The 68,125-nt window shown below is 35.1% G+C and overlaps 2 protein-coding genes and 1 long non-coding RNA gene across 10 annotated transcripts; 1 reads left to right on the top strand and 2 right to left on the bottom strand.

Annotated features, from left to right (window-relative positions):
- Positions 1 to 19,976: 19,976 nt before the first annotated feature.
- On the bottom strand, positions 19,977 to 37,635 carry LOC128224216 (interferon-induced protein 44-like). Of its 3 annotated transcripts, none has more exons than XM_052933991.1 (7): positions 37,497 to 37,635; positions 24,876 to 25,454; positions 23,976 to 24,061; positions 23,246 to 23,443; positions 22,804 to 22,947; positions 21,264 to 21,435; positions 19,977 to 21,007 (listed from the first exon to the last, which is right to left on the bottom strand). In XM_052933991.1, the coding sequence occupies exons 2-7, from the start codon at positions 25,408 to 25,410 to the stop codon at positions 20,655 to 20,657; spliced, it is 1,488 nt and encodes a 495-aa protein (XP_052789951.1). In that variant the 5' UTR covers positions 25,411 to 25,454; positions 37,497 to 37,635; the 3' UTR covers positions 19,977 to 20,654. The 3 variants fall into 3 exon arrangements, with proteins under 3 accessions (XP_052789951.1, XP_052789952.1, XP_052789950.1); XM_052933992.1 differs by lacking the exon at positions 37,497 to 37,635 and adding an exon at positions 37,251 to 37,432; XM_052933990.1 differs by lacking the exon at positions 37,497 to 37,635 and adding an exon at positions 36,426 to 36,607.
- Positions 37,636 to 38,633: 998 nt separating this feature from the next.
- On the bottom strand, positions 38,634 to 47,173 carry LOC128224214 (interferon-induced protein 44-like). Its single transcript, XM_052933988.1, has 8 exons — positions 47,063 to 47,173; positions 46,614 to 46,695; positions 44,122 to 44,700; positions 43,878 to 43,963; positions 43,149 to 43,346; positions 42,728 to 42,871; positions 41,647 to 41,818; positions 38,634 to 41,394 (listed from the first exon to the last, which is right to left on the bottom strand). Exons 3-8 carry the CDS (start codon positions 44,654 to 44,656, stop codon positions 41,042 to 41,044), a joined length of 1,488 nt encoding a protein of 495 aa, XP_052789948.1. The 5' UTR covers positions 44,657 to 44,700; positions 46,614 to 46,695; positions 47,063 to 47,173; the 3' UTR covers positions 38,634 to 41,041.
- A 4,801-nt stretch (positions 47,174 to 51,974) lies between these two features.
- Positions 51,975 to 59,202, top strand: LOC128224104 (uncharacterized). Of its 6 annotated transcripts, none has more exons than XR_008259429.1 (8): positions 51,975 to 52,214; positions 52,323 to 52,389; positions 53,050 to 53,088; positions 53,452 to 53,539; positions 55,321 to 55,403; positions 55,794 to 55,915; positions 56,302 to 56,414; positions 59,035 to 59,202. It is a non-coding gene; the product is annotated as an uncharacterized LOC128224104 (long non-coding RNA). The 6 variants fall into 6 exon arrangements; XR_008259430.1 differs by having other exon boundaries at positions 52,037 to 52,051; XR_008259427.1 differs by lacking the exon at positions 53,050 to 53,088 and having other exon boundaries at positions 51,976 to 52,214.
- The last annotated feature ends 8,923 nt before the right edge of the window (positions 59,203 to 68,125 follow it).

The raw sequence follows: 68,125 nt of genomic DNA, 5'->3' as shown, positions 1-68,125 counted from the left end.
AAAATCTTTTTGTGTGTTCGTGCATCCATCTCAGCACAATTGATTGTGAATGTTTGTTCAAATTGATCAATGTTGTCCTAGGATGCCATTGACTTTGACCTTTTGACCAACTTTTTTAACTTCTAAAACTACAGAAATTTTTACTATGAGTACAGTTTTGAAAGCATTTTTTTTTGTCAGATGACTTTTACTTGGCACATATTAAAATAGTTCATGCAACTAATCTGCTTACAATACTTTCTGGGCTCAGATGTTGAACGTGCTACGTTTTCAGGTAACCCAAACACAAAACATAAAGTATATGTCTGTTGCCTTTTGCCCATACATACATGCTCTGGATTGATATGACCACAAAAGCCATGCCAGTAGAGCATAGGCCCTTTTGGGCCTCTTGTTTTATTAACAGACACACGTTTATTTAATAATGTACTAACGCCTTGAATTTGAACTAAGATCAAACATCAGTATCAATTCTTTTAGAATAAGTCTCATAAATAATTTATTATATTGATCACATTTCCAATATTATCAGAGTTCAAAGCGTGGTATTGTAAATATATATTTGTAAAGGTAAATAATTAAATAAGATACTATATTGAAATTGAATCAGGTGACTTTCTAATCCTCAGTATCATATTTTCCATGATGACAGGTGTAATAGTTTGCACGATGTTTTCCATGTTGACATGTGTACTGGTTTGCACGATGTTTTCCATGGTGACATGTGTATTGGTTTACACGATATGATCACTGGTGACACGCGTACTGGTTTGCACAATAGTTTCCATGGTATACGTGTACTGGTTTGCAGGATAGTTTCCATGGTGACACATGTACTGGTTTGCACGATACTTGTCATGGTGATACGTGTACTGGTTTGCAGAATAGTTTCCATGGTGACACGTGTACTGGTTTGCGCGATAGTTTCCATGGTGACACGTGTACTGGTTTGCGCGATAGTTTCCATGGTGACACGTGTACTGGTTTGCACGATAATTGTCATGGTGATACGTGTACTGGTTTGCACGATATTATCACTGGTGACACGCGTACTGGTTTGCAGGATAGATTCCATGGTGGCCCGTGTACTGGTTTGCACGATCATTGCCATGGCGATACGTGTACTTGTTTGCACGATAGTTTCCATGGTGCATGTGTACTGGTTTGCACAATAGTTTCTTCCAAGGTGACACGAGTACTGGTTTGCACGATAGTTTCAATGGTGATACGTGTACTGGTTTGCACGATAGTTTCAATGGTGATACGTGTACTGGTTTGCACGATAGTTTCAATGGTGATACGTGTACTGGTTTGCACGATAGTTTCAATGGTGATACGTGTACTGGTTTGCACGATAGTTTGCATTGTGACACGTGTACTGATTTGCATGATAGTTTCCATGGTGACACGTGTACTGGTATGCATGATAGTGTTCATGGTGATACGTGTACTGGTTTGCACGATAGTTTCCTTGGTAATACGTTTACTGGTTTGCACGATAGTTTCCATGGTGAAACGAGTACTGGTTTACATTATAGTTTCCATGGTGAAACAGTACTGGTTTGCACGATAGTTTCCATGGTGACACTTGCACTGGTTTTCACGATAGTTTCCATGGTGACACAGTATTGGTTTGCATTATAGTTTCCATGGTGACACGTGCACTGGTTTGCATTATAGTTTCCATGGTGACACGTGCACTGGTTTGCACGATATTTTATATGGTGACACGTGCACTGCTTTGCATTATAGTTTCCATGGTGACACAGTACTGGTTTGCATTATAGTTGCCATGGCGACACGAGTACTGGTTTGCATTATAGTTTCCATGGTGACACAGTACTGGTTTGCACGATAGTTTCTATGGTTACACGTGCACTGGTTTGCATTATATTTTCCATGGTGACACAGTACTGGTTTGCACGATAGTTTCCATGGTGACACGTATACTGGTTTGCACGAGCTATCCTAGTTTACCAGCCACCAACGACGTCTGAACTATTAAAGGTATTTTAATTATGTAATAGTTAGAACATATTGGCCCGATTGTTCAGAAAGTCGCCAAATACTTGATAAAGAAAATCTTTGTGAAATTAAGCGATATACTGATAACGATCGTTAACATCTTCGCTATTTTTTTGATTGTTCAGAAGTTTTAGCAATAGCGATCGTCAACATTTTCGTTTAACTAACGACAAATTAAAATCACCCCTTGTCCCAATATCAAATTTAGCAATGGTTGACAACGACAAACAAAATAGCCACAATTATTGGTGCTCTGAATGTAAACGTGTTTATCGGCCAAATTTTGTAATGTTTTATAAAACCCTCACAGACAAAGAACTGCAACATTATAAAGATTCGAAAAGGTGGGGCGATCTAAGCGAACGAGCCCTTCTTTGTCAATAACATTTTACACAATATGTTCTTACTGACGTAGAATATAAATGGGGATACAAATTGTGACGTCATGCCCATTAAGGTCTTAATGCTTAAGCGCGGTACTTACTATAGGCAATTTCATTGTAGGTCATAATTCAATTAGCAACGATTTTGGTGCTCTATTGCAGGCAAATGCCAGTCTTTATTTTATTCGAAACCAGTTTGTTTGTTCTGGTTGCTAATAGAACCGCTGGATGTGTCCGTCGTCTGTCCAATCATTCACTTTGTCTAACGACATCTCTGCCCTCACCAAATATCAATTGATTGTTATTATGGCTGCAGTCTTATAACGGGAACAAAATTCAAAAAGGATCGAAAGTATTACGTCACATCTTGTTTCTGAAAAGACCACATTGATTAAATGGAAATAAAACGTTTGACACAAATACAGCGACTGGCCAACTGGAAAATATAGAATACACACACTATACATTTGATGTCGCGTAAGATAACATAGCATGGAGTTTATTACTCGGAGAGTTTTTATTATCTTATTCGCTATTTGGAATGCAATCTATGGCCAAGGTGAGTGCGGTATGTAGTTGACAAAATCGGCAGAACTGAGTAAAATAAATGTCTCATCAAGAGGATTTTTTACTCAAATAGGAAGGCTGGATTTGAAATTAAAATACGGTTGACCTAAAATAGCATGTCAATAACATATAACATACAATAATACGTTAATAATTGATGCTCACCAAAAAATCCACATTGTGCCAAATATCTCGTAATGTAACGATATTTAGAAAAGTCAAATAAGGCACGTTGGATATAACACGATTCTGCTCGGGTCGTAAAGCACGAAGCTCAAGTGCGATTAGCGTTAGCAACCTACGTTAAGCGTATATCAACACGAAACGCAAGTACGTTCAGCATGAGCAGCATACGTTAAGCGTATATCAACACGAAACGCAAGTGCGCTCAGCATTAGCAACCTACGTAAAGCGTGTATCAACACGAAACGCAAGTACATTCAGCATTAGCAGCATACGTTACGCGTATATCAACACGAAACGCAAGTACGTTCAGCATTAGCAGCATACGTTAAGCGTATATAAACACGAAACGCAAGTGCGCCCAGCATTAGCAACCTACGTTAAGCGTAATCAACGTTAAAGAAGCACGTTGGATAAAACACGGTCCTGCTCGGGCCGTAAATCAGATGGACACGAAACGTACGTACGTTCAGCGTATATCAACGTAAATGAATCACGTTGGATAAAAAATGATCCTACGCTACGTATTCATGAATGAAATCTACTAAATCTACCATTGCTGAATTATGCAGCATTATTATTATGTCTAAACATAAGTTTGCAAGCAAATAACATTAATTGTTATTGTCATGATGCGAAAACGTACTAGCAATATGCAATTATGAGCACAGTAAATGTTGATGTCACAAACCGAATGATGATCAGTAAACCGTTTCTATATATTATTTAGAAGCGTATAAACTTTCCCCCACTTGCACTGAAAAAAAATAGTCTGTTGCGGATACGTAAGCTTCATAAATTGCGTGGTGAGCTAAATGAATCGCATTAAATGTGATTAACGATTTGCGTAATGTGTTTAAGAAACGCGAAGAGTGCTTGAAAAAGCGTGAAGTGTGTTTTAAAAAAAAATGCGTTGTATGCTTAACCAATCGCGTAATGTACTTAACGAATTGCTTAGAGTGCTTCACGAATCGCAGGTAGTGTGCTAACGAATCGCGTAGTGTGCTTAACCAATCGCGCGTAGTGTGCTGAACGAATCGCGTGGTGTGCTTAACGAATCGCATAGTGTGCTAAACGAATCGCGTAGTGTACTAAACGAATCGCGTAGTGTGCTTAAAGAATCGCGTACTGTGCTAGACAAATCACGTAGAGTGCTTGACGAATCGCGTAGTGTACTTAACGAATCGCGCGTAGTGTGCTTTACGAATCCAGAGTACTGTGCTTAACGAATCCAGAGTAGTGTGCTAAACGAATCCAGCGTAGTGTGCTTTACGAATCCAGCGTAGTATGCTTAACGAATCCAGAGTAGTGTGCTAAACGAATCCAGCGTAGTGTGCTTTACGAATCCAGCGTAGTGTGCTTTACGAATCCAGCGTAGTATGCTTTACGAATCCAGCGTAGTATGCTTTACGAATCCAGCGTAGTGTGCTAAACGAATCCAGCGTAGTATGCTTTAAGAATCCAGCGTAGTATGCTTTACGAATCCAGTGTAGTATGCTTAATGAATCCAGCGTATCGTGCTTTACGAATCCATCGTATCGTGCTTTACAAATCCAGCGTATCGTGCTTAACAAATCCAGCGTATTGTACTTTACGAATCCGGCGTATTGGGCTTAACGATTCCAGCGTATCGTACTTTACGAATCCAGCGTATCGTGCTTTACGAATCCAGCGTAGTATGCTTAACGAATCCAGCGTAGTGTGCTAAACGAATCCAGCGTAGTGTGCTTAACGAATCCAGCATAGTATGCTTAACGAATCCAGTGTAGTGTGCTTTACGAATTCAGCGTATCGTGCTTTACGAATCCAGCGTAGTATGCTTTACGAATCCAATGTAGTGTGCTTTACGAATCCAGCGTATCGTGCTTAACGAATCGAGCGTAGTATGCTTTACGAATCCAGCGTAGTGTGTTTAACAAGTCCAGCGTAGTGTGCTTTACGAATCCAGCGTATCGTACTTTACGAATCCAGCGCAGTGTGCTTTACGAATCCAGCGTAGTGTGCTTAACGAATCCAGCGTAGTGTGCTTAACGAATCCAGCGTCGTATGCTTTACGAATCCAGCGTAGTTTGCTTTACGAATCCAGTTTAATGTGCTTTACGAATCCAGCGTATCGTGCTTTACGAATTCAGCGTATTGTACTTTACGAATCAAGCGTATCGTACTTTACGAATCCAGCGTAGTGTGCTTAACGAATCCAGCGTAGTGTGCTTTACGAATCCAGCGTAGTATGTTTTACGAATTCAGCGTAATATACTTTACGAATCAGACGTAGTGTGCTTAACGAATCCAGCGCAGTATGCTTTACGAATCCAGTGTAGTGTGCTTTACGAATCCAGCGTATCGTGCTTTACGAATCCAGCGTAGTACGCTTTACGAATCCAGCGAAGTGTGCTTAACGAATCCAGCGTAGTATGCTTTACGAATCCAGTGTAGTATACTTTACGAATCCATCGTATCATGCTTTACGAATCCATCGTATCGTGCTTTCCGAATCCAGCGTATCGTGCTTAACGAATCCAGCGTATCGTATTTTACGAATCCAGCGTAGTGTGCTTAACGAATCCAGCGTATCGTACTTTACGAATCCAGCGTATCGTGCTTTACGAATCCAGCGTAGTATGCTTAACGAATCCAGCGTAGTGTGCTTAACGAAGCCAGCGTAGTGTGCTTAACGAATCCAGCGTAGTATGCTTTACGAATCCAGTGAAGTGTGCTTTACGAATTCAGCGTATCGTGCTTTACGAATCCAGCGTAGTATGCTTTACGAATCCATCGTAGTATGCTTTACGAATCCAGCGTAGTGTGTTTAACAAATCCAGCGTAGTGTGCTTAACGAATCCAGCGTATCGTACTTCACGAATCCAGCGTAGTGTGCTTTACGAATCCAGCGTATCGACTTAACGAATCCAGCGTAGTATGCTTTACGAATCCAGCGTAGTATGCTTTACGAATCCAGCGTATTGTGCTCTACGAATCCAGCGTAGTATGCTTTACGAATCCAGCGTAGTGTGCTTTACGAATCCAGCGTAGTGTGCTAAACGAATCCAGCATAGTATGCTTTACGAATCCAGCGTAGTTTTCTTTACGAATCCAGTGTAATGTGCTTTACGAATCCAGCGTATCGTGCTTTACGAATCCACCGTATCGTACTTTACGATTCCAGCGTATCGTACTTTACGAATCCAGCGTAGTGTGCTTAACGAATCCAGTGTATCGTACTTTACGAATCCAGCGTATCGTGCTTTACGAATCCAGCGTATCGTACTTTACTAATCGGTCGTAGTATTTTAACGAATCAGACGTAGTGTGTTTAACGAATCGAGTAGTGTGCTTAACGAATCGGGTAGTGTGGTAAACGAATTACGTAGTGTGCTTAACGAATAGGGCGAAATGGGCTTAATGAATCGCATAGTGTGCTAACGAATCGCGACTTGTATTATGTTTGTATCCAAGCATCCGAAGGCTTGTGTTAATTTTGTATTCAAATTACCTTGTGTAATGTTTGTATTCAAATTCCCCTGTGTAATGTTTGTATTCAAATTCCCTTGTGTAATGTTTGTATTCAAATTCCCTTGTGTAATGTTTGTATTCAAATGCCCCTGTGTAATGTTTTTATTCAAACTCGACTGTGTAATATCTGTTTTCAAGCTCCCTTGTGTGACGTATCAACACATCCTATCATTCTCTTGTTTTGTTTTACAGATTGCGACTATTCGCAGTGGGTACAATCGATAACGAACGTGTCGTCAGAGTGGATAAAGGACGTTAAGTACGATCCGTTTTAACTTACATGTTTTTTACTTTGAATTGGCTTTTATAATTGGGGTTTTCAATTAACAGCTACGTGGCCACATATTCCCCAGCGTCTAAATATCGCTTTTAATAATGATTTAGTCACTTGGGTATTGCATTATCGGTTTCAGCTACGACTCCACCCAGGTGATAGGTGTACCTGACGTTTATCCAGAACACGGTGATGACGAGGGCAGCTGGCGTATATTAGATAACAGTGATAACGAGTTTATACAGGTATGGCAGTCATAATAAAACCAAACATGAACCTCAGTTTTGAAGTTAGCAATGGGCCTGTGTAGCATACAACGTGTTGCTTCAACTTAAAGCAGTATTGACAAAACAACATGTTTTTGACATCGAACTTAAAGGTACTTTATGTTTTTGTAAAATGCACTTTTATGTATGACGAAATAAAGTATGGCAAATCATTACGAGTGTTAAAACTAAGATACCAAAAGCTAGAACCGTCCAGCAAATGTTTATATTTGCTTAAGTATCGTCTTTGAAAACAATAATTTTCATTAAAAACGCTTATACTCACTTAAATACGACTTTGTTATTGCGTGAATGGTTGGTTAACATTTTCACGTGATGTTATCAATGTATTGTTGAGAGGTTAAAACATCTTCCTCGTTTTTCAACGTCATCGTGGTTTAGGGGTCGTTTTTTTCTGGAATTTACCGGGGTTTGCACCGCACATAAAACAATTTTTTTTTTGTACTATGATTGTATTTATTTTTGCAATTTCGATATCATAGAGTTAAAAAATAATAAATGAAGTGTTTTTAGATGCACTAATATTTGGTTTGAAAACATGAGAGAGTTCCTTTAAATGTAAATAAACATAAAATCAAGTTCGCAAAATAATTATATAAAACACATGTTTAAGACTAGTGTTAGTGTATAAAGAAGGCCTAAATATGGGCACATTTTAGCTCGTCTCACAGTCAAGGCATTGCCATAATCTTGATGCCGTGGTCAGCGTCGGTGGCGGCGTCGGTGGCGGCGTCGGTGGCGAGCAAAAACCTTACTCTTGGCCGTAACTAAAATGAACGGTCAAGATGTCCAAATGAGTCTTAGTGTACATGCATTGCAAGGCCAATAACTCCGACTTTAGTGATTGTTGAGTCATGTCTCCTTTTCGACTATAAAACAGCAAAAAACGAACGTTGGCGTTAGCTCCTGTTAAGATTAGAAGTTATGTTTTAATTATATGCAAATTTATGCAGGTAGTATTTTGCAGGTCAAATTCAATCAATCTGTATACATATGCAGCATTGACATTTATGAAACACACAAAGCCGGAATGACACAAGAGGTGCTTGCATATGATGGATATAACTGGGTTTCTCTATGGTCGACAACATCTACCAACAAGATAGACGAAGCCAGGATATTCAGCCCTCCATTTCAGGTTTTATTTTTGTTCTAGCTATTTTGAATAATTTGAAATGATTTAGCGATTTATTAAAATAAAATACCGCTCAGTGTGCTGAGTGCGTCGACAGCGTTGGTTCGGACATAAATGGTCTCCATCAAAACGATACGGTTATTATTATACGTTGCATCAATTGAAGGAAATGAATTGTGTGGTTGATGTCATTATTGGGGTAATGCTGGTTGTAACTTGGGCTGGTGTGAGTACACTTAAAACACAGTCGATGGAATCTCTCAACATACGTCAGATAAAAATGCATGAAGACCAAAAATAAAACATTTCCGTTTTTGAACCAACCTCCTCCTCACGTTAGCCATACGTTAGTTCGACGTTTTCACGGATGTGGCAGTCGCCACTGTGTCGTCCGTGCAACCCGTTGACAAACTCGACAGAGAACTGATATGATTATAATGTTTAAAACCTGTGTTTTTGTGTGTTGGTTTGATTTTCATTATTTAAAAGCAAACTTTAAATAATTTTCAAATAATAAACATTTCTAAAAAAAATTCATTTATTTCCTTGAGTCTTTTATTTTCATTTGGTGGGAAAATAATCAAATGTTCTTAATAGTTCTGATAACTATTCATTTTGGTCTTATAACGGTATCATTTCTCTTGTTATTGTGTCTTATTCCAGGCGACCAGCTTCTTGTCCAACCACATTAGAATTCGTATAGATGCAAGCGAAGAGTGGCCGAACCTTGATGCCATACGACTAAACGGAAGAACTGGTACTTTTTACACAATATAGTAATTCATTGTCGTAGATTTACTGTATATTAATTTCTTTTAGCTCCACTCGACTGTGAAGAAATTTGATTGGTTAAATCCATGCCATGGTTAGAAACCAGTACAGGTGTCCGATTTGAATAGTCAACTGTGGCGGCTCCGTTGTCCAGTGGTTACACACTTTACTGTCAATACAAGGGTCGCAGGTACGACTCCCCGCCGCACCACTAAATATATACTAATCGCTTTCCGGGAGGGACATTAAATGGGGTTCCTGTGTGACAGTGCTATACACTGGTACACGTTAAAGAACCAGGGTAGCTCTAACCAGGGTTACATTCTGTCCGTGTACTATGCTCCAAAAGACCTAAAATGACTAACAATCTTATCGGAAGACTTGCCGAATGGGTAAGGCCCGAGAGTGAGTATAAATAAGCTTACACACACACGCGAGGTCATGAGAAAGTACCTAAGGGTGGGATAAACAGTCTACACTCTCACAACCGGTCGTTCATTTAATGACAGAAGGTGCCAACAACCTCTTCTACTTTACTATGACTTTGTACCTTTTTGTGCAATCTTGAGCCAGGTAAATCACCGTTTATAACAAACTCATTTTGTTTGTTTTCAAATACGAAAGTAAATGAAAATGCCGACGTAGTAGGTAGGTTAAGCTTCTAAAAAGATATTTTTTTGTTATCCTCATTAAATACTATTAAAAGTTCTGCTGATATGTTTTACCAATAAAGATACGATTTGTTTGATCTATAAAATAGAAATGGTTATCATTGATATGTCATAATGATATCATGTTCGTTAAAATGTCGACTGATGGTGTGTTTTTTGTAATTTCAGATTGCCATATATCTCAGTGGGTAAAATCAGTAACGGGTGTATCCTCAGAGTGGACTGATGACGACAAGTACGAGCTTTACTGCAATCACTATACATGTATTACTTGCAATTTGACATCTCTTGATGTATATTCACAACCTGAACGATTCGAAAAAACACTTGCGAACTTAAAATAAGATGGTGTAGTGTTTTATTTGGTGACGATATATTTTCGCGAATTCTCGTATTTGCAAGTTTATTTTTTCACAAATTCAACACTCTTATTCAAAATCAATACATACAATTGTATAACAAACATAAGTGATAAACCTTTAACTTTTCCCTAAATAATGCATTTATTGAAGATATTGATTACTGATTACAAGACTGTAACAGAATCTAATAGCTGAATACGCAAACATAATTATTAAAGGATTCGTTAGTGCTAAAAGATTTACTGCGATCTACTATCGTCTCATCAAGTAGAACTACAGTGATTTTTGCACCCCTTTCTTTCAAATTAAACTCGGTATCCTACATAAAAACCATTGATTTCAACATTTATTCATCATTTTTTGTATATAAAAGAACATTTGTTTTAATTGTGGTAAATCAAATTTGGGAGTAAGCGTGCATCTTTAAAACAGTGTTCGATATCGGAAGCATTGTGGGCGATCATATCAAAGCAATCGCGAAAAACGAATAATGAGTTTTAAATTGAAAAAAAATCATAACACAGTATTAAATTTCAGTTTTGACTCAACACAGGTGATAGGGCTCCCTGATGTTTATCCGGAAGATGGCGATAAGGAGGGAAGCTGGCGTATAGGGGAGAACGGTCCTAACGAATATATACAGGTATTAAATAGTGACGTGTATATCTGAGCAATCAGTCGATACAAGTTATAGTTTCGTAAATGTATGCGCAGTCAGTCGATACAGGTAAAGTGGCGTAAATGCATGCACAATCAGTCGATACAGGTAATAGTGGTTAAAATATCTGTGCAGTAAGTTGTACATGTAATAGTGGTTAATATAATTATCTGCACAGTCTGTCGATACAGGTAATAGTGGTTAATATATCTGCGCAGTCAGTCGATACAGGTAAAAGTTGCGTAAATGTGTCCACAGTCAGTCGAAATAGGTAATAATGGCGTATATATCTGCGCAATCAGTTGATTATGGCCATCTTAGCAAGTCCATTAATAAAGGTAATAGTGGCACAAATAAATGCACAGTCAGTCGAAACAGATGAAAGTGGAATGTATATCTGCATCGTAAGTCGATACAGGTAAAATTGGCGTCTATATCTGCGCAGTCAGTCGATAGAGGTACAAGTGGTGTAAATATCTGCACAGTCAGCCGATAGAGGTAAGAGTGGCGTGAGTATCTGCACAGTCAGCCGATAGAGGTAAGAGTGGCGTAAATATCTCCACTGTCAGCCGATAGAGGTAAGAGTGGCGTGAGTATCTGCACAGTCAGCCGATAGAGGTAAGAGTGGCGTAAATATCTCCACAGTCAGCCGATAGAGGTAAGAGTGGCGTAAATATCTCCACAGTCAGTCGATAGGGGTACTAGTGGCGTGAGTATCTGCACATTCAGTCGATACAGGTAAAGATGGAGTATATATCTGTGGTCGATACAAGTAAAAGCTGCGTCTATATCTGCACAGTAAGTCGATACATAAAAACGTGGTGTACTAGTATACGCAGCCAATCGATATGGATCATAGTGGCGTATATATCTGCATAGTCAGTCGATAAAGGTAATAGTGGCGTCAGTAGCTGTGCAGTCAGCCGGTAGAGGTACTAGTGGCGTGTATATCTGTACAGTAAGTCAATACAGCAAGGAGTTGTGCACTAGTATGCGCAGCCAATAGATATGGCTCATAGTGGCGTATATATCTACGCAGTCCGTCGATACGGTAATACTTGCGTCTATATCTGCGCAATCAGCAAATAGGGGAACTAGTGGCGTGTATATCTGCACAGTAAGTCGATACAGGAAAAGGTGATGTACTTGTATGCGCGGTCAGTCGATATGGCTAATAGTTGCGTATATACCTGCGCAGTCAGTCGATACAGGTAATATCGGTCAAACGAATAAACCTAGAGGGAAATCACTGATCATGCCACACTGGTATAATTATGCGTCGTTTAGGACTTGAGAATCTGAAAGGGAAAACGTTTAAAGCTCCACATGTTACAAATTTATTAGTGTTCAGTGGTTAAATTGTCATTTTAACAAAAAAATTGTAGAATGTTATTGGCCTTGAAGTTGATGAACATGTACTAATTGTCACAGCGCTACCAAAGCTACGACAATGCGTAAAGCCACTACATGTACAGTTGAATAACAGTATAAACAATACTTTAAGGAACAGATGATTTGTTGAGTGAACAGATTATATTTTATTTTATATTACAGGTTCAGTTCAACAAATCTGTTTACATAAGTGGTATTGAAATCTACGAAACATTCAACGCCGGTATGACACAAGAGGTGCTTGCCCATGACGGATCCAGCTGGGTTTCCCTATGGTCGACAACATCGAACAAGAAGATTGATAAAACTAGGATATTCAGCCCTCCATTGCAGGTCTTATTATTGTTCTAGTTGTTTTTTGTTGTTGTTTTTTTTTTTTGGGGGGGGGGGGAGTTAAAATGATTTGGTGGTTCATGAAAATGAAATACTGCTTAAAGTTACGGTTTAATCGATACAATTTACGTATTAAATGCTTTGGAAGGTTCAATAATATAGTTCAATTATACAATAAAAAAAACTAGTGGGAGAATATTCAAAAAGAAACCCTGTCAATAGGCAAAACGATAATGAACTAGAGACACAGACGTATAAACACAGCAAACACAGATACAAGACAAAACGTAGGCGGTTACCCAGACGTCGATCTAGTTTATTTAAGAAATAACTTAAAAGTATGGTAAGTGTAATTGTTGTGTTCACGAATAAAGAAATATAAAACTGGTTGCATACATCCTCTTGAATTTTTCTTACTAACATATTACAGTCCAAACTCGCTATGTCGACGTCGGATATCTCGACTTTTCGGTTATGTCGACTTTTTTCTCAGGTCCCGAATTTATTCCTTTTTAAAATATATATAAAATAAATAAAATTGTCATGAAGGTTTGTGGCATGTCGCTAAATTACCGTACGTGTCAAAATAACAAACTGTCATATATATATAGAGAGGTTAATTGGTAAGTGTGAATAATTTAAGTTGTTTGTTTATGTTTTTGATTAAAGAGTCTTTTATTGATCAAGCTATATATTGAAACGCACAATTAAGGTCGCCGATGACATCATCGGAAAATTCGACAACATTGAAAGTTACGTGACGAAGTAATTTCTCTACACTGCATGTACAAAACTGTCGTAACGAATGTATCATTTTAAGTTGTTGTCATATGTGCTTTACCGTTTTGTAACAATATAAAAGTGTATGTGATTATGGTTTTATATCAGATTTGTGTAATCACTAAACGTGAATTACAATTTATTTTTTATCACTTTATTTTTAAGTAATGCCGTGTTTCCACAACCGTAACAAGACCGTTCAATTGCAGAAGTTGTATGTCGGATATATATCAAACGCACACGTAAAACTTTTTTGTAATTCGGATGTGTCGAATGTTTGTTATGTCTACTTTTTTCCCTAGGTCCCGACAAAGTCGACATAACGAATTTCGACTGTACATGGTAACGAAAAGTGTCGACAAAATGATAGTTTTGTTCCAAAGAAAATTAGAATGGCGATCACTCGACGACGCTCGGCACCGACCTGAAAATTCGAGTTACCCGATCTTTCGAATAACCCGTATGAGCATGTGCAGAGCTGATCGCTCACTTTTTTTTTGTTTTAAAACGAAATTAAAAGAATGTCAGTAACTGTCTGTTTTCTTTACTTATTTCCATATACGGCTATTTCATTGCGCATGTATGTACATGTATATCATATCGGGATGTTTTCTTAACGTTGCTGCCGTTTATATGTTGCGTCGCGGAAATTGCCCATAAGTGTAATAGCTAACGTTTACTGGATATGAAAATAAAACAGCAATAAACGTTTTATCCAGCATTTGGGTGACCTAATCTAGTTGTTCTGTGCTGCCATTTTTTTTCTACAATTCGTCATCTTAGTGCAATAACGTTATAACTGCATATAAAAATAGAAGCAGATATTGAGTTCTTGCACTAAGATGACGAATTATTCTATACATATATATAGTCCAGAATTGATTTCCGAACTCCCTACTTGTAAATATACTGCACAATGTTAAAATACATTTTATTACCAAATAAATCTAAATACGCAGACGCTTCCTGAAACTAACGGTGACTATTGAAATGTATCTTTATTAATAGTCTGATGATATCAGGTACAACTGTTAAACACTTTCTTATCGTAAAGTTAACAATTGAAGACAATTCTTATTTTGATTTATTTGACCCGACAGGTGACCAATTTTCTATCCAACCACATAAGAATAAACGTTGACGGAAACAAGGAGTGGCCGGAGCTTGATGCCATACGACTTCATGGGAAAACATGTGACAGTAAGTACCCTCACTACGTCTGTGGTAAATATATAAATAGTTTCTCTTTCGTCGAACTATTTTCATTACCTTGGTGTCACTGTCGGCGAAGGCGTCGTCGTTGGGCAAATAACTTCAACTTTGGCCATAACTCAAACACCGTTCAAGATATTCAAATAAAATGTCGTACACATATTAACCCGAAACAATTACTACATATAAGGAATAGCCCTTTACTTTTGCTTTAGTAGTTATTTTCGACTGAAAAACAACAGACGAAAGTTGGCGTTTGCTCTGTGGCGCAAATGTTTTGATAAATAGACTTCCAAACGTTTAACACTCCGACCAATTTCAGCATTATTGGTGTGGTTTATATTGAGATAATCTGTCGACCAAGTAATGACAGAGAAGTAATCTAGTATATTCAAAAATATATCTTTAATCGCACGTTATATTTGAAATTGTTAACGATACGATACGACGCTTGATTGAAAGGTTGGTATAATCCCTCTTTAAGCCACTACCACTACCACAACCACTACCACATCGACCTCGGCAACAACAACCTCGACAACAAAAACAACAACATCATCAACAACAACAGCAGCAACATCAACAACAACAACAACGAACGCACCAACATCGACCACACCGACACCGACTACATCTTCAACTCCACGTTCTACCACTTCCACTGTTATGACCACACAGACAACTACTGTGGCGTCATCCCCTTCCACAGGTACTGTATTGACTAATATTATAATAATGATTTTGTTTAGTTTGTTGTTACGTTCATCGTCATTCTTTTTTTGTATTAACATCGTCATGGTACACTGTGTGTACACCATTCATCTGATATTTTTTCAATTTTTAATTTGACTTTCCATAAAGAATGTTTATGGCCTTTATGCAGAGGCGGTTCCATGATTTTACCTTAGAAGGGACGGACCTTAGAGATGCAAGTTGTAGGATCATTTCCCAGTACTCCATCAAATAGATGTTAACGCGGTCCGGGTTTTCATGATAGGTTTCCCCACATGATTTTGGCATATTTTAGTCAAACATGGTGCCTTTTGGTGTGTTGTATGTGTATTTATTCTACAATATTGACACTTAAATTTAACTAGGACGTAGTATATGAATTACACTCTAACCTGTATCTGTCACATGACTGACTTATGAAAACCATGGGCGAACAATGGTCAGCTTCGTCTCTTCACGGACGTAGTATATGAATTACACTCTAACCTGTATCTGTCACATGACTGACTAATGCATTAAGTTTCTGTCAACAGTGGGTAATATATGAAAATTCCTACACGGACGTAGTATAAATAGCACTCCCGTCTTTATGTGTCACATGTGGCGGACCTGTAGTCTAGTGGTTTCCCACTGTCAATCCAGAGGTCGACGGTTCGATTCCCCGTCTCACCACAAAATACATACTAATCATATTCCGGGAAAGACGTTAAATGGGGGTCACGTGTAACAGTGCTATACACTGGTGAACGTTTAAAAAGCAGGACAGCTCTAACCAGGGTTTCATTAGTCTGTGCGCTATGCTCCAAAAACCTAAAATGACTAACAATCTTATCAGAACACTCGTATGGGCAAGGCCTGAGTGCGAGTATAAATAAGCTTACATCCACCACCATTTGTCTCATCATTGCCGTATGTGATCAATGACCCTTAACCATGGGTGAACAATGGCCAACAATGGTGAACAATGTGTTTGCTTGAGGGATGTAGTTTGAATAGCACTTTAGGCTGTATCTACCACAGACAACAAACTCGTGTCATTAATTGAGTTTGTGATGTACTAACCGCTGCTCTTACTGTCATGCAAGCAGTTGTTAAAATACGTTTTATCTAAAAGCTATTGTAAGTCATCTTTGATAAAAAGGATTCTTTTAATTACGCTTACTGATTTTTTTGCTATTTATCTTTTCAGTTCGTGGAAGCACCAAAGTAAAACAACACCCATCCCTTTTTATTATGCCCTGTCTGTGCTCATCCGGGGCTTTCGTTAATCTGACTGTTGAAGAAGTTGCTGAACAGCTCGTAAAAAATCTTACAATCGATAAAGCCAGTTTATCTTCGCAAAGGCGCAAAAAGGAAAGTGCTAAAGACGATCGCAAGTCTTCAACAGCAGTCGGCACAGTCGCTGTTGGAATTATTTCTTCCTTATCTGCTTTATTAGTTTTGCTAGATATAGGCAGATTTGTTGCATTTTTGCAGAGGGTTCATCGCCAGAAGCAAATATCACCGCATGCTAGAAAGGACGTAAAATATGCCAAATAACCTTTTCACAAGCTTACGAACTGGTTGATTAAAATGCGTCCCTTTTTGCATTATGCGCTTAAAAAGATGCGCACGACCTACCGACTTATCGTTCAGAAGATGAAAACATAAACATAAACTATTACATTTACTTTAAGTTCATGTTTCCATGGTTTCATGGATACCGTGTGGACCACATGTCAGTTCCAGAAAAGGCCTCGAATATGAGTATATTCTAATTCTGATGGAAATTTATTATATTGTCAAATGCATTTATAGCATTGAATAAGTTGTATTATATTTATTGTTTATTTTTGTTGATATGTCTGTACGTCAAGATCAAGGTCAATTTCCCAATTCATTTTAAAGCTAATTGTATGTCCTATATTTGATTCTAGTAATCCTTTGAAAATTAGCTAAATCAATGTATAGCATTATGTTTTTGCACTTTATAAAAATTAGTTAATGTAGGAACATTTTTGTTGAAGACTCATTTTTGATTTATTGAGATGTATGTAGGAAAACTCTGACATAGATATCAAAATTAATCATTTTTATAAATTCACTTAAAATACGAAAAAAATATGTTACTTGTAAGTACATAGATCCGTGAATTTTTATATAAAATCACACGAGATGCTTTATTTTTACTGCAAACTAGCATTTCTAAGACAACGTTTAAAGCATGTTTGTCTCAAAATGTGATATATTTACGATATGATATCAGCACATGTTTGGCGTCAAGACTAAGTCTTACAAAGTACTATGTATGGGATACATACCCAAAACACACTTTTAAAGAAGTAAGTAGGGAGAATGTCAAAGGGAGTTGTCTCCCCTATATTTGAACGTAATGTATGATTTTATAATAATAACACAAGTGTTTAGTTTAAAATTGCACATATAGATTGGTTTAATGCTGAGTGTGCTGGGAAAAGAGATATGTTTGATAGAACTTTAAATAGGTATAAAAAGTCAGTTGAGATGAGGATCTTGCTAAGTTATGTAAGGTTAGATTAAAAGACATAATGTGGAAAGACTTGACTATGATCAATTACAAACAAAAAAGCTTGAACAAGCTATTTTAAAATGCCAAAAACAAATTAAAAATGCTCAGGCAGTCTTCGGGTAGAGTGTAAATATTCCGAATAATAAAGATGCATTTTTACGCCAGATGATGTTTTCAGGCTGGTTTTAGATATGGGTAGTTAAAATGTTTGTACTTCATGGCTTGTTAACACATGTTCTTAATCAAGGGGAACAACTGTATTGTGTTTTTGTTGACTTTACTTAAGCTTTTGAATATGTTGTTGGACATAAGATTTTATGTAAACTTATTAAGTTAGAACTTCGTGGTAAAACATGTAATATTATCAAATCTATGTATCCGTAAGTTAGGTCTAGAGTTGAATATACATGTAGTTATCAGTTGATTGGAATGTATGAATGTGTTGTAAGTGTACGATAGGGAGAACGTTTATCTCCTTTTCTTTGTTCTATGTATACTTAATGTTCTAAAATCTCGTTTCTGTGAAAAAAGGCTTTTGATGGTATTTATATAAAAAAAATCGTTCAAGATTTTTCTTATTCTGTATGCTGATAATATTGTTCAATTTGCTAACACTGCGATAGAATAGAGCAAAAGATTCTTAATTTGTCATCAGAATAATGCAAACCCTTGAAGCTGGTTGTTCATACTGAAAAAAATATTATTTTTTTTAGAGAAGGAAAAAGACTTCCTGCTGATATTCACTTTATGACAACAAAAAAGAAAAACAACATGTTTATAAGTTTAATTATTTTATTAAATTTAAGTTGTTATGCACGCACGCTAAAATGTTCAATAAGGAAGTATACATAATATTGTTAAATGATTGCGAAAGATAGCTAAATAAGACAAGTCGGTGTTCATTGATACGTATTAAGTACATCCGGAATTTATGATTCATGGCTTTTCTAGGATGTAGCTTATGATAATGTATCCTATGTAGCCTTTGTAGTCAGTAAGTAAACATGCTGCAATGTTGGGCCTATGTAGCCGGGGTAGCCTGTATAGTTAAAAGGCTACCACGCACAGCTTTTCTAGCCAGTGTAGTAAAACAGGCTGGAATGTGCAGCCTATGTATCCGATGTAGCGTGTGTAAAAAACAGGCTGTAACATGCAGCCTATGTAGTCGATGTAGCCTGTGTAGTTAAAACGCTACCACGCACAGCTTTTGTAGCCTGTGTATTTAACCATGCTGGAACGTGCAGCCTATGTATCCGATGTAGCGTGTGTAGAAAAACAGGCTGTAACATGCAGCCTATGTAGCCGATGTAGCTTACAAGAAAAACAAGATACAGGATACAAGAATCTTCTTTCTTAAAAGTCGGGTATATGTTAACAAGAAACATTAGCTTAATGAGCTATTTTCCGAGAACATAAATAACAAACCTATAGTACATATCAAAAACACATCAATGAGCTTGTGCCCTGGAAATAAAAGCGTATAGGTAAAAATATTGGTTGGTTATTATATTCATGCATACAATTAAAAAAGTAAGTTGGATTAGAGCATTGAATACATTGATAACATCAACAATTTTTCGCGGCACACGCGCACGGTTCCGCTAGTTGACATACGAATGTAAAGTGGTTTGTTTCAAAAGTATAACTTAAAGGACAATCGTAGACATTGAAATAGAAAAAAAAGTGTTAGTAGCATTATATTCATCGGAATAACAGCATGGTACATGCATGTGTAGATGGTAAAACGCTATATTTAATCTAGCTTGATAGGAAAAACCATGGGAAAGTATGGCTTAGAGGAGGTATTATATTTATTATGTATTTAGATACTACTAGATTTTGCTGATATTGCCAGAAACAGTAGCGTACAAAGGCATTGTTGTTCCCTATTAGGGAAATCTCTAGCTACACTTTGCCATCTAAACCTCCGCCCGGCCACTGTCCAGACAATTTTCGCACCTACCAATGTGTAAGAAAGTTGATTGAAGATGTCAAGTTGTAACACCGAACCGAAAACCCCCACAAGTAATTGTGGGTGTTCGACAGATTTTATACACATTTGAAACAATCATATATATATATATATATATATATATATATATATATATATATATATATATATATATATATATATATATATATATATATATCTTATTTAATTTGATTTTTTTTTTTTTTTTTATTTAAAATTTCCGCTAAAAACTTTTCTGGCATTTGATTGCCTTATCTTGTCCAGTTGGTGTTGGCCATGCCACTGTACACAAAACTCCTCCTCCAAAAGGATTAAAGATATTGATAAGCATCCTATAATTCTCAATGTATTCTTCTTGTTTTAAAGCAATAAAGTTGTATTTGCACATTGAGCATTAACAAGAGGGACCTGTCCAGGTGCGGATCAGCCTTCTATATTCCAGGTAGTTTTGGGAGACCCTTATTTCCTTTGGAAGACTGATCCATAACTGACTGGCCTCAAAGCAAATATAGTTCTTTCCATATTTAGTTATTCCTACTGATGGACCATATACACAGCTTTCATATCTGAGATGAAAATTACACGTCTTAAAAGCTTTTGAACATATTCTGGTGAAATACCATACACACATTTGTAAGTTTAGATAGCGATGTTTAATCTGTGTAGTGAACAAGTTATCTGAAACATGCAACCAATATATAGCCTGCTTAGTACCAAATGATGAGAAAATGCACCTACTAAATTTACAATAGACAATTCTTCTCGACATAATGATAAGGTGACATCTTAACAAAAATAATGTGCAAATAATATTTAAATAAAGGAAATGGTTAAATGTTGTATCCAACTTAAACACAAATATGTTCTCGGCTTTGAATTAGGCGGATTCCGAGGCAGCTTCAGTCTCAAGAGCCAAATCGTCACTCTCAGAATAGAGAAAACTTTCCGCGCCAAAACCCCTGTCGTTCAAAATGCCATCCATATAGTCCTCAGCGAAGTGCAATATTTTGCGCAAAGCAAGAAGGGCCAAGATATCCACATCTTCTCGCATCTCCGCCTCCTCCTCATAATTCTTAACAGGCAGAATACTGTACCTCGGAAAGCCAAACATGTTCGAAGCCTTCACCACGACATCTTGTATCGCAAAACTACTTAAAGCGTGTTGAGGACTTTCCTTCACGTAGTTGTCGGCAATATCGATCTTGGTTAGAAGTAACGCTTGCTTTGTGTCTATGAATAAAGGATTTGTAAACAGTGATAGTTAAATAAATTCATGCGTCAATCTTTGACATCAAAATGAAATCGTATATATCAAAATGTTTACATTTAGATTTTGATCGGATTGAGAATATTAATATATTAAAACTTTTAAATTTAAAATCAAAATCAAAATCAAGACACAATGAATTTGACATATTTTACATATCCCCAGTGAAAAACGTCTACAGAAGTAAACAAGCAGAAACTACGTATTATTTGAACCTACTTCCTCTTGCGGTAATTTTGACGAACTCCTTCATTTTTATAATCACACCTGGGTCGAGTTTATCCAAAGTTGAAGCATCGAGAACAAAAACGACGCAATGTACCTTCTCTGCTAACGATGGTTTCACTACGAACATTTTATCCTCCAATGAAATTGAAGACTCCGCGTTAAACTGAAATGAATTTTATTTCCAAATGATATATGTATTTAGTCGTTGAATACTTGAAAGTTGATAAATAAGAACAATTGCGATGTATCTAATCTTTCGTTTTGCGTTGTACTTTTCGTGGGTGTTTGTTTTTTACCTGTTGGAATACGAATTAGCATTTTCCAAACACGATCGGAAGAAAACGTGCGATTTGAAACTAAATCATTTCATAAGGTGGAAATACCGTGTGATCCGTACTTTTCTTTCTTACTTAACCCGGTAACCTTTATAATAATCACTTTTTTTATATTTGTTTATGCTTTTCAGTCAATTAAAACAATTGTATTAATTGTGGTACTTCTTATTTGGGAGTAAGAGTGCTTCGTCAATCGATTCAGACCCCGACAGAGCTTCGATGTTCAGTTTTGCCATTATTGACGTATATCGGGACAAGTGTGAGATTGAGTACACATAAACAAGTCAAACTCCAAGTCAACCGATTCCTTCCGGTAACGTATATTTATGTTATATTTCTTGGTGTCTTATTAAACATATATATATATATATATATATATATATATATATATATATATATATATATATATATATATATATATATATATATATATATATAGTTCATATAAAATTCGATCGGATGGCTCGATATCTTGAGGGTCGATATTTCTCCCCGCTCGATGTTATTTTGGCGGTCCCGAGTAAGAATTTCACACTTCGTTTTGTTTGCTTGGGTCGATGTCATTTTTGCGGGTTCAAGTAAGAATCTCACACCTTGATTTGTTTGCAAGTTTGAAAGTTCGGCAAATCATCATAAGGAGTGTTGAAACAAAAATACCAAAAGCTGGAAGCCTTCAGCAAATGTTGATATTTGCTCAAATATCATCTTTGATGACCACAATTTTCATAAGCGTTTTGTAACGCGATTGAAAATTAGTTACGGCTGTGGTGTTGCGTGATTAGTTGATTGACATTATCCACTACCTTTGTTAAAGCCACGGTGGCCATGTGGACTAGCCGGCTTTTTTAATATATTTTCTTGACTTTACCGGCGTGTGTTCGAACTACGTTAAAACCAAAATACTTTTTATGCTATATGCCAGTGTTCTCAGATGCATTACCGGAAAAACTTATTTTTGGACCAAAAAAAAAGAGCTAGTCTCTTTAATATTGTTAATTATAATGTCATCACTATGATGTCAGTAATCAAAAACGCATGCGTTATATGCTGAATAGTATACGAACACAATTTTCACCGTCAACGTGAAAGAAACTTATCAAATATTTAGAGTACATAATAGGCTTTTCAGGCAGCCTCTACTATTTTTGGCCAATTATGCGAGTTTTAAGCATCGGACTGAAAAAGAAATATAGAACCTCGTATTTCTCGGGCACGTGACCGTTCACAAGGTAGTCAAACTCTTTCATGTTGATCCCCAGATCTGGCTCCAGACCGCGAGTGTCACACAGGCGGAAATGGAGAGGTGCATTCTTCTGCGTCTTCACATTATATGCTTGATACTGTCAAATGTAAGATGGTTAATGAATGGTGACGCTTAGCGAATACACACGAGACATAGATTAAATAAAACGATGTTAAATATTTCAGTAAATAACAATTTTGGTATGCATTGTATTTGTTGTAACTTGTACATCATGGCTTTGCTTTTTATAAATGGTCAATCTCATTTAAACGGATGTGCTTAAAATGATGCGCTGGTTTCATGCAGCAAAAGTTGTGGGAATGATATAAAAAAAAACTTTTAATTATTTGCCACACAATTATAACAATACACGGTGAATCATAAGCAGCACATACAGATTTAGTAAAGCTATGTTGCTGGTCTCCGCAGGTCGCTCTCTGGACAATTCTGCCTCTAAACGCGGAGCACACAGTGTTTACAAAGCTGGACTTTCCAGCGCCGACAGGGCCGATGAGCAAGACTCTGTATTCCTGGAGTTTTAGTTCCGAGTATGGCTGCATTGAAGCGATTTCTTGTAAAAGTTCTTGTCGCAGCTACAAAAATTTAAACAAGAAACAGAGTAGAATTGAATTTAACAACTAACATATTTGTCAGATCTTAAGAAAGACGTTCGTTGAGTATTTTCAATCTGACAACTACTATTTAGCCATTTTGAATCAAACATCAGAGAATGAAGTTATGTAAGTTTATGTAAAATTCAACACATTTTGAAAGTTAATCGGGAACATCAGCAAATTTACAAAATACACCTAAAAATACAACACAAACCAGAATTTTATATTAATACATAACATAACGTTCCCTATGCACGTTTGTTTCCCTATATGTCGCCATAATTATGTCTGTTTCATTTTGAAACTATCAGTACGGAAAATATTCTTTCAAAAAATACCAATGTGCCGTGATATGATTTCTTCGTGTCTCAAACAATTATCTCTATATTTGCGACAGCATGATATCAACATATGACATATATGCGTTTCTCTAATCAATAAGCATTACACTATAACAATTTTTAATTTCGAATTTTATTTAGAATACATGTTACTATTTATGTTTCAATACCTCATCGCCAAACTCTGGATGCCTTCCCCACGCTTCGCACTCCTTGTCGTCAGTTCCTGTTGATGCGCTTGTAGTAGATGGCTGAACTTAATAAACAATAACTAAACGAAGTAATATTTCTTCGGAATACAAACTATTAAATTACATATTGAGATATTATATACCATGTTAAGCTGATACATCAGATTTTATTTCCTATATCGGTTTTTATTCTATACCTAATACGTCCAATCGTAGCCGCTCTTTTGAACCACGCGACTGTACAATATATTTCCGTATTGGGACGCACGCGCGTACAAAAAATCCCATATTTTTTCCGTATCGTACGATTCACAGGTCCCATGCTAAACCTAGGATAAAGACTGAAACCCGTGAAAAGGTTCCGAATGAAAATCCGGATCAACAGGCGCTCTAGATAAAGCGTTACGAAAAATCTTCTGTTATTATCGGATCAATATTGTACAGAAAATGTTAAACACTATTAATAATAATAATCTTAATAACAATAATCTTAATAATAATAATAATAATAATAATAATAATAATAATAATAATAATATTTTTAAATAATAATATAATTATTATTAAGATTATTATTATTACCATTATTTAACATTTTCTGTACAATACAGAATGTATTTGGGATAATATTTATAGGTATAGAATAAAAAGGTCATTTAACATTGTTCTGTACAATACGGAATATATTTGGACTCGTACACAGCTTGACTTTCCAAACTGTGTACTCGTCCGAATATATATATCCGTATTGCACAGAACAATGTTAAATAACCTATAAACAGAGTATATATATGAATTCATTATTGATTTGTTATTATTATTATTATTATTATTATTATTATAGAACTATGTCTATTTTGTGTCGTTTCTAATACTCACCACAGACGCTGTATACTTCTAATTCAGTAACTTGCAAATTCCCATTGTGTATCCCGTTCCATGATGATACTCCTGACATGGAGTAATTTGTTCCAAAGGAATTGCCTCCGTTCAGTTGGTAATACGCCCCTGATTTATTTATGGTTCCAGAAAAGCAATTAAGGTCATACCCTGCATTTCCACCAAACACTGGACCATTCGATGCATGGCAGTATATACTGTATGCAGTATTTGTTATTGAAAACTTATTTGGCCTACTGCTACCAGAAAATTGAAGCTGAAACAGAAACGCCTTGTCGTCTCTTGTGGTTGTTCCAATACTTGACCAACTAGCCGAGGTGTAACCACCGTATACGGAGCCTTGTTGGTTATATAACACGGTGACAGTTGGTCCCTGGTAGTCACACCTTTGGTGGAACGTAGCTGATGAGCAACCATCTCGTGTGATGCTGTAAAGCAGGGTAAAACGACGGGGACCGAGACCTACGAAATCCTCCAGTTGCTCCTTGTCACTTTGAGAGAGTTTTCCATCCATTGTAATCGTTTCAATCTAAGGTATCGGTTTCGCTAACTGACGTGCTGTAAAAAAATAGTTGAGTTACACAATCCTTGCATGGGGATTAAATATACAGCACCGTAAATCTTTTTTCTCTGGACAGCGAGTCATTTGAGGAAAAGTACTGACTGGAGACTCGCTCTACTGTACAGACGAAACATTTACAGTTAGTCAGGCACATATGAGAACAATGAATAAATTCAGACACATGAACTGTAGCAGAGCAAACCCTCATAAATTTCGCGCGTCTTATTTAAAACATTATTTTCAATAATATCTAGCTTGCACGAACTTCTTTCGACGAGAGGCGTCTCCCTGGCAGTTTGTGAATAAACATCTTAGAGTAAACATATCCTGGTCTCTATTTATCTCCCGTAGTTATACACATGACAGTCTTACTAAGTTCATGAAGGTTTCAGCTAGTATCATTACAATTGTTTTGTATTTTAAAATCTTAATATTAAATATAAACAGTAAGTAATGCAAAGATTAAAAATAATTTTTTCCCTTTTAATCAGCTATTGCGCTGTAAAAACTTTTGCTGTTTAGGACTGTACTTTAATACTCTTCCTCACCATACTGGAATTTATTAAAAGCACAGAAAACAAATTTCAAAGTTCCCTTTTACAAAATTTGTCACAGTATGTATGTCAATTTTTACATTTTATTGTTTTATACCAGTTATCCATTAGGCTAAATTCAAACTATTTGGTTGTTTACATTTCCTATGGCCGCCATCTTGGTTTTCTCAGAAAGGTCATTTGGGTCGACCGAGGTCACAGAGTTCTAAGTTCATTCGTCCAGAATTTGGGTCGACCTTTGGCAGTTCGAGCCTGCAACGCGTTCAGTAAAGATGTTTGCGGCGAACGTTTGCTGTTTGGTTTCCCGCTTAACGTGTATGCGCTGCGTTGCAACAGGGATACAAAACAAAACGTTTGCGAGCGTTTTGTAAACGCTCGCCTTACTGAACGCACTGCTGGTTTGGTCGACTCAGCATTCTTTTTTGGAAGGCATTCCAGCTCAAGCGCCCTTTCAGTAAAGTCGTAATTTTTCGGACATTTTTCTAATGAAAGACATCTAAATTTACCCTTAAGCAGTTTAATACAAACATAAATGGTATACTAAACACTGTAATGCTGAGAATAATTTCCTGTAAATCCTATAGTATTTTGACCTTGATACAGTACTGATTTCAACAACTTTATTTAAAAAGAAACTTAAACTTTCATCTTCGTTGAGTAAGCAGTATATGTCGGGGTCGACGTTATATTCTATACACGCTTACAGTCTGACCATTGGAATATATACAGCCTTAATTTTCTCCGTAAAGTAAACCATGAAACTGTTGACTGCGACCATTTCAACTAGTTCTATTTCCGGATAGCACCTTAAGCTCCCGTTTTAGTATAATAACTCTTTTAAGGGATTATAACTTGGACTTCCAATATGTCGACATGGATAAACAGTCTCAAGTCAACTTTGTAAGTGCTCCGTCACCATGATGTGTCGCTGTGGTACGAAAGGATTGGGATCAAGTATGCTAACAGTAAAAGATATATGATTTTACTTTGACGTTTGAAATATCGAAGACGAATATTTGAATGTTATTTTATGTATGTTTGGTTCATAATGGTACTTTGTCAAGTGTTAGACCCACAAACCTTCTTCAAAGTTGAAGTCACTATTGCAGTTAATTGTAACCACAACCCAGGTCTGGGGAGTAGTGGGGACTTTAACTTTCGGCCCAGCCTATCCAAGGTAAAATTCCGCCCTGCAGCGAAGAACTAATGGCCAAACCAAATCAAATGCTCCCACATCAAGGGAACCTTAGGTAAGGTCCATTCCAGCTATATTTTGCGCGAAGATAAAACCACACTATTCACCCGGCACTGCCAAGCCATCTGGAAGTTAAAAACATGGCCCATTTCCCTGACAACATGTATCCCTGGATTGGGTCGGGGCATGGTTACAAATGACTGGTGCATAACATTCTTAAAGCAATGTCAGATTCTAATTGAGAGAATTGCTCCCATTTGTCCAAATTTTATTTTCATCAATTGTGGCAATGAAAGCAGATCAGATATCATGCACAGTAAAGATTTTCCTTTTCTGTTTGTAATATTATCTTGAAGAATATCAAAGACTGTGGGAACTGAAAGGTTTTATACCAAGACTTACAGTCAAAGTTGATAATGACAAAGTTATCAAGTATTGCATTATTCAAATATAATTTCAGGTTATGCAGGTTGTTGAGAGCAATATGATGAGGGAAGGCAGGAAAGAGTATCAGTCTTATAGTCTGGTAATGTTAACAAGAAATGTTTAAAACACCTCCTTTTTTATCATGATTTTCCAATATGATATTATGTGTATTGTGATCCTAAAATTGGACTTTTTTCTTTATTGGATATTTAGGAATATTTAGCTGCTTCAGACTTTGAAATAATATCATGACAGTAAAGCAAACCACAAAGTATGTTTTAATATATTTTGCCTAATACTATCGTACAGGCCATCCATATAAAGCATACTTTTGTACTTAATATTTGCACAATAGGTTTTAAGACTTTGATATTTTCAAGGTGATTAACAAAAGAAAGATTTTTCATAGAATTTTCTTTTATATTATGATTTAATTGCAGTATGTACTCGTGACAAAATGGTGTTCGAGAGGTGGCGAATAAGGATTTGCTTGCAGCATTGAAGAACGATAATATGTATGTTGTATTTGTTTTCTTCTATATATGTGAATACTGTGTTAAACTTTAAATCATGCCATGAAATAAGTATCATGCATTCCAATTTCAATTTGCCAGTATTACTATATCATAATCCTAAAAGATCCTCTACAACTAAACTTTGTGCAAAAATGTTTTTTATACATGTGAAATTCTTGTAATTTTCTGCTAACAACATTTATTCCTGTATTGCATATAAACTAATAAATGCCCATGATTGCCAAAAAAATTCTAACTGCTGATCTTTGATAAATGGGGATGCTTTTAATTGATATCTTTATTATTTATTTTTTCAGGCAAAGAACAGAAAGAAAGGTTCTCTTAACATAGAAAGTAAAGAAAAAATGAAGTTCACACTACAGTTGACAATCTGAGTGTGTTTCCTTTGTTATTTGAACATGATTTATTTTACTTACATAACAAGTATGCACTACAATAATGAATATCTATATTAATAGTAATGATATTCCATTAAACATGGATATGAAAAAAATATTCTTTGAGAGTGCTAGATAAGATAAATCCAGACATAGTCAGAGTCTTCAGTTAACTTGGATGTGTTCCATTTGTTTCATCCACATACTTGAAATGTGTCTTGTAACTACATGTATTTTTATGAGGTTAAGTGGTGACTAACCAACCTTTATCATAACAATTTCTTATTTGGGGATAGTATGTATTTATGTTGACACTATGTGTACCTTCATTCTCTTCATTTTTCTGTACGAAACAAGACAAAATGTGTCATTTTAGTTTAACCATTTTAAACTGTATTTATTATACTCTTCATTGAATAGCCATTCGTATATTATCGAACATTTTAACGAATTTAATGTGTTGTTATTTTGATTTTATTGTATCGGTGTCATAGGGTACATGTCCATTCCTAGCCTTCAAGATAAAACAGATATAGTCTTTGTTGTAAAATGTGTTCTTTATGCATAAACATGTAGAGTGACTACAGAGAACTCAACACTTAGCATTTTTCTTACAAAATATCTAAGGGTTTCCCTGCATGTGATTGCTACATTCAGTGTACCTCATGTTATATAATACATTATATATGATCAATAAAACAGATTAAGAACCAAAGCTGTTGTTAAATACTTTTTAAAGCTGTATATGTACAAGACAATACTGTGACTGTATAGACACCAATGTTTGATCCAACTTGAAGATGTATAGATTCCAATGATTGCCTTGAGTTGAGGCTGTATAGTCTAATGTTTATCTAAAGTTGAAACTGTATAGATTCGAATGTTTGCCTTCAGTTGAGGCTGTATAGATTACAATGTTTGTCTTAAGCTGAGGCTGTATAGATTCCAATGTTTGTCGCTACCTTGAGGCTGCATAGATTCTAATGTTTGTCTAAAGTTCAGGCTGTATGGATTCTAATGTTTGTCTTAAGTTTAGGCTGTATAGATTCCAATGTTTGCTTTCAGTTAAGGCTGCATAGATTCCAATGTTTATCTTAAGTTGAGGCTGTATAGATTCTAATGTTTGTCTTCAGTTAAGACTGTATAGATTCTAATGTTTATCTTAAGTTGAGGCTGTATAGATTCCAATGTTTGTCTTAAGCTGAGGCTGTATAGATTTTAATGTTTGTCTTCAGTTGAGGCTGTATAGATTCCAATGTTTGTCTTCAGTTGAGGCTGTTTAGATTCTAATGTTTGTCTTCAGTTGAGGCTGTATAACGTCCAATGTTTGTCCAAATTTGAGGCTGTATTGAGTCCAAGATCTCTCAAATTTGAAACTGTTTAGATTCCAATATCTGTCTTAATATGAAGCTGTATACAGTCCAATGTTAGTTCTACGTTGGAGTTGAAAAGAGCCCATTGTCTGTCCTACGGTGTAGCTGTATAGATTCCAATGTCGATCGAACTTGGGAACAGTGAGATATAATTGTTTATTTCCTTGCAAAGTATTTATTTTATTTAAAATTGTCATCTTTTGTCTTAATTATTATCTGAAATCTCAAAAAATGTGAATAAAGAAATTTTTATATATTTTACGACATTTCAATGGGGGTGTATAGATTCCAGTGGTCAGACCGTGAGCGTGTATAGAATATAACGTCGACCATATGTCGGTGCAATCGTAACAACTCGGCCATCTCCGGCAAGCTTCGAGATAGACCTCGTAAAAAGTAGTAAGGATATACGAAAGTGCGATGCGGCTACCGGCGATTAAAACCGTTTTCACTCCGCGTAAAAAGGCCCATTGTAACAACAAGGAAATGGATTGTGTTAAATTAAATGTGCTTGTTGAAGAGAAAATATTTATTGTTACCTCAAACAATGTTCGTTTTATGAATATTTAGATGTTTCCTTATACATGAAGCACTTTGTTTCCTCTAGAAAAATCATAAGCACACAGAAAATATACTTGACAGTTATTGAAATGATCATACGGTTCATGGCATGCATGAATCATTACATCGGATTAAATGCATGCATGGACTAAATGTCAGCATTTTCTCAACAGCCATACGATTACCCTATGAAATGTAAGTTTTAAGTCATAATTTGCTTGTGTTATTTTTCACACCATGCTTTGCATTACTATTCTGTAAAATATTGCATTGTGCAGAGTTTTGTGGGTTGTGGGTGGGTGTGAGCTTGGCACCCAGTCAGCTTTACCAGCTGATAGCCATGCATGCCTTTACTTCAGCATTATTGGGTTTGGGCTGCAAAGTGAATGTTTTTGTCTAAACAGTTCTGTGGCCAGTGTGGGGTTGGAGTGGGGCGGTGAGTAGTCACCCAGTAAGCTCAATTGATAGTACCATACAACGGTCATGTGGCTATGCACCAGTCAATTGTAACCACGCCACCCCCACCCGGTCCGGGGAATAGCGGGGACTTTGACTTTCAGTACAGCCAACCCCGGCTAAAATCCCTGCCATGCGCTGATGATAAAATGGTAAAATCCCTGCAAAATGCCCCCACACCACAGGGACTCTAGTTAAGGCCCATATCCTCTATATTTTAAGCGAAGACAAAACCACCGCATTCACCCAGCACTGCAGGGCCACCTGATAGGTAAAAACACGGCCCATTTCCTCGTTTAACCCCAGTATACCCCCGGACCTGGGGTCGGGTACAATTGACTAGTGCACTAAGTTGACAGAACTTGTCTTCAAATAGTATTTGTTCACGACAGGTCATGCTTCACTTCACCTCCTAGGCTTTGGAGAAACCCACTCATTAAAAGTTTCTTTACACATTCTATTTGTCTTAATTAATAATTATAAGTCTCAATATCTTTGAGTAAATTGTCATTTTTTATTAAAAACAACAACACCAAAACAGTAACTGATAAAGATACTCAATTGATTTTTTTGAACAAATATTTAAACTTGTTACTAAGCTTTTCAGCAATGTATACCAGACCTTTTTTCATTAATACCTAATCTATTTCGAATAATTAGCCTTTAGATCACTCTTCACACAATGACTCTTAAATGTCCAACTCCATAAAATGCAAACAAGAATAATTACAATTTTGATCAACATGTCCCTTAATTTTATTTTTGATATTAGTCAAGCAATAACAGAGCCATCTGTATGTAATCCAATGTAAAATTAATGATAATATAGTTTTTGCTCCCATTTTTACTTTTATTTCTGTGCCAAGCCCTTTTAAGTGCATTGAGTATTTTGGGAGACTTCACAATCTTTCTGGCATTTAATCCCCATATATATATATGGCTTTTAGTTGCCATACAAATTTAAGTCTTCATTATAAAAGATACTGTAAGTCTCAGTCTTAACCATAAACACACAATGAGAGGACTAAAGCATTACCATGTGTCAGAGCTATAGATCTTTCTATGCATTTTATTTGTCTTAATATATTACCGGTCTCTTTAGCAATATCCTTGTGCCTCTTTGAGTACTTGGCTTGACGGTTTGGTTTTTATTACATTGTTTTGAATGTTTTATTTGCACACAACAATGATGATGATGACACTATGCTATACCAAAGCCTCAATACATTTTCTTCAAACAAAAAAAGGACATTCAGAATAACTTTTATTACATCATTTGAGAAAATAAACCCATACAATCAACAAAATAAACATGCACCTGTAAAATCACAAGTCATGTTATGTGTTCGTTAAATTCAACTTAATAAAGAAAATAAATATTGGTTGCGGTAAGCAATGCTCATCACTTCTAATAAACGTTCCAACAAACTGAAAAACAAATCAACACAAATGGAAAAACTGTTTGCAATTCAGCTAGTATCTTATTTTATGCCTAATCAGATTGCTATGCAAGCTGGAAGCACTCTTAAGTCTGTTGCCAAAGTAGAAACAAGTACGGACATCCTTTTCCTGAGGTCATGAGAAAGTATCTTGGAGGGGCTTGATGAACCCACAACCTTGGATTTGTGGCTTATCCTCTAGACAACTTTCACCTTTTCACATTTTAAAGAGCCCAGTTTTCAATACGGCATTTGCAAGGATGTGCCCTATTAAAGGCTTTTCTAAAGTCTTAAAAATTTAACTGAACAAAATGGTTCTCCTTTATTTGGTCTGCCAATGCCATCTGTTTCTTTTTTTTGTAGTTATCTTTACTCCTTAATATAGGAAAACCACTTTAAGCGTAGATAAATTCTTTACCATATAACCCTTTTAAAATATGTGTCTGGGTGTATCTAATAATCACGGGCCAACAGATGACTTTTATCTGCAACTTCACATCAGTATTGAGCCATCAAATATTTGAGAAGAAAAGATGTTTCACTGAACGCTTTGTTTCCATCTTGTACTCTTTTCCCCAAGATAGGCGTTGCAATTGTGTTAGATGATTTCCATGCATTGCAGGTCAATCCTCATACAATGGCATTTTTGATTTCATTCGGATTCCAGTGCCTGAAATAGAAAACATAAAATACAACAGAAATAATAGGAATTATATTAAAAGCCTGTACAACAACAGAAAAGTATTCACAAAATATTAAGTGCAACACCAATTTAAAGCTGCATCCTCACAGTTTTACTGTTCTGCCACCTTTTTATTTTTGTCTTTTAACAAGCCAATTGGCAATTATTGTGCAAATGTATGGAAACCAGTGATATTAGACTGCTGATATAATATCAGATCACAGTCTTTCATATTCAAGATTGAAAATTTGGTATAAATGCCTTCTACTTAGTCATATAAGGTCACGCATAATAGAACAGATTTCAATTGTGTGGACAATAATTTGTTGCTATTGCTTTAAGCTATATATTTGTGTACATTTAATTTTATTTCTCCTTTGATATCAATTGAGGGCTTTTGAAGAATGACCAAAAAGAACTGTCAATCTGTGAGAGAGCAGCTTTTAGCTCTGGACTACTGGTTAATTTAAGAATATGAAATGAAATTGTTATCATGTTTAAATTCCACTACAATGTTGATATTTTAATAATAATACTATCAATCCTTGTTGATTAATTGTACAAACATGCAGGTACATTTGGGCTTAAACCAATAGGATACTTGATTGGTAAATTATTGTTCTAATTTCGAAAATAGCACAACCATTACCTCATCCGCCTTTTTTCATTAGAACAAGCCAGGAATTCCGAGTCGGCTGCACCACTGGTACAATACTGCTCTCTGAAAATGACAATAAGATTAAAATTTAAATGTCTGCGGCACAGTAAAAATGTAAGCATTTTTTAAATGTTTCTGCATCACCACCACCGGTGGATATCATAGGATTTAACCATGTAGTTGAAACTGGGACCAATAATGGTAATCTTACTCCCAGCTTGAAAGAAATGTGTGCTGGTTTATGCGTTCAAACTTATTTTGCTAAACCACTTGAATGAAGATCTAATTTATTTAAAGAGCTATATTAGTGAACAGGCATCAATTGTGCCATTACATTAAGCTGTTCGATACCAACACTCACGGACATATAAACCATACATCCTTGGTTAAAAGACTGTAAATTTCAATTTTAAAAAAATCAAGTTAATGAAATGAAATGTATATCTTAGAATCTTTCAAATGGAAGAAGACTTTACCCCACCCACTAAGAATTAATGACATTTCCATTTAGCTTTTTTATTAGGGCTCTTTTAAAACCATTTTTATATTTTAATAAAATACAATAAGTATAAAAATAACACTTACACACAAATAAGTGGTAAAAGTTACGCTCCTCATTCTGTCTTTGGTCTAACATATCTCTTGGTTGTTTGAACATCTTCTTGGTCGGCCATGATGGACTATTTTCTTACAACCCGTATTATATCCGAGGCCATATCTAGCCTGGGTTACCTGCCCTTACCATTTTATTATCGGTTATTATATTTGTACTCTTGTTGTGCAGAGTACGCTGGGAACCAGATTAGGTCTCGGGTTTTCATTTAAAGACTTCAGTTAAAACGGCATAGAACAAACGAGTAAAACGGTCATACATTTAGAAAACAACTACCAAGTTACATTGTCGCTCGGGCACGCAACAATACATATGAACAAAATAAACCACTACATTTTAAAAAAGTATGTCTATAACGTTTTCATATCAATTCAATCATGAAATACATGACGAAATTTAACATATTTTAGGCGCGAAAAAATAGTTGGGAAAACAAGAATTTCGAAGGAATAACAAGCATTTCCATAACAATAATGACAACTACGTGCACATTAAAAACAATTAAAGCTAGAAAATATTAAAGCGGTTATATATGTATTTTTTGGAGCAATATACTATAACACTAAATTTCGGAGCAAAAGGAATGTAACAAACGTACGACAAACTTAAAGCGAAATACACGGCAGCCTCAGAACTAAAACTTGCTCTTTTTTGCTGAATATTAGGTTCAGAATATAACGAAAGGCGTGCCATTTATCATGAATTTGTGATAAATTGTTATTTCAGTTTATAGTGGCCACATACTTCCCCAGCGTTCACATGTTACATACTTGTAGGGTTTCACATACGAAGTATGTGGCCCCTTTATCAACGAACGAAGTATTGGGCCACTTTATCAACGATCCTATTGTACATATTTTTCGAAATTAATAGCATTATTGGTCAGTTTAGGCAATGTTTATGTCATTTTGCAACTAAAACATTCAATTTGGTCTGTGAAACCCACTTAACATTTAACTGCACTGTTTTATCTTACTATATTTCACGCTCGTTGATATGTGGGTAAATATGTTTAATGATAATATATGTGGTCAGATTAGCTTTTGTTTCAATGTATGAACAAAGTGCAAAACATTGCCATTTTCATCATCTTAATCTTTTTTTTATCAAGTTCTGCAATGTTTCTATTTGCTTTATATAATACTGCTCATTTATTATCAAAACAAAGGTTTTAGATACACGCAATGTGTGATTCTGTGAGGCTAAACATATACCTTCGGAGACCTATCCCGTAACTTAGGCCTGATAGACAAAACTATTTCCATTCGCTCCACGTACTTTACGTCCTTAGTTCTGATGAATTTATAATCTGTTTTTGGGAAATGCAATTTGAGGAAATATGTACATAAAATATACAAGTGAATATTTTTACCTCTAGCAGTTTGATATAACTAAACATGTCTTTGTAATGGCTTGAGTAAAGTAATTACCAAGGATACTGTATCTTTCGATATTTAACCAGATGTTTTGTCATAAACTGCACGCTTGTTGATGTAGTCGTCACGTGAAACTATACGGTAATAAAGCACAAACATACATTTGTATTTCAATGTAGGAAAAAAGACGCCAGAAATGCACCATTTCAGACTATAAATTGTTAAAGTTTTCTTTTAAGAATACCCGCAAACCCCCTGCCAAGGTTTTCAACCAAATAAGTTTCGGTTTGAAGGGAAAGTGCAAACCGACAGGTAAGCCCCTTAATTTACGCCCCCTCTGACGTCAAATCCTGGATACGCCCCTGGCTTGTCCTTCTTAGTATACATTTTTCTTAAAATATATATTCGATTTCAAAAGCAGGGACTTTTAAGATGATTCACACATACGCGTGTGTAACGTACGTACAATTGAATGTCACCCGTATACAATTACAAATGATTTTCGTCATGCGCTGTATTTCTTATCTTATCATAAACGAATAATGATCAAGATTGTGTATTTTGTGTCATCATGATTGTATGTCATTGAAATACACACAAGCAATACAATACTCAGCAGTCATAAGTTTAATTTTCAGAAATTAACTTTTATTTTTTATCCAAAATTAGCTTTTAAGCAGTACAAGTACCAAAGCTTGAGTACAAATGGCAAAGTTCATACCTTGATTTTCCTCTGGATTAAAATATCCTTTATATACATAAAATGTAACCAATATTTTCTAACTCTATAAATGTGTCGCAACCTCGAATTGTTTTATTTAGATCCAGTATTTACTTCAGTGCCCTTCTACGTTTTGTTTCGATTTTTGAAAGCCGGCAGAAACTAGAACAAGATATGTATAGATTACAAGGTTTTGAAGTTGAATGGTGTATGATTTCAAACACATGCTGAAAAGGATAGGTTTAATTGATTTACTTTTTTGTTTACATTTTCACTGCATTGTTAGCAATTTTCAGCAGTACAAGGTCGAACCTTGTGTACAAATGGCTAAATTCATACCTTAATTTTCATCTAGATAAACTATCCTTTATATATAAAAACTACAACCAATATTTTCTTACTTTATAACTGTGTTGCAACCTCGAAACAGACCATTAAGAGCCAGTATTTACTATTACTATTGTGTTCTTCTACTTTCTGTTTCGATTTCTGAAAATCGGCAGAAACTATAATCAGATATGTACAGATTACAAGGCGGACAAAGACGATTACGAATCAATCTTAATGAGCCAATTTATTTGTAAATTCATATATGATCACATACTATTTTATGCAAGCATGTAGTTTGAAAGGGTGAACCCGGGGTTACCCAAATCTACCAAACTATATGGGTTTTTTTACATTTTTTTCAGAATTGTGACATTAAAAGCGTTTCCAGGGTCTAAGTATGAAAAATTGTGAATTCCTTCTTGCATAAATAAAATATATGTTCTGCTGATTTTATTTTTTTGAATTTTAATTAATAAACTAGAGAATATTTTTTACCTTTAGCAGTTTGATATAAATATCCTTGTTCTTGTTATGGCTGGAGTAAAGTTATTACAAAGGATACTTTATCTTTCGATTCAACCAGATGTTTTGCTATAAACCTCACGTTATTTGATGAGTCGTCGCTTAATACTAGACGGTAATAAAGGACAAACATACATTATCGATCAAGTGTAGGTCTGCACATCGGAACATTTACTATTCATCTGGATAAAAATATCCTTTAAAGGTATAAACTCTTACTCTTTAAATGTGTCGCAACCGCGAAACAGATGATAACAATTCAGTATTCACTTCCGTGTCCTTCTCTTTTTGCTTCGATTTCTGAAAATCAGCATAGACTAGAATGATTACAAGGCAGACATAGACAATACTGAATGTGAATTTCCAAAATCGCAAGTGAAAGTAAAACGAGATTAACGCGCCCTATATGTTTACTCACGTTCTATTTAATGCACCTTTGATAAAATAAGACATTTAAGATAACACTGTATATTTCGTCGATATAAAACGGATTTATTTAAAGGAGGTATTCATGCGATCTTGAATGCCCTGCTCAAAATTGCATATCCCGTGAAGCGCGTTCATGGATAAATTGCCATTTTGAGTGGGACATTAAGATTGCATGATTACCGAAATGAATTTCTATCCTAATCTTTACAATTTTTCTGCAAACTTATTGCAATACAGTTTTCTTTTCTCAAAATCATAAAAAGGCTTCAACTTCACATTCAAAGGGAAAAACATGCACTGTACCAATGAATGGAACAATGATCGAAACGTTGGTGTAATCACTCTTAAAGCAACAACAACTACCACTATCACTACCATTACCACATCGACATCGGCCACAACAACTTCGACACTCGGATTTTATGATTTATGGCTTTTCTATGATGTAGCTTATGATGTATTTGAAGTCAGCCTATGTATCCGATGTAGCCTGTGTTGCCTGTAAGTAAACATGCTGCAACGTTGAGCCTATGTAGCCGATGTAGCCTGTGTAGTAAAACATGCTGAAACGTGCAGCCTATGTAGCCAATGTAGCCTGTGTAGAAAAAACAGGCTGCAACATGCAGCCTAGGTAGCCCATGTAGCTTATGTAACGTGCGAGCCAAAATCACCAACAGATCCCTTCAGATAAAAGCATGCTCGACCCTGAAGGGGTCCGCTGGTCTTTATATACAGTAAATTCTCAATCCACACAGAGTCCGGGCTTTGCTTATTTGCATATTAGCAACCAAGTTAACATGCGTACTTTGAACGTACTTCCGTCTATAACGGAGTGTTATAATATGAACGCACATCCGCCGCCTACAGCGGACCGTTACACTAATCAGCCACCTACAGCGGACCGTTACACTTACAAGAGAAACAAGATACAGTATACAAGAATCTTCTTTTTTAAAAGTCTGGTATATGTTAACAATAAACATTAGCTCAATGAGCTTTTTTCCGACAACATAAATAACAAACATACATGTATATAACATATCAAAAACATATCAATGAGCATGTGCCCTGGAAATAAAAGCATATAGGTTAAAAAACAAATATTGGAACAAGCGGTTGGTTATTATATTCATGCATACAATTACGTAAGTTGGATTAGAGCATTGAACACAGTGGTAACATCAACAAGTTTTCCCGGCTGTACGGGCAATCCACACGCGCACGGTTCCGCTAGTTGACAAACGACTGTAAAATGGTTAGTTCTTTCAAAAGTATAACTTAAAGGACAATCGTAGACATTGAAATAGAAAAATTGTAAGTAGCATTATATACATCGGCATAACAGCATGGTACATTCATGTGTAAATGGTAAAAAAGTCATAATTAATCTAGCTTGATAGGAAAAACCTTGGGAAAGTATGGATTAGAGGAGGTATTATATTTATTATGTAATTTAGATACTACTTGATTTTGCTGATATTGTCAGAAACAGTAGCGTAAAAAGGCATTGTTGAGCCGCTTTGAGAAATTCCTATGTACAGTTAACCATCCAAACCTACACCCGGCCACTGTCCTGACAATATCAGCACCTACCACTGTGTTCAAATGTTAATTAAAAATGTCAAGTCATAACAACTATTTAAAACATAATACTTGCCGAAAAAACTCATAAGTAGTTGTATGTGTTCGACAGATGTTATATAAATTTGAAACAATCATGAATATATATAAGCCCATGTTATTTATTATGATTATTTGTTATTTTTATTCAAAATGTCCAGTGTGTGTACGCCATCCCACTCAAAACAAAACTACTTTTCCGTTAAGACAAAGGATAAAAGTTATTCAGTAAAACATACTATAATTCTTAATGTCTTCTGCTTCTTTTTTTAAAGCAATAAAGTTTTATTTGCACATTGAGCATTAACAAGAGGGACCTGTCCAGGTGCGCGTCAGCCTTCTAAATTCCAGGTTAGTTTTTTGAGCACCTTAATTCCTTTGGAAGGCTATTCCATACCTGACTAGCCTCAAAGCGGAAAGAGTCCTTCTCATATTTAGTTATTCCTACTGATGGAACATCTACACAGCTTTCATTTCTGAGATGAAAATTACACGTCTTACAAGCTACAAGGTTTTGAACACATTCTGGTGAAATACCATACACACATTTGTAAGTTAAGATAGCGATGTATAATCTGTGTAGTGAACAAGTTGGCTGCACCATGCAGCCTATGTAGCCAATGTAGCCTGCATAGTACCAAATGGTGAGAGAATGCACCTATTAAATCAATGAACAATTCTTCTCGACATAATGGTAAAGTGACATCTAAGCTTTACGAAAAAGAATGCGCAAATAATTTTTAAATAAAGGAAAAGGGAATGTTAATCAAGAATGGTACGTCGCATAACAAGTAATGTTTTTATCGTTTCAATAAAGTTCTATTATCCTATTACTTATTTACAATACATTTTCATTTAGCTTTAGGTTCAATATTTAGCGAGCATAAATAATATATTGCAACATGTGTAGCAAATGTTAAGGAAGAAATTTTATCAGAGTTCCGATGAAAAAAAAAAACATTTACATTTTAATTCGGAAATGTTTTAATATTAAAATTGAAATGCTTTTATGTCAAAATTGTCAGAACTACAAAATCAACAATGTCTTGATGCTTTGTAGTGATTTCATATATTTTAAGAACGATATTTGCTTTTTTGTCACCAGAAATAAATTTAACCCACTATTTTCATTATTTTATTGAATATCTTTTTTATTTGAAAATTTATCATCAAGAACCCACATGACATTCCTTATTAGGTAGCTTGTGGCGTTTGACATAAACACAAATTTATAATGTCGATAGATTTTTTCGAAAATATGTGAATGCTTTTTGATCCAATATCTGATAAAATCTTCTTTTGTAACAATTATTCAACTGCTTACTACCCAAAACCATGTCACAAAGAATGTAAACTATGTTTTACTTCCGGAAAAGGTCGTTCTTCACAACTAAAATAAAACTATTGAAACTTCTTTTGCCTTCCCTACCCACTTCTGTACTGTGGAATGCCTTTAATTCTTCACAGTCGGATTAGGTTGGATCAAAATCGACCTACATTCTACCCATCAGTTATTTACACGTATTTAAGTTTAAAAATACACAGTATTTATGACAACACACATGGAAACTACAGGGACAAGCCCCGTGGCCTTAAAACCTGTCTATTAGAAGTTGGTTTATTGACGTCATGGCTGTTTGGTCGATGTCATTGAATTACATATTAATGGTTATATGATGTGGCCATTTTAAACAGTAGTATATCTCCGCTTTGAATTAAGCGGATTCCGAGGCAGCTTCAGACTCAAGAGCCAAATCGTCACTCTCAGAATAGAGCAAACTTTCCGCGCCTATGCCCCTGTCGTTCAAAATGCCATCCATATAATCCTCAGCGAAGTGCAATATTTTGCGCAAAGCAAGAAGGGCCAAAATATCCACAACTTCTCGCATCTCCGCTTCCTCCTCATAATTCTTAACAGGCAGAATGCTGTACCTCGGAAAGCCAAACATTTTGGAAGCCGTCACAACGACATCTTGTATCCTTCTACTTTTAAAAGCGTGTTTAGGACTTTCCTTCACACAGCTGTCGGCAATATCGATCTTGGTAAGAAGTAAGGCCTGCTTTGTGTCTATGAATAAAAAATATGTAAACAGTGCATACAGTTAAATCAATTTATGTATCAATCTTTAACATTAAAATTAAATCGTGTATATCAAAATGCTTATATTTAGATTTTGATCGGATGGAGAATATTAATACATTAAAACTTTTAAATTTAAAAGCTATCAGGACACAATGCAGTTGACATATTTTACAAATCCTCAGCGAAAAACGTCTACAGAAGTAAACAAGCATAAAACTACGTATTATTTGAACCTACTTCCTCTTGCGGTAATTTTGACGAACTCCTTCATTTTTTTCATCACATCTGGGTCGAGTTTATTCAAAGTTGAAGCATCGATGACAAAAACGACACAATGGACCTTCTCTGCTAACGATGGTTTCACTACGAACATTTTATCTTCCAATGAAATCGAAGCCTCCGCGTTAAACTGAAACGAATTTCATTTCCACACGATATATGTATCTAGTCGTTGAGTACTTTGTATTTTTATAAAAACAATGTATAACAAATACAAAATTTGAATTATAAATCTTTGACTACTTAATAATGCATTTATGGAAAATATCAATAAATATAACATGACTGTAGCCATGTATTAAATAGCTGAAAACGCACACATAGTAAATGACAGGTGGGTCCTAAAATATTTACGGATATCAACGATCGTCTCCGTAAAAGCTTTCGAGTGATATCGTAAATGCCCTTGACCTCATCTTGCATACTAATGAGATAGTGGTAAAATCAAAATGGAAGCAAGAAGATTAGGAATATTCAAGTTTCTCGGATGCTGGCAGGCCTTATATGTTCATTGGGCCGTCGTGATTTAGAGGTTAATACACGGCGTAGCCAGCCGTTGAGTGATAATTGGCCCACGTGCTTGACTACGTCTCGGGCCATTATGAATCACTCGGGCCATTTATCACTCAACGGCCTGGCTACGCCGTGTATTAACCTCTAAATATCGGAAAAAGTGTGAGTTTAAGTATACATAAACTAGTCCAACTACGAGTAAGCCTGTTCCTTCCTGTAACGTATAATTATGTTAGTTTTCTTTTTGTCTAATGATACGTTATAACTTGAACATTGTGCCTCTTAGCAGGGTCAATGTTACATTTGGACTAATTGGTAGTTTCCGTTATATTAACCATTTCAAACTGCGAACACCTTGATTTACGTACATGCAATGTTTTATTAAATATTAAAAGTATGTTCGAGCTGAACAAGAATTACACTCATTTATCGACTCAAAAAAAATATCAGCAGATATATTTCTCGCAGCCGACCTTCCCCTGTCGGCAAAAATTTTAAGCATCGAACTTCAATAGAATTACAGTACCTCGTATTTCTCGGGCACGTGACCGTTCACAAGGTAGTCAAACTCTTTAATGTTGATCCCGAGATCTGGCTCCAGACCGCGAGTGTCACACAGGCGGAAATGGAGAGATGCATTCTTCTTCGTCTTCACATTATATGCTTGGTACTGTCAAATGTAAGATTGATACGGTTAATTGATGCTAAGCGAATGCGCACGAGACATAAATAATATAAACTGATGCTAATCATTTTGCTTAAATAACGTTTTTGGTATGCATTATATTTCATGTGACTTGTATGTCTTGGCATTCATTTTTATAAAAAGCAAAATCAATTATGCTAAAAGTAATGCACTGGTATTGGCTCATTGCTTAATAGTGGTTGAATTTTTGGCACACACTTATTACAATATACATGTATGGTAAATCAAAAGCAGCACATACAGATTTAGTAAAGCTATGTTGTTCCTCTCCGCAGCTTGCTCTCTGAACAATTCTGCCTTTAAATGCGGAGCACACAGTGTTTACAAAGCTAGACTTTCCAGCTCCGACAGGACCGATTAGCAAGACTCTGTATTCCTGCAGTTTTAGTTCCGAGTATGGCTGCATTGAAGCGATTTCTTGTAAAAGTTCTTGTCGCAGCTATAATAAATTAATCAAGAAACAGAGTAGTATAAGCAACTGAAATATTTGTCACATGTAAAGAAAGACGATCGTTGAGTATCTTCAATCTGACAACTACTATTTAGTCATTTTGAACCAAACATATCATAGAGAATGAAGTTAATGTAAAATTCAACACAATTTGGAAGTTAATCAGGAACATCAGCAAAATTACAAAATACACCTAAATTGACAACACAAACGAGAATTTTTATAAAGATACATACTATAACATAATAGTTTTTTCCCTATGCATGTTTTTTACTGTATGACGCCATTTTGTTTCATTGGAAACTGTCAGAACGGACACTATCGTTTCAAAAATGTTATTAATGTGCCATGATATGATTCCGTCGTGTTTCAAACAAAGTATTATGTATTTGCGACAGCATTATAACTTTGATCACAATATAACATGTATGCGTTTCTCTAACCATTAAGCATTACAATATAACATTTTGTAAAGTCGAATTTCTCTTAGAATGCATGTTGCTATTGCTGTTTCAATACCTCATCGCCAAACTCTGGATGCTTTCCCCACGCTACGAACTCCTTGTCGTCAGTTCCTGTCGATGCACTTCTAGTAGATGGCTGAACTAAAATAATAACTAAACGAAGTCATATTTATTCGGAAAACAAATTATAAAATAACAAACATACTGAGATATTTAATACCATGTAAAGCTGATACATTGATTATTTTCTTATATACTAATACATGAATGAAGTACTATGTTTATTGTTTTGTCATTACCACAGACGCTGTATACTTCTAATTCAGTAACTTGCAAATTCCCGTTGTGTATCTCGTTCCATGATGATACTCCTGACATTGCGTAATTCGCTCCATAGGTACAGCTTCCGTTGAGTTGGTAATACGTCCCTGATTTGTTGATGGTTCCAGAAAAGCTGTTCATGTCATACGCTGTATATCCACCAAACATTGGACCATACGATGGTTCACAATATATACTGTATGCAGTATTTGTTATTGGAAACTTTTTAGGCCTATTGCTACCAGAATATTGGAGCTGAAACAGAAATGCCTTTTCGTCTCTTGTGTTTGTGCCATTGCTTGACCAACTAGCCGATGTGTAACCACCGTATACGGAGCCTTGTTGGTTATATAACACGGTGACAGTTGGACCCTGGTAGTCACACCTTTGGTGAAACGTATCTGATGAGCAACCATCTCGTGTGATGCTGTAAAGCAGGGTAAAACGACGGGGACCGAGACCTACAAAATACTCCAGTTGCTCCTTGTTACTTTGAGAGAGTTTTCCGTCCATTGTACTCCTTTCAATCTAAGGTGTCTGTTTCGCTAAATGACGTGCTGTTAAAAAATATTGAAATTCGAAGGAATAACACGGATTTTCATTACAATAATGAAAACTACATGCACATTAAAAACAATAAAAGCCAGAAAATATTAAAGCCGTTTTATGTGTATATTTTTGAGCAATATATTGTAATACTGAATTTCAGACCAAGGGAATATAACAAACGTACACTACTTAAAGCGAATTGCACGGCAACCTCAGAACTAAAACGTGCTCGTTTTTGCTGAAGACTAGGTTCAGAATATAACAAATGGCGTGCCATTTATCATGAATTGCGATAAATTGTTATTTTAGTTCATTAGGGCCACATACTTCTCCAGCGTTCACATGTCACATACGTGTAGGGTTTCACATACGAAGTATGGGGCCACTTTATCATCGATCTTATTGTACATCTTCGGTTTGTCTGTTTAGTTTTCATATCTTTTTCGAAATTGATAGATAGACTATAGATTGCGCAGTTAAGGCGATATTTATTTCATTTTGCAACAAAAACATTCAATATGGTGTGTGAAACCCACTAAACATTTAACTGTAATGTTTTATCCTACTCTATTTCACGCTCGTTGCTATGTGATCAAATAATTTTAGGATAAGATATGCAATCACATTTGTTTTTGTTTCAAGGAATGAACAAATTGAGAAACATCGCCATTTTCCACCATTTTAATCTTTTTTATCAAGTTTTGCAATAGTGTTTCCATTTTCTTTATATAAGAGGGCTCATTTGTTATCAAAACAAAGGTTTTAGATAAAGGCAATGTGTGATTCCGTGAGGCTGAACATGCGCCTTTTGAAACCTATCCCTTTAATCAGGCGTGATGGACAGATTTATGCCCACGTCATTAGTTCTGACGAATTTAATATGTTTTTTGGGGGGAAATGTAATAATAGGAAGACTGTACATAAAATATTCAAGCGAATATTTTTTTACCTCTAGCAGTTTGATATAGATATACATGTCTTTGCAATGGCTGATGTAAAGTCAATACAAAGAAAACGTTTATCTTTCGATATTTAACCAGATGTTTTATCATTAACCGCACGCTATTTGATGTAGTCGTCACAAGACTAATTTCTTGGAATAATATACGGTAATAAACGACATATACTATTCATCGAGTGTATGTCTGCACATCGGATTATTTACTATACAAAGGTATCTATTCGAAGAATATTATGGTAATTAGCACAAGTCATCTCAGATATGGTTGATGACAGATGTGCATTCTAGCTTATTCGTACTAGTTTATGAACTCATGAAATGCACCAAAAGTAATATAATACGCCCAAAATGCACCATTTCAGATGATAAATTTTCTTTGGGGAGTACCCCCAACCCCATGACAACGTTTTCAACAGAAAAAAAAATCGGTTTTGAGGGAACGTGCAAGTCAAAAGGTTACGCCCCTAAGTTACGCCCCCTCTAACGTCAAATTCAGGAACCGCCCCTGGCTTGTCCTTCTGAGTATATATAATTCTTGAAATGTATGTTCGCTTTCAAAAGCCAGGACTTTAAAATGATTTACTCATTCGCGTGTGTCTTGATAAGATTTGATTTTTGCATGGTGGTAACGGTACGTACAATTTAATGTCAACCCTATACGGTTACAAATAATTTACGTCATGTGCTATATTTCCTGTCATATCATTAACGAATTATTATCAAGATCGTGTATTTTGTATGATTGTATGTCATTGAAATACACACAAGCAATACATTACACTGCAGACATAAGTTTAGTTGAACAGTTGAAGGTATTCACTTTCGTTTATAACCAAAATTAGCAATAATTATCAGTACAAGTAATAAAGCTTGAGTACACATGGTAAAATTCATACCTCAATTTTCATCTAGAAAAAATATCCTTTATATATAAAAAAACTACAACCAATATTTTCTTACTTTATAACTGTGTCGCAACCTCGAAACAAACCATTAAGAGCCAGTATTTACTTCCGTGTTTTTCTACTTTCTGTTTCGATTTCTGAAAATCGGCAGAAACTATAATCAGATATGTCTAGACTACAAGGCGGACATAGCCAATACTAAATCAATCTTAATGAGTCAGTTTATTTGTAAATTTATTTCTTATCACAAATTATTTTATGCAAGCATGTAGTTTGATAGGGTGAACCCGTGATTACCAAAATCTACCTAACTATATGTTGTTTTACCAATTTTGCCTCCCAACAATAGAATCGTGATCAAAGCTTGAGTACAAATGGCAAAATTCATACCTTAGTTTTCCTCTTAATTAAAATATCTTTTATATATAAAAACCATAACCAATATATTCTTCTCTTATATATATGTCGCAACCTCGAAAAAGATTATTAAAATCCAGTATTTACTTTCGTGCCCTTCTACGTTTTGTTTCGATTTTTGAAAACCGGCAGAAACTAGAATAAGATATGTATAGATTACAAGTAGTATAATAATTGGTATTTCGCGGCCATTTTGTTTGGTGGTTTGGTGGTTTTGTCGGTGGTTTCATTGTTTGCGCATGCGCAAGTTTGAAATTGACTTTCGCGGCCATTTTGTTTGGTGGTGCGGTGGTTCTGTCGGTGGTTCCATTGTCTACGCATGCGTACGTATATGTTTTGGCGGACAATTTTCAAAGTTTAACTCAACCAACATTGAGCGGGAAGACAATGGTATCGATTTCGCGCGTTAGCGTTCATATTTGGCGATTTTCCGCTTTTAGCGGTTATGTTTAACCATTGTTTAAAATCCAAGACAAAGGGTCATTGTTAACAGTGAAAGACATTCAAATTTAATGAACGGTGATATGAACTTTTCACCTTGCAAAACCATACTCATTTTTCCGTTAACATAACATTAGCCAAGATGAGTTCCGTTATCACCATCAATACAATATTTTTATATATCAATTCAACTCCCAAAAGGAGCGATAGGGAGAACAATCTTAACATGTTAACAATAACATTTATCATAGAAATGGTCACGATTGTTATAATGATTGTACTTGATACCTTTTAAAAGGGGCTCATGATCATTTTACATAAAATATTGATAAAGGTTATATTGAGCTGACCTAACAGTTGAGAGGTTATGATAATAACTATTGTTTTCTACAATCATCAAATTTTTCAAAAGTTTTTTTTTCAATCCCTTTTACAAGTAATAAACAAAATTTGATCTCACTAGTTAGGAAAATTACAACGTTTTTTTTTCCCTTTAATGATTTTATATGATTTCTTTGTTTCAAAGAATAACGATTCATACACGAATGTTTTGGAAGAAAGTTTAAGACAAAGGTTTCAAAATGTTCATTTTAAAACTTTGAAAAGACGTTTGTTGTCCTTGTTCATCAGCAGATACAGTTTTTTTCATTACCACAAAGATTTATAATGTCTCTGTTCAAAAGAATAATAATGTTTTCCATTTTTACAAAGGAAAAAACCCATAGTTATCACTAGGTTATAGGGTAAAAGAAGGTAACTCGCGGTCATCTTTGACGAATCTGGCGGGTCCCATCACAGGCAGGTCCGCGGAATGTTGACGGGTGCATTGTTTGATTGAGAGTATTCATTTCAATGTAGTTTATGGTACGACACGAAGATAGCACTATCGTCTTTATCAGATCAGGGTTATGTATGCCAAAGGACAACGCTCCAAAGTTTCTAACAATGATTAACGCATCATTTGTTTAATAGTATTGCCTTTAATTGTTATCCCCTTATCACACGATGTACTAATTATAACCCTCTCTATCTTTTTAAGTGATCAAACTTCTGATTATTTAAGGTGAAAAAGCACATGTCATTGACGCATTGTAATACCATTAAAGTGAAAAGTCGGTTAAATGATGTGTTGAAAGTCCAAAAGACGGGACTGTCACTATTATCGTTATCATACATTTAGTTTATCATCCAGGCTAACTAAATCTAGTACAATGAGGTGATCTATCACAGTAGGTCACTAATTAAACCGTTGTCCAACGCTCGATTTATTACACACTCCTTTGTGTGAGAAGATAATGATAATTTTCCTCTTTAAAAATCTCTTTTTGAGATCAATATTAGTCATTACTGTGTTGTTTTAATCTTTGGTTAGAATCAGAAAGCCCCATGCGATATTTTGTTTTGTATGTTATTAAACTAGTTTGTAATTAATCATTGTTATTGTACATAGTTTAATTAACTGTCACCAAGCAATCCTGTACATATTGATATTAAACAGATTTATAACATCATCTTTTTCACAGGTTTGATTTCATGAAACTTTTGCAGTATTATATACTTTATATTAAATGTTTACTTGTAATCATGATTGGTTGATCCAATAATTTACAAAGAGGTACCTTAATAACCTTCGTATTACTAGTACTTGATTTTGTACCCTGGTTTTGACAGATTTATGACGAATGATATATTGGCTAAAGAGGAGAAAGGGGGAAATGACTTTCCTTCAGCAGGTGTTCAAATTGTTCCATGTAATATTTGCTTCTTGAGAAAAACATTTAACAACTATGTTATTGTAATGTGAGTACCTATAGTCTTGTGCATTCAACGAACATTGAAAATTGTACTTATGCCCGTTCTAGAAAAAAAAGCAATTATTCACTTGCAAATGATTTTATCCGCGATGGCATTGATGACAAATTCTAGTCCCTGAAATAGGTATAGCAAGACATACTCTAATTTAAAACATACAGCAGATATTTGATATGAAAGCTATACTTTCAGCAATTACAAGTCAAACTCATCTAATTTAACAACATTGTTATACATTTTAGCAAGTGTGGTGATAAAATTCAGTATTGCTACTGTACATTAGGTGGATAGGGCAATTGGAACCTGTCAGATGTACGCTCCAGACAGACAAGGAGGTGGAGGACGAACTGATCACACATTAATATACATCATTAAACTTATAAATTTAGCATGTGTCTTTTGATTGGATGTGCGTTTGAAATTGACTCTCGCGGCCATCTTTGGCGGTTTCCCGCGTTAGCGGCCATATTTAACCATTGTTTGAAATCCAAGACAAAGGGTCATTGTTTAACTGGGTCTCCATTGATTAACAGTATTCATTTCAATAGAAGGGATATAAACAATAGCATTGTCACACTAACCACATCAGTGTATTGTATGTCAAAGGACAACTCATCCAACGTTTCTAACATAGGGTCATCGACCTAGGATCTATTTAATGGTATTGTTTTCCCTCATCAGACGATGGACTTATCATAACCTCCACCATCTTTATATGTGATCAAACGGATTCTTTTATATGTAAGATCACAGGTCATTGACAAACAAAAGTTCATCAGAACCCAGCCATCGCGTGATCGAAAGTGATTTCAAGAAATTGAATGACTAAAACCTGACCGTTTAGTGTCAATTCGTACAACAACACCATATCTAATAGCCACTCAATTACTCTCCGACGTACCCATTGTAATAACTTAAAAGTGAAGACAGTTAAATGAGCTGCTGATGGCTCAAAAGACGAGATTGTCGTTATCATATATCTAGTTTATCATTCAGGGTGACTAAAGCTCTTACACTGTGGTGAGCTATCACAATAAATCACTTATTAAACCATTGTCAAATGCCAGCGCTCGATTCACTGGACTCTGTTTATCATTATGAACACCTCCGTTGAACCTTACAATGACATGAAAGTTTTTCAAACAACTTACTAAATAATCTTTTATTTTGACCACCAAAAGTAGGTTTTGAAGATATAACAGTTTTGTCCTCTCTTAGCTTCTTTTGAGTTTCACTATTTTTATTAAATCGGTAAAGGATTCACACAATTTCTTTATCAAATAACCTCATACCTTAAAGGTATGATGTATCGTTTACATTTCATTAAATCAACCCTACAGAAATGTTAAAATGTGTTCGATCTTATTGTAATGAAAACGTGAATGTTTTTTATTATTTATTTTTGTGTATAACTATTTCATTCCATTAATACAATATTTTAAAATTTAACAAGACCAAATTGAGATTTATAAGTTGAGGACATGTCTGACGAGCTATTTTATACCATTCCGGTATGTTGTATCAATAAATAAAATATCAGACAAGATTTTAATATTTATTTTCTTATAAATACAATACAATGCAAATACAAATAAAGTTGATTATAATTTAATTCAAACAATTTGTTTAACAAAGATCATACATTTTTTTTTATTTTTTTTTTATTTATTTTAGGTTACATTTTAACAGTAGAGCAGTAGATAACATCACATGAAATTACATGAAATTAGATGTAATTTGGTATAAAACATAGAAATTATATCTCTTGTATCTTATAATGTCCATAAGCATATGATTTAATTCCATCTTCTAATAAAAATCTTTTGTCATCAAAACTAGATAATCCTACTTTGCTGATTGTTTCCAGATAAATTTTATGGTTATGACTTAATGAATGCATTGTTGAGTGCATTTGAGAATTATTAAATAATACATGTTTATAATCATTAAGAGTCAATGATTTTTTAACAACCGCTTTTGATATCCCTTTTGCTCTTTTCTCGTCTATATCATCACACTTAAATGCATACATTTTCGATCGCAAACCGCAATATTCACTAATACATTTCTCATTTGTTTCACTTTTCATTTTTCCCATTACTTTTTTGTTGAAGTCACTATATAAAAAATGATCTTTAGGGAAATCTGAAGTGTCAAACAAATGTGAATAGGCCAACATATCTTGGAAAATGTCCGGTGTTGTACATGATACTAAAAATGAATCTGTGTCCGTTAATTCTAGCTCAACGTTGCTACCATACACATTTTTCAAATGATTATAATAAAAATCGTACATGGTATATTTTGACAAATCAAGGATACTCATTCCAACAAAAATTGGTTTATTTAATTTAATTTTATTTAATTTTTGCGACTTAATTCAACACCAACAAGGTCTTCAGAAAAAATCCGGTGCATCTTATAAGTGGGTTTGGATGACACCTTCTGTAGTCGTTTTTCTGTATGAACAAGTTCTACGGACCGATGCTTCCGAAGATTTTCCATGGTTTTTCCTGAAAGTAAACAAAATTTTTGGTAAGTAACTTTTCATCATGTTAATCTTTACTCTGAACTGCTCAATATATGTTTTTATGATGGTATCCGTCGTTATCTTAGATACCTGTGTTTTGGATGAGGGATATGAAAATGGGACCGAAAAATACACTTTTTACTTGCCGGTAGTTAGTTTTGGTCAGTTTTACTTTAGGTTCCTAATTGTACATGAGCACTTGTAAGCGTTTGATTGAAGATGAATGGAATACCAAAAAGTGAAACTACGCCTGACAATTATTGAACAGTTGTTTTTGTAGATAAGTATTAGTGGTATGGAAGTGACAATAAATAAATTGTATAAATTACATACGGGCAGATCATACAAAAATGATAACAATGTTATAATTAACACGAACCCCCCAAAAAAACAAAAAACAACAACAACAACCTTACCGAAGACCGAGTTGTTCATGAGTTTGAAGAAGTTCTTCTCGTAAGCAGTCTTGGCTTGTTGTCGCATTTTGGTGTTGAACTCAACGTAGGGTTTCATGAAAGCCTCTTGTTGGAACTCTAATACTTTATGTATTTTTTTCAATTTTAGACCGAGTTGGAGATACAGTTGCAGGTTGCGATAGTGAAGTACATAATTCTGTTTGTTTTCTAAAGTGGTGAGTAATTTTTCCACCTTTGCTCTGGGTGGAAGTTCCTCACTGTTGTGTAAATGTTTCAACACATGTTGAGCATAAGGAGATAATTTTTCATTGGGTGTGAATTTACGTTCCGGAGCTAATGGGTAGTCGTTATGACTGTCATGTAAATGTTTTGGATATTCTAGATCTACTTCTAGAATATACCCCTTAGATCCATCCTCTGGTATTTTTTCAGGTTCAAAAGTATCAATTTCTTCCTTCTGTAAAAACTTAAAGAATGTTACTAACTCGGAAACTCAATAGTAAATGAACTAGTTTGTCAAATGTTTTGGTGGGAAAATATTCCACCAAAATGTGAATTTGGCGGGAAAAAAGTTCGCCAAACATTTGAATTTTAAACATTTGAATTTCAAATACTATAGGGAATCCATTTCAATTTGTTAATTATCTTTGTGTTTCCCCTTTTGTTTTGTTTTGACTTTATTTCTTTGAGATTCTCATTTTTTTTCTTATTTTTTTTAGGTTTTTCAAAAAACTTGTTTAAACGTTTCACGACTAGTCTTTTCTGTAAATTTCCGTCATTTTGAATTGATTTTTTCTGTAACTTCCCGCCATTTTGAGTCAACCTTTTCTGTGAATTCTTACCATTTTGTTGTAATACCATGTTATTGTTTTGAGAAGGTTGACTGTTTTGTAAACTTCCATCACATTTAGAGAGTAAGTATTCATACTTTGATTTAGGAATTAACACTAATTCTTGAGCCATGATTCACTGGGTTTAATTAACGCTAAAAACTGTTTGAAATATTTTAACAGAATGGCTTTCCTCCTTTTTTGAGAGAGTCTTTTGGATATTACTTTACGTATGACATGTCTATATCGTTTCAAGTTCTTTTTATCCTTTTCTGGAATGACAAGATTTCCCCTGATAGCATTGTAAATCACCTCTATAAGTGCAGCCAATTGAGATTTTGTTAAGTTTTTTATCAACATTTTTTGTTGTTTTTCATTGGTGTTGATCATAAATTTTAAAAAATGTCTCTCCTTCTGTAGTTTATCTTCCATTTTTCTCCTTTTCAGGTAGAAATACAATGGGGCTTTGATGTGGAAAGATGTCTGTACGAAGTTTATATAACGGGTTAGAATGTGGACTTACATCCACCAGAAGGTAACTATATTTCTTGTTTGTGGCTTTTCTATAGGCATCCATAAAATAATGCGTTTCACCGGGAAACATTTGTTTGGCTAATGCTTGAATTTGTAATTTATCTCTCTGATTGTTAAACAACACAAAATAATGACTGTTTAGACTAATAGTTCGAAAATATTTTCCTCCTGTAAATAAATTTTGCACTACGAAAAAGACTGAAAAATTATGGTGATGACTATAAATGGTGAATAAGTTGACAATATCTACACTTTGTGAAGCTTTTTGTGCTAAATCATCAATCACTAATATTTTGAAGTCAGTTTCCATAGTCCACATGTCCATATCGTCTTTAGTTGGTAAACCTTCAAAAAATTCAATATTTTCCACATGTTCTTTCATATCATCAAATAAGGATTGATAGGTAGAATAACAATATATAATCTTTTTCGGAATCATGGTAAACATAGAGTTTGCATTTTTAAACAACTCAAATAGAAAGGTTGACTTTCCACTTCCACTTGTTCCTGCCACAATACAAGTGGCAGGGCATTCAAATTTAATTAATGCATCCAACATGATCTACACTTGTTGATAACAGAGAACACAATAAATAGAATACAAACAAAAACCATTTAAATACACTACTTTATTAGTGATCTACATGTTTGGTTTTTGAAACAACCATTTTGCGAACAATATGGAAACATATTTCTAACGAAGTTATATACAAGTAAATCATTACAGTCATAATCATTGAAAAAACTATGTACAATGTCATAAAAAGATACACCATTTGTTCGTTGTAGTAAGAAAAACAAACAATACATCCCACAAACATCACTGTAATTACTCTGTAGCTGTCTCGAATTTGTGATAACAGTTGAAAAATAAGAAGCATATTTCAGAAAATAAGTGTTAAAATAGTCAATTGGTTTCCCATAACTGTCAAAATATTCGATAGTGGTTGAATTTGGGAAGTAAAATGTACACCAATGTCTTCCTTCCATGAAATGATTGTCTGTATTGGCAATAAAACCACATGGAAATACCAAGTCGTTTGGTAGTTGATCAGCCGCAAACACCCCCAAAATTGTTTTTTGCAACATTGGATCACAGTCTATACAACACTGAAGCTGTGATGTATTCATTCTGTTATTATGTCTCTCTGAGCGTTAATTTGAAAAAATCCAGGAGAACTATTATACACAATACAGCTTGTTGCGGTAGATAAAGCCGTTCCAAATTGAACCTCTAATCGCACATTTCCTGTTTTTATTAGAGATAGAAATGCTTCATCAGAAAACTTTGGCTCTAATTGAAATGTAAAAATACAGGATGTGCGTGCAAAGTCTTCTCTGTTTATATCAAGTCCAGCATCTTTATTCCACATTCCATTTGTTAGAAACATATTTGCGTATACTCTCATAAAACTTTCTCCATTTAAATTATTAAAATTTGTTTTTAGTGGATTACCCCACACTGGAACCCCATCAGCATAAAGGCAAATACTCCTAATGTCACAGTTTAGGAAATGAAATGGATTTGATTTATAATCTCCCGAAATTGCTGCTGATCTGACAAAGGCTACGACAATTGTATTTGGTTTTTGTCCTTGAAATAAGTTATCCCACGTAAACACCGTACTACCTGCAGCAATGGTTTGTAACCGACATTCAAGTCTATCAAATGGATACTTTGCTGTGTTGATCTTTAACATCTCAGAGTGAGCAACAATGAGAGCTGGATTGACTCTAACTTTTTTTATTAAAAGATAACTATCTGTAATGTTTACTTTATAGCTTGGGGATGTCTCGCCAGAACTTAGACAGAATGCTGGAGAACTACGATACAACTTCACATTAACATCCACTTGGTTTAACAGGTACCGTTTAATAGTAAATAAACTGTGATATATAGGCCCTTGCAACTCTAAAGTTTTTGATTTTGTTATATATTTTGCCCGTAAAAACAATCCATTGTTTGCTCCACTAGGATCACAGTCTTCTGGGTGATCATTGTCATCTTTTATGAATAGTTGAGAAGACAATTGAGAAAATGAAGCATCTTTTCCATTACATAGTAAAGTATTAAACATGGCTATATATGGATTGTAATTAGATGATATAACCGCCTTGTTTTGTAGAGTCACTTCTATAATTGAAAATAATGCCTGCAAGAACAAATTCACAGGTCCCACCTTCTCACCCGATTTTAAGTTAGATCCATCTGGATTAGTTACTTTTAGTTTCACACATAACTGTGTATCTTTCAGATCGAGATAGTCCATCGAATTCTGACCACTGATTTGAAACTCAATGGGAGTATCATCCGACACTTGGGATATTGGACGAATCTCTTGATAATGGACATCATTCACCGCAACTTGTGTAGGAGGTAAGTCAAATAGTAGTAATTCATTCGGAACACCTTCAGAAAATCCGTCTTTTGTGAAATAAGGCATTTTATGAACCAAATATATCCCACGTTGTTATAGATTTCTTCGAATTATTTCTCGCTTTCTTATCAATTTTCCATTTATTGTCCACTTTTTTGCTTGCTTTTACACCTTTTCTTGATTTTTGATTGTTTTTTACAGGTTTATTTTCAGTTTGTTTATTTTTTCTTGTAGACTTCTGTCCTTTTTTCGGTTTAGTTTGTTTACTCCTGTTTCTGAACTGTTTTTTTCTCGCGCTGTTTACACGATGTGTTACTTCTGAAGGTTTGGATAATTTATGAACAAGGGTTGACATTTCTGAAGTATTTAAACCATCTCGTTTCAGCTCACTTTTCGCCTGGTTTACTGTCTGTTCCGATGGGGAAACTGTGCTGATTGTCATACCATTACTTCCCATCTTCGACTTGTGTGGAATGGCAAATCCCCTCCCAACTTGAGGTTTGTTATTTTTGAAATAGTCTATCCACATTTGTGGGTTCGGTACATACAACTTAGATTGATTCATATTTGGGGTAAAATGGATATCGCTTAAAATGAAGTGTGAGATGCACTGGTGAACTTACGAATGAAGCATACTCGTTTTCCACAGTTTTTATACTGAAATCAATCTCTTGGAATTCTGATCGGTTTAAGGGTAAATAAAAAGGAGATTCTAACACATAATTCCAACCATTTTCTTCGTTTTTCTCTATTCTTCTCAATAAGGGACGTTCACCTCCGTCAACAACGCTTTCTTTGCAAACGTTTGAGTAAATAAATAAGGTATTATCTACAGTTTTTCTTCTTGCTTTAGGATCAGTTTTTATACTTATTTCACACAAAGCAACCTTCCAGTAACCATTAAAAGATAGAGGTAATTTTAACTGCACTTTGAAGTTATAGGGTTTGTTCTCGGTGAAGATGTGATTACTTTCACTGTCTCTCACAAACACATATCGTTCCATTATTATTGTTCTTGAACTTGATCTGCATCAATCCAGCTATCAAATGATTTTGGAAATCCTTCCCATCGAACAAAATACTCTAATTTCCCTTTGACTTTTCTCTTTTTTAAAACTTTATCAACATACCAAAGACTGTCTGCATCTTTATCAACAGGAATTATTTCATTTTGATTCACATAACCTGATATTGGTTCTTTATTCAAGTCTATGATCTTATACAATGGAAAACCTTGTTTGAAAATCTTGCTCTTTATTTTAAAAACTTCTGTAGTATATTGTTGTTGATAAGCTCTTCTAAAGGGATGTTTCGTGTAACTTAATCTAACCAAATCACCAATTTTATATTTAAAGCGAGGAGGCGTTTTGGGGAATTTTTTAGGTTTTAGATACATTTTACTCCAAAGTTGTGTCTCGTTTTTCTTTGTAACATCACTTGGTGCTAATCCATCCAAACTCCGATGAGGGGAATTATTGTAACTATTTACAATATCTTGAAGGTGATCTATATATCTATAATTTCGCTGATATCTTAACATTCTAAATATCATACCACGAAGGGTACGAATGACTCGCTCTGCATAGTTTGCTTTAGCGGTGCTTTGTGTATTAAACAAGTAAACTCTCTTCTTTTGCATAAACGCTTTTAATTCACGATTGATAAATTCAGAACCTCGGTCCGTTCTTAACTTTTTAAACTTATGAACACTAAGAATATCCTTGATTGCTAACAATACCGTGTTAGATTTTTTATTAACTAAGGGTCGAACGGATAGAAAACGTGAAAATATATCTATAACAATGAGTAGGTATTTAACTCCATCATTGTATTTAGCAATGTTATCAACTGCCATTAAATCCATATCACCCTGATCGTTCATACCCGCCACTTCAACACGTGGTCTTTTATATGTATGTCTCGCCTGACGTTGAATGGCATACGAATCTTGATTGTTGAGCCATTTCTGTATGAAATAAGTAGTAAATACTCTTGGATAGTTTTGGTTTAATATCCTGTGTAACTTTTTTGCACCCAAAAAGCTGCCTGCGTTTTTAGAATCGAAATAATATTGTGATAGGATATGTTCCTTCTGCGTTTTTTCCATGATTAAACATGATCATCGTTGTTAGTAGTTTATATTATGGGACACATGGGTTGTTAATTAAACTAAAGCAAGGAAATGAAAACATGTATAGATATAAATACATTTATTTGAAACTAAACATGTATAAAATAAGTCAGCATATGATCATACAAGCATGTACATACAATGACATACATGTACATAAAGTGAATTAAATATTTATTTGAAACATGCAAAAAGGAAATTCGTGAAGTAATAAATATAACAAATCATTTTACGCCACACAATACCAGAGTTCTTAATTTCTCATCAATTCTTTTTTTTTGAAGAAAAATGCAGTAAAACACATACAACATTGCATAATATGTCCATTTTGTTGTGTTGTAAATATTCTTTTGCTCAACGTGATGGACGAAACAGTCGATCTTCAATGCGATTGATTGTCAACACCATTCTTTTCATTTTTTCACACCACCGCTCGGTTTTCATTATCTGCAGATAGTCATTGCTCTCTAGCAAATGTTTGTGTAAATCAATCATTTCAGAGGAAATGTTTGAAATGCGCACAATTTCTTCCCAACTTTGTAGTATATTTTTTTCATTAACTGCGTTTAGCATGTCACTAAAGTAACGTTCTATTTTATACTCATCATCATCAGGGTCTGTATCCATGATACAATCGTGATCTTTTTGAGATGGGAGATCCATCTGGCAACCATAGCAAAGTTGTCTAGTCACCATACCCATAACCTCACACAGTGCCTTCGCATATACAAAGTCAAAGTATGAATTCATTAGCGCGACACTTGTAGAAACTGGAGTATAAATCTCTGTAGTGTCCATAACATTCGTTTTGGAGTCACAATGTTCATTTTCATAAATATCTTGAGATAGTTCACTGCAATCCATGTTAAGTTTTTCTGCTGCGATATGATCACACCAAATGTCGATGAAACACTGAATGTTTGTGCTGTGTTGTATGTCTTTTATAGTTACATATGTTAACGGAAAAATTCAAATTTGAATTTTCAGATCATCCGGGGATATCGCCATATTGAAAACCCGCCAGAGGTTCGGTCCACGTCCATGGTGCTCGGGATGAGTCATTGGAGGACGAAGATCGGGTGTCCTTATGCTGCCATGAAATGTCGTTTTCATGATGTCCAATTATGTTCAAAAATAAACAACTTGGAGAATGTGTTTTATGTTCTAACAACGACTCGTCTCCTTTCTGCCACTGATGTAATCGCAAACCGCAAGAAAAACACTCTACTGTGTCATTTCTGCCAGTATAATAAAATCCTGCTGAAGATAATTGGAACTTGTTTGGTTCTATTTGAGGTGGCCACATGTCGAACGTTTTAAGTCTGTCTTGAAAGAATAGCATGCTTGGAGAACTATATTCAAACTCTAATAGTTTTGAAGTTGTCATTTCGACTGTCCGTGTAAGAATGAAGCCAATAACTGAACACTTTCCTTCATATCACAGAGAGTTTCAAAAATATCAAATGGTAATTGAAAACTTTGGTGACCCTTTTTAAATATTATTTTAATGCGTCGCTGTCTCTCTTTCACAACTATGACAAATTTGTCATCAAGTGTGCATGTAATTTCCCTTCTTATTGGTGACCAAGAGACATTTTCAAAACCAAAACCTCTCAAATATGTCTGCAACTCGTTAGAAAAACGTATCTGAGCTTGAGCCATTTTTTGTATTTTTTAAACACTTTAGACAACTGTTAAAGCACAGACTTACAATATCCAATTTGTTCGGTTTGTTATATACCACTATTGACAATTCAAAAAAAAAAATGTCTTGGACGTTGATTATTCTCGTACTATGGGCTCGTCTTTAAGTCCTGTATATGCGGTTAAAAAGGGAATGAATTTACATCTATCCTGATATTCTTCAATCTCTTGATGGCTATTGTACTGATCAACTATGGTTTGAAAATTGTTAGTTTGTCTTAAAAGAGTTACCATTTTCTGATGACTCTCCTTAACCCACAAATATATACAACGAGCTTCACTATCGTTCCAGGGTAACATATTACCATTCTCATCCCAAAAGGAATCAAACATTCTCCTGTTTGAGTCATATGGTGTCAAATTATAACTCATATTAGCCGGTAAAACAATGGCTGCCAACTTCAATCGCAAAAAGATTAATACTGATAATCAATGGAGACCCAGTTAAACAATGACCCTTTGTCTTGGATTTTAAACAATGGTTAAACATAACCGCTAAAAGCGGGAAATCGCCAAATATGAACGCTAACGCGCGAAATCGATACCATTGTCTTCCCGCTCAATGTTGGTTGAGTTAAACTTTGAAAATTGTCCGCCAAAACATATACGTACGCATGCGTAGACAATGGAACCACCGACAGAACCACCGCACCACCAAACAAAATGGCCGCGAAAGTCAATTTCAAACTTGCGCATGCGCAAACAATGAAACCACCGACAAAACCACCAAACCACCAAACAAAATGGCCGCGAAATACCAATTATTATACTACTATTACAAGGTTTTGAAGCTGAATGGTGTGTGATTTTAAAAAATGCTGAATAGGATAGATCTACTTGATTCACTTTTTTGTTTACATTTTTCACCGCATTGTTAGTAACCCTACACTTGATACGGTCACTTAATCGAATACACAGTGGTTACGTTCAACTAATTTTATTTTTCTCTAAAGAAACGTAACGTAACGTTGTTTTAACTTTAGTGCAGAATAGTAACTTTCTCCCGATATATGGTGTTGGGGGTCGTTAAGCACTATAAATCGGTGGTATTTCGCGTGCAAATTGGTCAATTGTCTATAGAATATACTGGGAATTTATTTTTTAGTCGGGTCGACCCGGGGTAACCCAAAACTACCGAAATATATGTTGTTTTAGCAATTTTGCATCCCAACAATAGGATTGTGACATTTAAAACCGTTTCTAGCGTTGAAGTTTGAATATTTGAGGATTTTGATTTTCGGTAATAACTATGGAAGGGCATGGGGATCATCATGAACTTTTGTACAGTTACTTTCTTGCATGATTAAAAATAAAAAAAACAATCATTAATTGGCCGAATTATGTTAAGACATACAAGTAAAGTGATTTCGTGTGCTTATATGTAAACGATAACATTTTTACTCCGGTTTTTTTTTCAAAAGTACGATTTTTACTGTGGTTGTGGCTATTTTCAAAGAGCTCTTTTATCTTCTTCATTTTGCAAACGAAATTCCAAAGAAGCTTTGCTTTACTCGGAAATGATTTACATATGTAAATAATGACGTTTGTACCCCATATAAAACACCAACTGTCGGTACTTTTTTGATGTCTATAACAATGGTCGATGTCATTTTTTAACTAAGAGCAGAAAAGACTAACATTGCAAAGTCATGGGAGAAAACGTTACATGAAAAATATCATCAGTGAATGGGGATTACCTCCCTTTGTTGACATCATAGTTATTATTGTGGTTATTATTATTATTATTATTATTATTATTATTATTATTATTTCTTCTTCCATACTATGCACTGCATATGGGAGCTAGTGCTTGGTGATGCTTCTCTTCGGAACAAAGACTATCCTAATTCGTTTTGGCAATGTGGAATTAACTCCCTGAACGTATGTATTTGGGATTGAATTCTAATGGTCAGCTGGTGCTCTTTCGGATCAATAAGGTAATGGTGTGGAGCTGGGATATTATAGTACTTTTAATCAGTAACCATAAGGTTTCGATGTGATTTAAAATCTAGGGTCTGTTCAGGCTAGAACAAGAGAGGTATGTTATAGATTTCTTTCCTTTCTCTAGCAACAAATGACCTGTGTGGTAGAGCATAGACTTTCTGGACAGCGGAGTGTTTAACTAACAACTGATGGTAATAAATATTCAACTTATGTCTGAATGTACTTAGAAGTGTTCATACTTCTATCAATAAAGGCATCCTCATCCAAATGCAGCCCCAGTTCATAAACTTCAAGTCGGTGTTCACACGGCCAGCCACATACCCCAGACACTCACGGTTTTTCATTTGCGTTTACCAAAACTTTTAGCTGTCAGTTATTTTAAATAAATCACCCTTTCATCACTGAATATTACACGTTTTCATTCAGACTGACCATGTAAATATTGTGCGACACAAATAAACACTCCTTCTGCTGTCCGATTTCTAGAAGTATGTAGTCTTTCTCATAGCTCTCTCCTCTTGTAGCCCAGATAATGCACAATGCTTTGTACAGTTCTTACAGAAGTTGGACTTATAAAGTTAATATAGGAGCCAATGATTTAACTATTGAACACAGCACGTTCATGAAGCGAGTCATTTACTCGAAATAGATAATAAAATACGAAATATATAATAATGCATTATAATTGCGTAAAGGACTTACTCATTTATGACACGGCTTTGTTCAATGCCAGGGCGGTTACCCCCAACATTTGTTGTTTACGATAGATATTCGTTTAATGTATTTGTTGTCTGTGTTTCTGTAGTTTAGTACTTGATCTTGGTCCTTGTGCCTTTAAACAGGATCTTAGCTAATTTTTGGCCACTGGGCTTGACCCAACCGTTTCCAAATGTGTTTACTTAAATGAATATATCACAAAAGAGACTCGGAAAAAAACGTTTTGGTAGCTTCTCAAGTATATGTATAACTGTCACATTCATTGTACCTTTCGTGATTTGGATACGTTTCATAAATTGTTCTATATGTAACCCAATGGTCAAGTTAGAGGACTACTTTTATCTCTACAGCTGGTTATATTCATTGTAACTTGTGTGATTTGGATACGTTCCATATTATGTTCTTTATTTTAGTCATGTTCAAGCACTACTTTTTAACGTAACAACTGGTTAAACAAATACAAACCTCGTACATCAATTTAACTGTTTGAATAAGTTAGTACAATAATTAATTTTGAATAAAGTTAATTAGGTGTCGTTTGTTCGCGAAATGTGACATGTAATCATTAATTCTTAGACGCTGAATAAGACTGCGCGCCATTCATGAATAATGTATGCCAGCATACAGCAAACATTGTACGAAACAATACTATATTTGCTGTTTTAATAAATTCTTATTATAAACGAATATTGGCCAATAATTTCTAATCCGTTATGTAGTAATAACAGTGTTTGCATTACAAGGTAATTCTAAATGTACGCTATTGTCACGAGCTAAGATGTACAGCTTTAAGAAAGTGCTTCATCAGTCCGTTATTCACATTCAGTCCTTGTTCAATACAGTTAATGTTTGATCGTTTGGCTACTGAGCTTCTTTCTGAAGTTTTTCATATAAATATTAATAAATAATAAGTACCATATTTTAAAGTGGTTTGTACGGGACATAAACACCCGTAAAACGCATGCATATTGATGTGAAATGGTGTCATGATTTGATTTCGAAATGTTCACGTTTGCTTTTATTTTCATGAAAATATCATTTCTTGGAATATGCATCAAAGCGCAAGGTAAGCTTAATTTAATCAATGACATAATCAATATTTTCAGTTCAAACGGAAACGGAATCTTATTATTACTATGCATCTTGGTTCGTACTAACAGCTCTTATAGATAGTTGTTGTTGTTGAGTTTATAAAGGTCTCCACGCGCTCTTTAATAGCTGCATTATGTCTTGGACCCGTCACATCCCCTGCTGTGACTTAAACAAAGATTCCGATAGAAGAACTGTACTATACATTATACAATGTGTCTAATTTGTTTTCACCATCGTTGTCAACATTCATGTAAATATTGACTCAAATGCTTTACTAGATAATACAATGAATTTCAAATGGCTGATGGGGCTATAGTTTAAATGTCAACTTGAGGAAATACTGTCGACCGAGGCGAAGCCGAAACAATGATAATGTGAAACAGAACAGAAACAAGTTCAGTAATCGATAGTTTAAACAGTTGTGTTTGATTACAAAGAAATATCAACAATATCATCATATAAAAAAAACACTAATACAGTCAAAGAAATTCAGACTTACTTGAAGAAGCTCGAATTCTATAAGTTTATTTTAAAATGAGTTCATAACCTACTAGCCGGAATATTTGAAAACAGTCAAGACTTTAAGCAAGCCCGGGTTTTTTCAGGTGTGCGATCTGAATGTATTTCACAAATACGAATTGCTGATCGGCAGTTTTGAAAACGGTATTCTACGAAACTAATAGAAATCGCAGAAACATATTTATTTACAAAGTTTAAAATATTTAACTTTAGATTGCCCAAAGTACAAACTCACCGTTTTGCCGAACCATGTTGGCGACCTGTCATGTGTGAACACGACAGTATATGATCTACCAACGTATGAACACTGTCTCGAGGTTTGTCTAGACACATACGGGTGCCGAGGAATATCGTACAATAGTTTATTCCAGAACTGCACTTTGCACGACTGCGAAACAGCTGGATTTGTAACGTCTGACTCGAACGCTATTTTCGTCCAAAGGAATTGCTCTTATCAAGGTAAAATAGTGCTGCAGTGTTTATAACTTACTTTAAACTGAAAGAGTCAGTAAATTATTTAAATATTATTTATAAATACTAATATAGATATTGATATTAGTTTAATATACACTTATTTACTAAAGTTAGTTATCTAAATAATGTATGTGTTTTCTACATTAAGCCGTTTTGCAGTACATGCATTTTTTAATACGCCTTAACACATGCTCCTTGCAGACTGTCCAAGGGATTATATTCAAACTTGCCGAGGATGTGACCTGTCGAAATTATGCCAATTAGTCTGGCACACATATTATGACATCGCACTTGACCACTTGTGTCCTAATAAAACAGAGTTCCAGATGGATAGCCATGGTCTTGTCACCATTTATCGTCCAAAATCTAGCAGGTAAATGTGTTTTATGGGACAGTATTATATTTGTAATAATTTGAGGATTTTCTTTGTGATTTTTCCTCTTATTTTAATTATTCGGGTATTTCTCCATTTGTTATAGGCTTAAATTTATAGTGTTTCTGTGTATGAAAATGATGTTGTCTAGAGAATATATATCTATACTTAGAGATGCTGTCTTCTCCTTTAGTGACTTTCATAAGGCCTTTGCGAAACAGGGGCATTTTGCTTAGCGGTGGCCTGGTGAATAGAGGCACTTGCAGAATGATGACACTATAGGGTTTAACCTTATGTTTGGCTGCCACTTAACAGTTTGTAGCCAGTTATCAGTTGGAAGCCACTTAACAGATTGTGGCCAGTTTACAGTTGGCAGCCAGTTAACAATTGGCAGCCAGTTTACAGTTGGCAGCCACTTTAAAAGCCTGATTTGAAACCTATTAACCAATTGTTTGAGTATTGTAGGTGTAGCTACCAAGACTGTGTTTAATTTCAGGACTTAATTCACAAATGTTTGATAATTGCAGGTGTTACTACCCAGGCTGTGTTAACTGCCAGGACTTGATTCACCAAATGTTTGATTAATGCAGGTGTTACTACGCAGACTGTGTTTACTGTCAGGACTTGATTCACCGATTTTAATTAATGCAGGTGTTACTACGCAGGCTGTGTTTACTATCAGGACTTGATTCACAAATGTTTGATTATTGCAGGTGTTACTAGCCAGGCAATGTTAACTGTTAGGGCTTGATTCACCGAATGTTTGATTATTGCAAGTGTTACTACGAAGATTGTGTTAACTGTTTGGACTTGATTCACCGAATGTTTGATTATTGCAAGTGTTACTACGAAGATTGTGTTAACTGTTTGGACTTGATTCACCGAATGTTTGATTAATGCAGGTGTTACTACGCAGATTGTGTTTACTGTCAGAACTTGATTCACCGAATGTTTGATTAATGCAGGTGTTACTACGCAGATTGTGTTTACTATCAGGACTTGATTCACCGAATGTTTTATTAATGCAGGTGTTACTACATAGACTGTGTTTACTGTCAGGAGTTGATTCACCGAATGTTTGATTAATGCAGGTGTTACTACGCAGATTGTGTTTACTGTCAGGACTTGATTTACCGAATGTTTGATTATTGCAGGTGTTACTACGAAGACTGTGTTTACTGTCAGGACTTGATTCACCGAATGTTTGATTATTGTAAGTGTTACTACGAAAACTGTGTTTACTGTCAGGACTTGATTCACCGAATGTTTGATAATTGCATGTGTTACTACGCCGACTGTGTTTACATCACCAAATAGTTGATTATTGCAGGTGTTTCTACCCAGGTTGTGTTTACATCACCAAATAGTTGATTATTGCAGGTGTTTCTACCCAGGCTGTGTTTACATCACCAAATAGTTGATTATTGCAGGTGTTTCTACCCAGGCTGTGTTTACATCACCAAATAGTTGATTATTGCAGGTGTTTCTACCCAGGCTGTGTTTACATCACCAAATAGTTGATTATTGCAGGTGTTTCTACCCAGGCTGTGTTTACATCACCAAATAGTTGATTATTGCAGGTGTTTCTACCCAGGTTGTGTTTACATCACAAAATAGTTGATTATTGCAGGTGTTTCTACCCAGGCTGTGTTTACATCACCAAATATTTGATTATTGCAGGTGTTACTACGCAGACTGTGTTTTTGTTCAGGATGCTTTCCATGCAAATACCGTGTACAGAAAGTCATGCGCAAACGGTATATGATAGTGCGGGTTTTCACTACAGTAGCTTAAGACTCAATAATCCATCAATGTTATGTTATGCGATATAAGTAAATGCTCCAGATATCATGGGTGCTCCAAAATAATATGTGTTTTCACTAAAGTAATCACCTTGTCGGTTCTGGTCGTCGATTCATCCGTCCATCCACATTTATTTTCTTTTTGTATTAATTAATGGCGATGTTGACATCATTTTTACGAATTATAACTCTAGACCGTTGTTTGCTATAAACCTCCCTTGGAAAAACATATGTTTGAAAATTAATTAAGGCTAGTTTTTTCAATTGATTATTGGTCGGTGTAACATTTTCAATGACCATAGGCTTTTAATCCATAGGTCCAAAGTTTAGCTTGATAAACGTTGTTATAGTTTAATTAAGACAATTTTGCTTGAAATCGGATGGTAACTGTGCACATTCCCAAAATTGAAATGCTCTGACACTTTATTTTAAACATAATCTCTGCTTGAGTACATTGTTTTTTTATTGTACATCAAAAGTTGCATATTGAAAATGCATTAAAGTAATATATTTCAAAGATCATTTTTATTATGTGTGGGAACTATTTTTGATTATATAGCACACATTTGTATAGTCACCCCATACCTTCATTGTATATAAGATATTCGTTTACACTTCAATACGAAGTAAAACATATCTGAGAAAATATGTTTATGATCTGTGGTGAATATTTGAACATTTCCATAGTCTTTAAATTGCTCTCGCTTTCAAAAGTTCTATCACTCGGGACCCTTATCGCACTTATCACTATAATGGTTCTAAATTTATTTTTACCAGATTGCTTGGAGTACAGTCTACGTCGCTATGACAATAGTGCTCCAAATTGCCCGAGCCTTGAGACTGACTCGTCAGAAAATGACGTCATTCCGAATGAATATTACTGTGTCTCCACGTGCCTGGATACTGTTGGTTGCCGAGGTGTTTCGTACAATATACACGGGCAAAATTGCACTTATTATGGTGCGGGTTGTACAGATATCATTCCAACAGGAAATTTTACCTATATTGAACGTTCTTGTTTGACCGATGGTAGGTGTGAATTATTTACAACTTTGAATCATCAGTATATGCAATTTTTATGAACATGTACTGCCTTTGTCCAGAGAATTATTGCAGCCAAAGCCAAGTGCGTACCGGGTTTTGTTGCTCTTCAAGATTATGCTATAAATCATGAAGCGATATTTCTTGATTTTGTGTTATTGATTGTTGGAAGTATATAAGGACAAAGTGGTATTTTGTTTTTGTTCAATACAGCTCTTCAAGATTATCGTCTATTTCATTGAGCGATTTCTCTTGATGGTGTCGGTTGTTGGTAGTTTAAAGTGACAAAGTTGTATTTTGTTTATTTTCAGTATAGTTCATTTAGAATAAAATGTTGTGTATGTTTTTATAATAATGCTATATGTCATTTTAATATATTATTATATAAGGACTGTAAACGTTATATTGTTTA

Source organism: Mya arenaria, chromosome 17, assembly GCF_026914265.1.
Source record: "Mya arenaria isolate MELC-2E11 chromosome 17, ASM2691426v1".
NCBI classification, from domain to species: domain Eukaryota; kingdom Metazoa; phylum Mollusca; class Bivalvia; order Myida; family Myidae; genus Mya; species Mya arenaria.
This window is presented reverse-complemented; position numbering and strand designations above follow the sequence as displayed.

What these genes read in the sequence shown, in the direction of transcription:
- LOC128224216 (XM_052933991.1), bottom strand. Translation starts at nt 25,410, where the DNA reads ATGGATGGAAAACTCTCTCAAAGTGACAAGGAGCAACTGGAGGATTTC. An exon ending in AACATAGCTTTACTAAATCT is followed by an intron (nt 22,948 to 23,245) that starts GTATGTGCTGCT and finishes TACATTTGACAG; the next exon opens with TATCAAGCATATAATGTGAA. An exon ending in CAAAATTACCGCAAGAGGAA is followed by an intron (nt 21,008 to 21,263) that starts GTAGGTTCAAAT and finishes CTTTATTCATAG; the next exon opens with ACACAAAGCAAGCGTTACTT.
- LOC128224214 (XM_052933988.1), bottom strand. Translation starts at nt 44,656, where the DNA reads ATGGACGGAAAACTCTCTCAAAGTAACAAGGAGCAACTGGAGTATTTT. An exon ending in ATCCAGAGTTTGGCGATGAG is followed by an intron (nt 43,347 to 43,877) that starts GTATTGAAACAG and finishes AATTTATTATAG; the next exon opens with CTGCGACAAGAACTTTTACA. An exon ending in AACATAGCTTTACTAAATCT is followed by an intron (nt 42,872 to 43,148) that starts GTATGTGCTGCT and finishes TACATTTGACAG; the next exon opens with TACCAAGCATATAATGTGAA.